This window comes from Glycine soja, chromosome 7, assembly GCF_004193775.1.
Source record: "Glycine soja cultivar W05 chromosome 7, ASM419377v2, whole genome shotgun sequence".
Taxonomy (NCBI): domain Eukaryota; kingdom Viridiplantae; phylum Streptophyta; class Magnoliopsida; order Fabales; family Fabaceae; genus Glycine; species Glycine soja.
In genome coordinates, this window is record NC_041008.1 from 31,593,506 (window position 1) to 31,647,783 (window position 54,278).

General features: G+C 37.3%; 2 protein-coding genes and 1 pseudogene across 2 annotated transcripts; 1 reads left to right on the forward strand and 2 right to left on the reverse strand.

Annotated features, from left to right (window-relative positions):
• Positions 1 to 19,659: 19,659 nt before the first annotated feature.
• On the reverse strand, positions 19,660 to 21,006 carry LOC114420581 (callose synthase 2-like). The gene is made up of 5 exons (XM_028386440.1): positions 20,869 to 21,006; positions 20,687 to 20,763; positions 20,506 to 20,605; positions 19,882 to 20,004; positions 19,660 to 19,785 (listed from the first exon to the last, which is right to left on the reverse strand). The coding sequence occupies exons 1-5, from the start codon at positions 21,004 to 21,006 to the stop codon at positions 19,660 to 19,662; spliced, it is 564 nt and encodes a 187-aa protein (XP_028242241.1).
• Positions 21,007 to 22,558: 1,552 nt separating this feature from the next.
• On the forward strand, positions 22,559 to 24,313 carry LOC114417679 (annotated as a pseudogene).
• A 6,699-nt stretch (positions 24,314 to 31,012) lies between these two features.
• On the reverse strand, positions 31,013 to 38,736 carry LOC114420582. The gene is made up of 6 exons (XM_028386441.1): positions 38,462 to 38,736; positions 37,576 to 38,365; positions 36,040 to 37,169; positions 31,501 to 31,789; positions 31,190 to 31,396; positions 31,013 to 31,045 (listed from the first exon to the last, which is right to left on the reverse strand). Exons 1-6 carry the CDS (start codon positions 38,734 to 38,736, stop codon positions 31,013 to 31,015), a joined length of 2,724 nt encoding a protein of 907 aa, XP_028242242.1.
• Positions 38,737 to 54,278: the final 15,542 nt, after the last annotated feature.

Genomic DNA, 54,278 nt, shown 5'->3' on the forward strand with positions numbered 1-54,278 from the left:
GCATAATCTTCACCTCCTTCAATGGCCCTGAGCCTTTCCTCTAGATGATCCAACTTTCCCATTTCTGCCATAGCATGAGGGTTTTTACTTGTCGTGGAATGCAAGAGGTGTAGTTGTGGGTGATACTGAGGGCCCTCCAAAGGGTTTTGTAGGGGTATACCACCAACTGCTTGCCCTTCAATGGCATATCCGAGGCAAGGCTCGAAGTCGGCTAAATTGTGGTGGGGAATTTCATGTGTCTCCCCCACGATTTAAGAGACATGTGCATGATCAGTTTGGGGTTGTTGGCTCTCAATGGGTATAGGAGTGGAGTTATTGACATCCTCATTGGGAGTGTATGCCACATTGGATGGTGTATAGTTGGGAGGCAGGCCATATGGCGGGAAGGCGTGCTTGTTTTGATTTTGCACATCATGGGGGTCGTCCCTACTTCCCAAATCTTTGCCTACCATGTCTAAGGTTGGATGATTCATTTGGTTGAGGCCAGATGGGGGCATCGGGTTCACCTTAGCAACAATGCTGGTAGCGGCAATTGTAACCGCATTGGCTTCCATTATCTTCTTCATGCTCATCATGGCCTCCATCATTGTGGTCATTTTCTCTTTCATGGCCTCCATCATTGTGGCCATTTTCTCTTTCATGGCCTCCATGTAGGCCTTCACCTTCTCTTGCACTTCTTCTGCTTTACCCATTACTCTAGCTCTAGCACAGGTTCGGTAAGGGCGCCGTAAAGCGGGTTCTTTTCTTTTTTATAAAAATGATTAAGTTCTTTTTTTTTAGGAAAGAATGCAATGAACAATGCAACCAATGAAAAGCATGGATGTATGCGAATGATGCATAGTTGAAGTATTGCGAATTTTTACGCAGGACATGGGGTTGAATCAATTTAGATTTTCAACATGGTCCATGACATCTTTGTCAAGGTGAAGCTGGAAGTAACAAGGATATCAACATCCCTAAATGTGTTTGGCAGTAGACGAAGCAATGATGTAACACGATCCATCTTTTGTCCCAATTTTTGCAAGATGGTTACCTTCATGCTTCAACTTGACTCGATGAACCTTTTCGTAAAAGCACGAGCTTGGTTCAACCCCATAACCCAGGGAATGGCAATTTTGATCGCCAATACTTCAACAACATTTCATAGGGATGAAAGACTCGAGAATACACATGCTACGCATGAAAAATGTAATTATGAGATTGAGATGCCCGAAGAGACATCCTTTCTTAATTAACCACGCATTAGGTACCATGCTCAATCATTTTGTTTTGTTGTTTGTGTTTTTTTTTTAATTTTAGAAATGGGTTTATGATCCCAACATGGTTGGCTCATGGTACCTAACACATGCAACTAAGAATGCATCATGAATTTTCATGCTTCCCTTTTTTTGTTTTTGTTTTGTAGAGGAAAATACAAGGATCATGTATGAGCAAACATCTAGAACAAAAAGTATGTTGAACGCATATGCATGATGATGCAATGACTCATGCAAAATGGGAATGTGATAAAGGACAAATGCAGGAACGATATGTTCATTATGATGCTGAAGAGATGTTTATGCGGTGCATGATATGAATGCATTTACGGACACGAAAGCCCAGAAAATCATCTCTCCTTACTGCGCATTTGGGGGCGCAGTGCCCCATGTGTGCAGTTAAGAAGACGATATGGATCTTTCGACTTCCCACGACAAAAGACGAGACCCACATACAACGCATGTGTGACGACATGGTGCAGATGCGCAAAAGCGCAACAGAGGGATGCACAGAATACGACAATATCCATAAATAATTACAAGCAAAGGCGTATATGACATTTAGGACTACATGCATGGCAATGTTTAAAATGGCACGCAGCGTGTTTGCTCCATGCCCCTATTTTAGGGACCTACAGGATAGTATCTAGGGGTCACTAATAACTACTCCAAATGATTCATAACTCACACGACTGTTTTCTAGAGGTATCATCACTCAAGATAATAATATTGTGGCGGTATGGAATACCAGCGACAACATATTATAAAGAGAGAAAGCTCTAGACGAGGTTTCACTATCATTAAGCAAGTCGGAGACCTAGCATGATGATAGATTCACCTCCACTCCTTAAATTCCCATGAACCCGGGTATAGGGCCCCTTTTTCACTCAAACCCGTGGGTGCTTAGAATGCAGTGTAAAGAATATGAAATAGACAACAGTTATTTACATCTTACACAATTCAACAAATGCACACACAAAGTTTCACAATTCCACAATTCCTTAAAATAGGCCTAACTCACAAAAAGTCCCCACTGGAGTCGCCAACTGTCGCACCGTGCCCTTTTGCGGGCGAGCGAGGCGAGGCTCATGGGTGCGCTTTCCAAAGGAGGAAAGATGCGCGGAGTCGCCACCAACGTTTATTTGTGGGAAACGTCGGAAAAACCGAAGGAAACCGGTCAAAATGAAAATTCTAAGTTCGGGAGTTGTATTTACGTTTGAGGAAGGTATTAGCACCTCTCATGTTTGTCTCAAAGGACAACAGCCTATTTTTTAGAATTGTGAAATTGTGATATCTTACCTTTTATTTCTTTTTTATTTTTGAGGTCGACAAAAGCGGGGCTCTTGCTCCTACGTACCCTCCATCGAAGAGGAAATCAGACCTACGTAGTTCTTCCTTAAGAGTGAATTAAGCGATTCTTTTTACTTGAAGGGTGATCATTTTAAGGCGTTGGACCTTAAAAATGATCCTTTTTACTTGGTAAGAAAAATTGAGATAATAAACTTTCAAATCCTTTTTTAGTGATTTTTTGTGGACGAGCTTGACTTGGCGTATTGATTTTAGTCTTAGTTTCACTTTAGTTATTAGTCAATTCAATAAAAATCCCAAAGAGAAAACGTCCGATTGATTTTTTCGCTTCATTTTACTAAAAAGTATTTTTTGATTATTCTATTATTATTTTACCTCTTTTTTTATTTCCAACGTGGTTACGGCACGACCGAACGGTCGGAATTCATTTTAACAGAAATTAACGGATATTACAAATCAAATGATCGGTGGAAATTTATTTTATTTTTTGATTAGGCGAGAAATGACTTAAATAAATGACTGAAGCACGTCAAAAGGGGGTACGGAAAGTAAATGAAAACGAGAATAAAAATACATGAAACAAAATGGGAACCACCACGGGTACATAGAATGAATTGAAAAGCTCGGTTTGAGGTACTTACCAGTTGAAGACTGAAGAAAACGAAGAACGAACGATGAATGTCGAAGAACGGTTGAAAATCTTCGCGTAATTACTCACGGAAACGTTACGGAAGTGCCTCGGCTTGGATTTTCTTCACGGAAACAATTTTCCTCAGCAAATTTATGAGAATACGAAGTGCCAAGAAGGCTGAACCCCTTCCCCCTTCATTCCTCCCCTTATTTATAGCAAAATAGGGGAGGAGCTTGCCACCCAGCTCGCCCAGGCGAGCAAGGTTGTTTCCTCCAGAAGCAACCGCCTTCTGGAGGAAGAATTTGGAAGGCCCAAGTGGGCCTGATTGCTATTTGTACCCCCCTTTTTACTAAATGCACACCCCCTTTACTTTTTTGGTAATTCTTTTTCCGTAACGTTACAAAACCTTACGAATTTCGTAACGATACTATTTTTCTTTCCGTAAGGTTACGAATCCTTACGGATCATATATTCACTCTTTTTTAGCTTTCGAAGAAGTTACGGAAACTCACGGATCGCGCAACAACACCTCTTTTCGATTTCCGCCACATTACAGAATTTCACGAATCACGTAAGCCTGCTTCCTTTTGACTTCCAACACGTCTTGGGACTTCACATATTGTGCAACAAAGGATGCCAAGTATCTCAAAGCATCCAATCAAAGGTTGCATGTCATCAAGTAATAATCCCTGGACAAAATTAGGGTATGACACACTGCTACAAAACAAAGGATCTACATCGGTTAAAATGGAAGTTCTATGTCGGGCCAGGCACCAACTTTGCTTCAGGTGTCGTTGTATGCCGACAATGATTACGATGGTCAAGCCATACCCGTCTTTGTAATAAAAGAAGACAACGTCAGACAATACCCTATGACAGTCGTCATAAACATCAAAACAACGACGGGTATTCCGTAACAGTCGTCGTTGTCTTAAGCATTCAACGTCGTGAGTCAGGTTAAGGCCAGCGTTGTATTCATGATATCAACATCGTGGATAATTTAACGCCTTCGTTGTATTCATGATATCGACATCGTGGAGTTCGTTAGGCTGTCGTTGTTGGGCTCATTTTCAACGTCCGTCTATACGACCCACCGTCATTGACTTCGTTCATGTCAACGTCGGGCGGATTATGAATGTCGTTGAATTACGTCAATCAACATCAGGGCGGTTTGTGACCGTCGTTGTTCGCGACGTCATCAGATAACGACGAGTCTCTTTTTTACCGTCGTTGAATAATAGTCCCTGCATACAAAATTTGGGTTAACCCGTTTAAGCGGAAAACATAATTAAAATAGGAATTTTCTAAATAGGTAAGTACCCAATTAAAAGCAGCCTATTATGACTAACTACTTTCTAAATGCGAGGAATAATGAATGTAGAACGTTGATAGAGAATGGACTGAACAAGATTGAACCATATCATATAGCTATGCACCTCTTATTGGTTGTATTTCTGTGCTAATTAAATTACAAACAAGTGAACACGTGTTTGAGAGTAACTAGTATGTGTGTCCAAGTTTGGGAATGCATCCTTTAGAGGTTTCAATTCGAAACATTGAATATATAATAATATAAGAATTGGATAGACGCAAGATTTTTATATGATAACATTAAGTGAAAACTGTATGACAATATGATATTCATTTAGATTCAAATTATCACTGTACTGTTTTATTTTCCACTGTATTGTTACCAAATGAACAGTATAACCTACAATGTGATTTGATAAGAAAGGATAAAATAGTAGAGGTAGTGATAACTTCACTCACCGTTTTATATATGTTCGTTCCACTGTATCATTACCAAGAAAATAGTTGAGAATACTAGATGATTTGTAAAGATATTGTTTTCCTATTTGGAGAATGGAGAGCCATGGTTTAATTGGGATAAAATAAAATAAATGGCATGCAGCAAGTTGTGATAGAAATGGTTTTGGTGGTTTTGTCTTAAATATGGGTATAGATAGATGGGATGTTGATGGATCTAATTCATGAGATGGGCTGTTATGCACATAGCACACTAATGATGAGATGGCCAGGCAGCATGGCACACTAAAGTAGTTAGTCATAATAGGCTGGTTTTAAGAGGTGCATAGCTATATGATATGACTAACCCTTCATATTATAGTTGTTGGACATTTTAGTGTAATTGATCTCTTTATTATGTTAAAATAAGAGTGCACGCTTGTTTTAATGTAACAACGAGATGTTCGGTTTAGGCAAAGGTTGGAAGTTACATGGAAGTTACTAAAACTTCCATCAACGGTTGGAAGTTACATGGAAGTTACTAAAACTTCCATTAACGGCAATTTTTAAAAATAAATAACTTCCATCAACCGCCAAAAACCACCTGTTCTTTGATTATAAATAATCATCCTGGTTCAGAAAGCATGACGTGTGAAAAACTCACAAGACCAAAACAAAACTCTTGAATTATAATCTTCTGATTTTATCCGATTGAACAATTTTGGTTGAACTCCGAAATTTGATTCAATCTGAAAGTGTTTATACACGACTTCAGATTTATCCAGAATTATCTCGATTTTCAAAATTAACCAACAAAAGATTGAATCAAATTTCGGGGTGACGAACGATAGTTCGAAGATGACAAGCAAGTTTGCGAAGTTGGACAAGTTTGAAGGGCAGGATTTCAGAAGATGGCAGAAGAAGATGCACTTTCTCTTGACAACATTGAATGTGGTGTATGTGCTGAGTACACCGATGCCGGTGTATATGGAAGGCGAAACTCTGGATCAAACAAGGAAGTGTTCGAAATGGGAGAACGACGATTACATTTGTCGTGGACACATTCTGAACGGTATGTCTGACTCTCTCTTTGATATTTATCAAATGTTGAGTCTGCTAAGGAATTATGGGACTCTCTTGAATCCAAGTATATGGCAGAAGATGCCTCAAGTAACAAATTCTTAGTTAGTAATTTCTTTAATTACAAAATGATTGATTCGAGGCCTGTTATGGAGCAATATAATGAACTGCTGCGGATTTTGGGTCAGTTTACTCAACATGATTTGAAAATGGATGAATCCATTGCAGTTTCATCTATAATTGATAAACTGCCTTCTTCTTGGAAAGACTTCAAGCATACCTTGAAACATATGAAGGAAGAGTTGACTCTGGTTCAACTCGGCAGTCATTTCATGATTGAGGAGTCGCTGAGGGCTCAGGAAATTGACAAAGTCAATAATAAAACCGTAGCAGGTTCCTCTTCCGTTAATATGGTAGAGGAAAGTGGAACAGTTAAGCAAAATTACAATGCTAAAGGTAACAAACGAAAATTTCAAGGAAATAAGAACAAAGGTCCAAACAAACAGACAAAATTGTCATGTTGGAAGTGTGGGAAACCTGGTCATTTAAAGAGGGATTGCCGGGTGTTCAAAGGAAAGAACAAGGCTGGTCCAAGTGGGTCTAATGATCCTGAAAAGCAACAAGGTCAGATTGTAGTGAATAATTTTAATTCGAATACGAATTCAAATTATGTATCACTAATATCTGATGCATTCTATGTGCAGGATGATGACGTTGCTTGGTGGTTTGATTCGGGAGCAACAAGCCATGTGTGCAAAGATCGTCGTTGGTTCAAGGAATTTAGACCAATCGATGATGGCTCTATTGTAAAGATGGGCAATGTTGCAACTGAACCAATCCTAGGATTAGGTTGTGTGAATTTAGTTTTTACTTCCGGGAAAAGTTTGTATTTGGATACTGTCTTATTTGTACCTGGTATTCGTAAGAACTTATTGTCTGGTATGGTTTTAAATAATTGTGGTTTCAAGCAAGTACTTGAAAGTGACAAGTACATCTTGTCAAGACATGGTTCGTTTGTTGGATTTGGTTATCGTTGTAATGGAATGTTTAAATTAAACATTGATGTTCCTTTTGTTCATGAATCTGTTTGTATGGCCTCGTGTAGTTCTATAACTAATATGACAAAATCAGAAATTTGGCATGCTAGATTAGGACATGTTCATTACAAAAGATTAAAAGATATGTCAAAAACAAGTATGATTCCTCCTTTTGATATGAACATTGAAAAATGCAAAACTTGCATGTTGACCAAGATCACTAGGAAACCTTTTAAGGATGTTAAAAGTGAGACTAAAGTCTTAGACCTTATTCATAGTGATTTGTGTGATTTGCATGCTACTCCATCATTAGGTCATAAAAAATATCTTGTTACTTTTATTGATGATGCATCAAGGTATTGTTATGTATATTTATTAAATACAAAAGATGAAGCTCTTGATAAATTTAAAATTTATAAGAAAGAGGTAGAACTTCATCAAAATGGGCTAATCAAAACTCTTCGTACGGATAGGGGAGGTGAGTATTATGATCCGGTTTATTTTCAATCTACTAGAATAATACATCAAACTACAGCTCCCTATACACCACAACAGAATGGTGTAGCTGAAAGGAAGAATAGAACCTTGAAAGAAATGGTGAATTCCATGTTATCCTATTCGGGTTTAAGTGATGGATTTTGGGGTGAGGCTATGTTGACAGCCTGTTACTTGTTGAACCGAATTCCTAACAAAAGGAATAAGGTTACCCCATATGAACTTTGGCACAAAAAGACACCAAATTTGAGTTATCTCAAAATTTGGGGATGTAGGGCTGTGAGAACTCAGCATAATTTGGCCGATCATTTAACCAAAGGGTTAAGTAGAGATCTCGTGAAAAGGTCGGCTGTGGGATTAGGATTAAAGTCCATCTGAAATCTCTTATGTTAAGTGTTAGTGCTTAGCTCTACTGAGTTTTAAAAGATTGGCTAAGATTTTGTTAAAACATAAGCACTTAGACAATGAAGGAAAGCTGGAGTTGCTGCACATGATGTCCAACGTTATGTCAACGATAAGATCGGGCTGCACAATGCACAAGGCAAGATGAAATGTCAAATGAAGAATTGAAGCTGCAGGATTCACGATGTCGGATACAATGTCCAGGACATCCTGCTCGAAAATACTGGAATTGCTAAAAGCATTGAAGCTGCAGGATCCACGATGTCGGATACAATGTCCAGGACATCCTGCCCGAAAATACTGGAAGGCAAGATAAAAGTCAAATGAAGAATGGAAGCTGCAGGATCCACAATGTCGGATACGATGTCCAGGACATCTGGCCCGAAAATACTGGACATATAAATCTGTTATATCTTTAACAGATTATTGTGCAGTTAGCAAGAGATTAGACGATCTATCTTTAGGAACGAATTAAAAGATAATTAAAGTTTGAATTACAAACTAGAAGAGTTCGTTCAGGGATTAAAGATTAAAGATAAAAACTAAAAGATCAAACTGTATCTTTTAGATCTTTAAGTGCAGATTTTCAGGAAGAATGATAGATCTCATCCAGCACAAGAAGTTGCAGCCCAGAATCACACACTGCTATAAAAACATGGAGGCTGCACGAGTTCTGTACCAAGTCCGGGATTGAAGGGTTATTTTGTGAGTTTTGGGACTTGAGTGTTTTGTGAGCCACCTTGATGTTACTCTAACATCAAGAGTTGGACCTGAGTGTGTAGAGTTGATCTCTAGTGTGTAGGGTTGATCCCTTTTGTTCAGAGAGCAATCTCTGGTGGTTATTTGATTTAATTGTAAACACGGGAGAGTGTTTGAGAGGGAGTGAGAGGGGTTCTCATATCTAAGAGTGGCTCTTAGGTAGAGATTGCACGGGTAGTGGTTAGGTGAGAAGGTTGTAAACAGTGGCTGTTAGACCTTGAACTAACACTATTTTAGTGGATTTCCTCCCTGGCTTGGTAGCCCCCAGATGTAGGTGAGGTTGCACCGAACTGGGTTAACAATTCTCTTGTGTTATTTACTTGTTTAATCTGTTCATACTCCCAAATATAATCTGCATGTTCTGAAGCGTGATGTCGTGACATCCGGTACGACATCTGGCAGTGGTATCAGAATTTCAATTGGTATCAGAGCAGGCACTCGAAATCACTGAGTGAGATCTAGGGAGATAAATTCTGATGAACATGGAGAAAGAAGGAGGACCAGTGAACAGACCACCAATTCTGGATGGAACCAACTATGAATACTGGAAAGCAAGGATGGTGGCCTTCCTCAAATCACTGGATAGCAGAACCTGGAAAGCTGTCATCAAAGGCTGGGAACATCCCAAGATGCTGGACACAGAAGGAAAGCCCACTGATGAATTAAAGCCAGAAGAAGACTGGACAAAAGAAGAAGACGAATTGGCACTTGGAAACTCCAAAGCCTTGAATGCTCTATTCAATGGAGTTGACAAGAATATATTTAGACTGATCAACACATGCACAGTGGCCAAGGATGCATGGGAGATCCTGAAAACCACTCATGAAGGAACCTCCAAAGTGAAGATGTCCAGATTGCAATTGTTGGCTACAAAATTCGAAAATCTGAAGATGAAGGAAGAAGAATGTATTCATGACTTCCACATGAACATTCTTGAAATTGCCAATGCTTGCACTGCCTTGGGAGAGAAGATGACAGATGAAAAGCTGGTGAGAAAAATCCTCAGATCCTTGCCTAAGAGATTTGACATGAAAGTCACTGCAATAGAGGAGGCCCAAGACATTTGCAACATGAGAGTAGATGAACTCATTGGTTCCCTTCAAACCTTTGAGCTAGGACTCTCGGATAGGGCTGAAAAGAAGAGCAAGAATCTGGCTTTCGTGTCCAATGATGAAGGAGAAGAAGATGAGTATGACCTGGATACTGATGAAGGTCTGACTAACGCTGTTGTGCTCCTTGGAAAACAGTTCAACAAAGTGATGAACAGAATGGACAGGAGGCAGAAACCACATGTCCAGAACATCCCTTTCGACATCAGGAAAGGTAGTGAAAACCAGAAAAGGTCAGATGAAAAGCCCAGTCACAGCAAAGGAGTTCAATGCCATGGGTGTGAAGGCTATGGACACATCAAAGCTGAATGTCCCACTCATCTCAAGAAGCAGAGGAAAGGACTTTCTGTATGTCGGTCTGATGATACAGAGAGTGAACAAGAAAGTGATTCTGACAGAGATGTGAATGCACTCACTGGGAGATTTGAATCTGCTGAAGATTCAAGTGATACAGACAGTGAAATCACTTTTGATGAGCTTGCTACATCCTATAGAGAACTATGCATCAAAAGTGAGAAGATTCTTCAGCAAGAAGCACAACTGAAGAAGGTCATTGCAAATCTGGAGGCTGAAAAGGAGGCACATGAAGAGGAGATCTCTGAGCTTAAAGGAGAAGTTGGTTTTCTGAACTCTAAACTGGAAAACATGACAAAATCAATAAAGATGCTGAATAAAGGCTCAGATACGCTTGATGAGGTGCTACAGCTTGGAAAGAATGTTGGAAACCAGAGAGGACTTGGATTTAATCCTAAGTCTGCTGGCAGAACAACCATGACAGAATTTGTTCCTGCCAAAAACAGCACTGGAGCCACGATGTCACAACATCGGTCTCGACATCATGGAACGCAGCAGAAAAGGAGCAAAAGAAAGAAGTGGAGGTGTCACTACTGTGGCAAGTATGGTCACATAAAGCCCTTTTGCTATCATTTACATGGCCATCCACATCATGGAACTCAAGGTAGCTGCAGCAGAAGGAAGATGATGTGGGTTCCAAAACACAAGACTGTTAGTCTTGTTGTTCATACTTCACTTAGAGCATCAGCTAAGGAAGATTGGTACCTAGACAGCGGCTGTTCCAGACACATGACCGGAGTCAAAGAATTCCTGGTGAACATTGAACCTTGCTCCACTAGCTATGTGACATTTGGAGATGGCTCTAAAGGAAAGATCACTGGAATGGGAAAGCTAGTCCATGATGGACTTCCTAGTCTGGACAAAGTACTGCTGGTGAAGGGACTGACTGCAAACTTGATCAGCATCAGTCAGCTGTGTGATGAAGGATTCAATGTAAACTTCACAAAGTCAGAATGCTTGGTGACAAATGAGAAGAGTGAAGTTCTAATGAAGGGCAGCAGATCAAAGGACAACTGCTACCTATGGACACCTCAAGAAACCAGGTACTCCTCCACATGTCTATTCTCCAAAGAAGATGAAGTCAAAATATGGCATCAAAGATTTGGACATCTGCACTTAAGAGGCATGAAGAAAATCATTGACAAAGGTGCTGTTAGAGGCATTCCCAATCTGAAAATAGAAGAAGGCAGAATTTGTGGTGAATGTCAGATTGGAAAGCAAGTCAAGATGTCCCACCAGAAGCTTCAACATCAGACCACTTCCAGGGTGCTGGAACTACTTCACATGGACTTGATGGGGCCTATGCAAGTTGAAAGCCTTGGAGGAAAGAGGTATGCCTATGTTGTTGTGGATGATTTCTCCAGATTTACCTGGGTCAACTTTATCAGAGAAAAATCAGACACCTTTGAAGTATTCAAGGAGTTGAGTCTAAGACTCCAAAGAGAAAAAGACTGTGTCATCAAGAGAATCAGGAGTGACCATGGCAGAGAGTTTGAAAACAGCAAGTTTACTGAATACTGCACATCTGAAGGCATCACTCATGAGTTCTCTGCAGCCATTACACCACAACAAAATGGCATAGTTGAAAGGAAAAACAGGACTTTGCAAGAAGCTGCTAGGGTCATGCTCCATGCTAAAGAACTTCCCTATAATCTCTGGGCTGAAGCCATGAACACAGCATGCTACATCCACAACAGAGTCACACTGAGAAGAGGGACTCCAACCACACTGTATGAAATCTGGAAAGGGAGGAAGCCAACTGTCAAGCACTTCCACATCTTTGGAAGTCCATGTTACATTTTGGCAGATAGAGAGCAAAGGAGAAAGATGGATCCCAAGAGTGATGCAGGAATATTCCTGGGATACTCTACAAACAGCAGAGCATATAGAGTATTCAATTCCAGAACCAAAACTGTGATGGAATCCATCAATGTGGTTGTTGATGATCTAACTCCAGCAAGAAAGAAGGATGTCGAAGAAGATGTCAGAACATCGGGAGACAATGTAGCAGATACAGCTAAAAGTGCAGAGAATGCAGAAAACTCTGATTCTGCTACAGATGAATCAAACATCAACCAACCCGACAAGAGACCCTCCATTAGAATCCAGAAGATGCACCCCAAGGAGCTGATTATAGGAGATCCAAACAGAGGAGTCACTACAAGATCAAGGGAGATTGAGATTGTCTCCAACTCATGTTTTGTCTCCAAAATTGAGCCCAAGAATGTGAAAGAGGCACTAACTGATGAGTTCTGGATCAATGCTATGCAAGAAGAATTGGAGCAATTCAAAAGGAATGAAGTCTGGGAGCTAGTTCCGAGACCCGAGGGAACTAATGTGATTGGCACCAAGTGGATCTTCAAGAACAAAACCGATGAAGAAGGTGTTATAACCAGAAACAAGGCCAGACTTGTTGCTCAAGGCTACACTCAGATTGAAGGTGTAGACTTTGATGAAACATTCGCCCCAGTTGCTAGACTTGAGTCCATCAGATTGTTACTTGGTGTAGCTTGCATCCTCAAATTCAAGCTGTACCAAATGGATGTGAAGAGCGCATTTCTGAATGGATACCTGAATGAAGAAGCCTATGTGGAGCAGCCAAAGGGATTTGTAGATCCAGCTCATCCAGATCATGTATACAGGCTCAAGAAGGCTCTCTATGGATTGAAGCAAGCTCCAAGAGCTTGGTATGAAAGGCTAACAGAGTTCCTTACTCAGCAAGGGTATAGGAAGGGAGGAATTGACAAGACTCTCTTTGTCAAACAAGATGCTGAAAACTTGATGATAGCACAGATATATGTTGATGACATTGTGTTTGGAGGGATGTCGAATGAGATGCTTCGACATTTTGTCCAACAGATGCAATCTGAATTTGAGATGAGTCTTGTTGGAGAGCTGACTTATTTTCTGGGACTCCAAGTGAAGCAGATGGAAGACTCCATATTCCTCTCACAAAGCAAGTATGCAAAGAACATTGTCAAGAAGTTTGGGATGGAGAATGCCAGCCATAAAAGAACACCTGCACCTACTCACTTGAAGCTGTCAAAAGATGAAGCTGGCACCAGTGTTGATCAAAGTCTGTACAGAAGCATGATTGGGAGCTTACTATATTTAACAGCTAGCAGACCCGACATCACCTATGCAGTAGGTGTTTGTGCAAGATATCAAGCCAATCCTAAGATAAGTCACTTGACTCAAGTAAAGAGAATTCTGAAATATGTAAATGGTACCAGTGACTATGGGATTATGTACTGTCATTGTTCAGATTCAATGCTGGTTGGGTATTGTGATGCTGATTGGGCTGGAAGTGCAGATGACAGAAAAAGCACTTCTGGTGGATGCTTCTATCTGGGCAACAATCTTATTTCATGGTTCAGCAAGAAGCAGAACTGTGTGTCCCTATCTACTGCAGAAGCCGAGTATATTGCAGCAGGAAGCAGCTGTTCACAACTAGTTTGGATGAAGCAAATGCTCAAGGAGTACAATGTCGAACAAGATGTCATGACATTATACTGTGACAACCTGAGTGCTATTAATATTTCTAAAAATCCTGTGCAACACAGCAGAACCAAGCACATTGACATTAGACATCACTATATCAGAGAGCTTGTTGATGATAAAGTTATCACACTGGAGCATGTTGACACTGAGGAACAAATAGCAGATATTTTCACAAAGGCATTGGATGCAAATCAGTTTGAAAAACTGAGGGGCAAGCTGGGCATTTGTCTGCTAGAGGAATTATAGCAGCTACTGCTATCTGAACGTGCTCAAACGTCTCACTTAACATTAATAGCACGTTCACTACTAAGCCAAAACAAATTCGACCGTTGCTTCACACGTCCCTCTACATTCCTCATTCAAACTTATATTTTCGTGGTAATCTCGTTTTCAGCATTCCCCAACAGCTCTCAGAAATTTGCAAAACCATTCCAAACGCTCTGCTTCTCAATGGCTACCTCACCAAAAGAAACTTCCGCTCCTGGTTCACCCGCTGTACCATCATCTCCATCATCCATCAAAGCACCATCAATCCAGGAACAACCTGAATTCCATATCCAACCCATACAGATGATTCCTGGTCAAGCCCCTGTTCCTGAAAAACTGGTTCCCAAACGACAACAGGGAGTGAAGATTGCTGAAAACCCTAGCCCTGCAACAAGTCCTAGGGAAGTAGACCCGGAGATGGACAAGAAGATCCGCAGTATTGTGAGTAACATTCTGAAAAATGCGTCTGTCCCTGAAGCTGATGAAGATGTCCCAACATCTTCCACCCCAAATGTTTCTGTGCCTGATGTTGATAAAGATGTTCCAACATCTTCCGCTCCAAATGCTGAAGCCCTCCCTTCACCCAGTGAAGAGGAATCAACAGAAGAAGATGATCAAGCCACAGAAGAGACCCCTGCACCAAAGGCACCAGAACCTGCTCCAGGTGACCTCATTGACCTCGAAGATGTAGAATCTGATGAGGAACCCATTGCCAACAAGTTGGCACCTGGCATTGCGGAAAGACTACAAAGCAGAAAAGGAAAAACCCCCCTTAAGAGGTCTGGACGAATCAAGACTATGGCCCAGAAGAAAAGCACTCCAATCACTCCTACCACATCCAGAAGGAGCAAAGTTGCAATCCCTTCCAAGAAGAGGAAAGAAATTTCCTCATCTGATTCTGATGATGATGTCGAACTAGATGTCTCGACATCAAAGAGGGCCAAGAAATCAGGGAAAAAGGTGCCTGAAAATGTCCCTGATGCACCATTGGACAACATCTCATTCCACTCCATTGACAATGCTGAAAGGTGGAAATTCGTGTATCAACGCAGACTTGCCTTGGAAAGAGAACTGGGAAGAGCTGCCTTGGATTGCAAGGAGATCATGGACCTCATCACGGCTGCTGGACTGCTGAAGACTGTCACCAAGTTGGGAGATTGCTATGAGAGTCTAGTCAGGGAATTCATTGTCAACATTCCCTCTGACATAACAAACAGAAAGGGTGATGAGTATCAAAGAGTGTTTGTCAGAGGAAAATGTGTTAGATTCTCCCCTGCTGTGATCAACAAATACCTGGGCAGACCAACAGATGGAGTGGTGGACATTACTGTCTCTGAGCATCAAATTGCCAAGGAAATCACTGCCAAACAAGTCCAGCATTGGCCAAAGAAAGGGAAGCTGTCTACAGGGAAGCTGAGTGTGAAATATGCAATCCTGCACAGGATTGGAGCTGCAAACTGGGTACCCACCAATCATACTTCCACTGTTGCCACAGGTTTGGGTAAATTTCTGTATGCTGTTGGAACCAAGTCCAAATTTAATTTTGGAAACTATATTTTTGATCAAACTGTTAAGCATTCAGAATCTTTTGCTATCAAATTACCCATTGCCTTCCCAACTGTATTGTGTGGCATTATGTTGAGTCAACATCCCAATATTTTAAACTACACTGACTCTGTGATGAAGAGAGAATCTCCTCTATCCCTGCATTACAAATTGTTTGAGGGGACACATGTCCCAGACATTGTCTCGACATCAGGGAAAGTTGCTGCTTCAGGTGCTGTGTCCAAGGATGCTCTGATTGCTGAACTCAAGGACACATGCAAGGTGCTGGAAGCAACCATCAAAGGCACCACAGAGAAGAAGATGGAGCTGGAACGGCTGATCAAAAGGCTCTCAGAAAGTGGCATTGATGATGGAGAAGCAGCTGAGCAAGAAGATGAAGCAGCTGAGGAAGAGGTAGAAGCAGCCGAGGAAGAAGAAGAAGCTGCTGAGGAAGAGGAAGATGCAGCAGAGGATACTGAATCAGATGATGATTCTGAAGCCACCCCATGACCATCAGACCTTTACTTTTGTTTTTTACTTTTACTAGCTATAAGGGCATGTCCCTTTGAACAATTGATTGTTATTGGTCTGTAATATTTGCACATTAATTTCATGCATTCTACTTTTGCCAAATTTATGTCTAAAAAGGGGGAGTAGTAGTATGTATGTATTATGCATGATTTTGAGTAGTAAGATACTATGTATGCAATAGTAGTAGGATACGATGTATGCATGATTCATGATTTTGAGGGGGAGTTGTATGTATACGATTTTGAGGGGGAGACTGCTGCTGATGATGATGACTGATGGAAGCTACTAGAAGATGCTGCAGTAAGAGCATGGAGACAGGGGGAGCAGATAGCTGATGTCACATGAGATGTCTTGACATCCTGGAGAAGACTAGTAGCTGATAGAAGATGCTGCAGTAAGCATGGAGACAGGGGGAGCAGAAGCAGAAAGCTGATGTCACGTGAGATGTCTTGACATCCTGGAAAAGACTTGCAACTTGTCTAAACTACAGATTCCGCTGTGCTTGATTACTCTGATAATGGAAGTTGCTGATCCCACTTGCATAACTGCTCGTACCTGCTCAGGAAGTGTCTAAGTATGTTTTAGACAAAATTTGCCAAAGGGGGAGATTGTTAGTGCTTAGCTCTACTGAGTTTTAAAAGATTGGCTAAGATTTTGTTAAAACATAAGCACTTAGACAATGAAGGAAAGCTGGAGTTGCTGCACATGATGTCCAACGTTATGTCAACGATAAGATCGGGCTGCACAATGCACAAGGCAAGATGAAATGTCAAATGAAGAATTGAAGCTGCAGGATTCACGATGTCGGATACAATGTCCAGGACATCCTGCTCGAAAATACTGGAATTGCTAAAAGCATTGAAGCTGCAGGATCCACGATGTCGGATACAATGTCCAGGACATCCTACCCGAAAATACTGGAAGGCAAGATAAAAGTCAAATGAAGAATGGAAGCTGCAGGATCCACAATGTCGGATACGATGTCCAGGACATCTGGCCCGAAAATACTGGACATATAAATCTGTTATATCTTTAACAGATTATTGTGCAGTTAGCAAGAGATTAGACGATCTATCTTTAGGAACGAATTAAAAGATAATTAAAGTTTGAATTACAAACTAGAAGAGTTCGTTCAGGGATTAAAGATTAAAGATAAAAACTAAAAGATCAAACTGTATCTTTTAGATCTTTAAGTGCAGATTTTCAGGAAGAATGATAGATCTCATCCAGCACAAGAAGTTGCAGCCCAGAATCACACACTGCTATAAAAACATGGAGGCTGCACGAGTTCTGTACCAAGTCCGGGATTGAAGGGTTATTTTGTGAGTTTTGGGACTTGAGTGTTTTGTGAGCCACCTTGATGTTACTCTAACATCAAGAGTTGGACCTGAGTGTGTAGAGTTGATCTCTAGTGTGTAGGGTTGATCCCTTTTGTTCAGAGAGCAATCTCTGGTGGTTATTTGATTTAATTGTAAACACGGGAGAGTGTTTGAGAGGGAGTGAGAGGGGTTCTCATATCTAAGAGTGGCTCTTAGGTAGAGATTGCACGGGTAGTGGTTAGGTGAGAAGGTTGTAAACAGTGGCTGTTAGACCTTGAACTAACACTATTTTAGTGGATTTCCTCCCTGGCTTGGTAGCCCCCAGATGTAGGTGAGGTTGCACCGAACTGGGTTAACAATTCTCTTGTGTTATTTACTTGTTTAATCTGTTCATACTCCCAAATATAATCTGCATGTTCTGAAGCGTGATGTCGTGACATCCGGTACGACATCTGGCAGTGGTATCAGAATTTCATTAAGATACCCAATTCCCATCTAATATGACATTAGGTGCTGAATTCAATGTGGAAAGCTTAACATGTAGAGATTGGAACACATCATCGAAAGTATCCCAAAAGGAATGTGTTCGGTTCTGCAAGTTAAGGAGGTTGAAGTATAACTTCTTAATGGTTCTTTTGAAAAATTGCATTTGCAGGTGCAAGAAAGAAAAGGACTACCTATATAAGCATGAAGTTTAGCCGCTTCAAGAAGCTGGGACTTGGCTTTGATATGCTTATGAAGGATAGGGACACAGGCTAGTAAAACTAGTGTCGAGCAAGAGTAATGTTATAAACTATTGTGCAGATTATCTTCATGTATTCATTATGAATAGAAAGGGTTCAATCCTTAGTGACACCCTGATATTCGAATATTTGAAACGTGTAATTTGCTAAGATGAAATTCAATCGTCACGATATTTCATCTATGCAGTAGTTTGTGGTATGTTATGACTTTGGTGATTTGATCGGTAATTACACTAAAATGGGGGAGGTTTGTTGGACATTTTAGTGTAATTGATCTCTTTATTATGTTAAAATAAGAGTGCACGCTTGTTTTAATGTAACAACGAGATGTTCGGTTTAGGCAAAGGTTGGAAGTTACATGGAAGTTACTAAAACTTCCATCAACGGTTGGAAGTTACTAAAACTTCCATTAACGGAAATTTTTAAAATAAATAACTTCCATCAACCGCCAAAAACCACCTGTTCTTTGATTATAAATAATCATCCTGGTTCAGAAAGCATGACGTGTGAAAAACTCACAAGACCAAAACAAAACTCTTGAATTATAATCTTCTGATTTTATCCGATTGAACAATTTTGGTTGAACTCCGAAATTTGATTCAATCTGAAAGTGTTTATACACGACTTCAGATTTATCCAGAATTATCTCGATTTTCAAAATTAACCAACAATAGTCACATCCATATGTATAGTGGATGATAAACTTATTCTCAACATTTAAGTCCCAAGGTGGCTGAAACATTCCAATGATGCATGTCATTGACTTGTGTATAAATTCCTTAAGTAACAAATACAAAACAACACAAGCAATTCAAACCTGAACCATAAAGTGTTTGCGAAGATTATGCTTTGCACCATGCAATGCAGATGCCACAGCATAAGCATACCTTTACTCAACAGAGAATCAAAGCAGCAGAAGGTTACACCTATTAATACAGACCACGGTCCTGGAAAAGTTAAAAAATGAAAACAACATCAGTAAATGATAAATAATAAAAAATTAAGCTTGATTAGTGATCTAAACAAAACACATTCTCAGTTGAGACTCAATTTACACGGGTTCACTTTCAAAACTTAGTCATAGTCTTTAATCCCTATTCATGCTTTTTCAGCAGCAGCAGCAGCATGCTTTTTCAAAATGATAAGTAGTGGCATCACCTAGCCTAGCAATTCCATTTCCTCTTTAGGAAAGTCTACTTAAATTACACAATATCCTATCATCAATCTCATCCACCAAAATGCTTTGCAAAGATCAATGATTATAATAAGCATGTTTCAAAGTATAGGACCAAGGCACTTACACAAATGAGCAACCAGACCTTCTATGCCTTTTCTTCCTTGCCATTTCTTTCCTCCTTGGAGGTTCGAGAATAACCTTAATTGCAGTGTCAAACACTGCTTTGACATTCTAAATCATGAAAATATAACTTTATCAAACTCTGCATAAGCTAAGTTTATTGATTTTAATAATAAATATTTAAAAGTCATATCAACGATAATTCTTAGTGATAGACAGTGTAAAATTGTATACACTAATGGAAACAAGAGCAGCAGCCTCTAGAAAAACTACATGTTTCTAACTACCTTGTGCAAGCTTCAATATTGCAGCAGTTATGAAGATGCTGAGAACTTGCTTGAAAATATCACCATCAAATATTGAGCTTAATTTTCCGGAACCATTCCAAGCAATGGTTATCATCGCCTTAATTGAAAAACATGATCCGTACACATCATTAGCTTGAATGGATGCAGAATGAAGTTAAGGTTGTACATCAAAAACCAAATCTGAAACGATTACCTGTAAACATAGTATATAAAAGCTCCACATTCTATCAAAACTTCTAAATATATGCCAAAATGTGCGTATTTCAACAAAATTAGTTTTCCCACTCCACCGGTCTGAAGCAGGACCTCTGTTTTCCTGTTTTCCAAAATCAAGCACAAGTAATTAGGATAAAATCATGGACAGAGGTTGCCTCATTCATATTTCATGTTTTAGGAAACATGTGGATTGTTCGAAAGAAACTCTAAGAGGAAAAACTCAGTTGTATTCATCTCCAATAAGTACCAAGTTCCTATATATACAGTCCTAAATACAAGTGCCAGACTGAAACTCTGTCAACAACAAGAGCCAAAAAGGTAAAAAATGTTTACAATAGTTTAATATAAATGCACTAGTTATAATTAGAATTACAGTTTAATATAAATGTTTATGGTATCAATGAAGGTCAGAAGCGACATTGAGAATATTAATCAGTTTTCATCAGGATACACACACACACACACTCTCCAATCAAGTTTCTTCTTAATGGTAATAGAATGTTTCTTTGGAGTTCCAGCAAAGCATGAAGCCTAAAATGGTTCTTGTTACACAATCCTATTTGTAGCTCTAATCACACACCAAACATGAAATATGCCATACCTCGTGTTTGTTAACTTGATGTTGCTGTTGAGGAAAAGGAACAGAGAAGAAATCAGAGTCAACACGCATAGGCCAACCTAGCCGAAAACAATCAACTGACCTACAATTTTGAAACAATAATCTATTTAACAATAAAATTTATTGTTCAGGAAAACAACTTAATAAAAAAGAAGCATAATACCAAAAATATTCATTTAAATCATCATAATTTCTCCAGTGAGAATGCTTTGCTTTTCCCATATTACTTCTCTCAGCTTCCTGCAATACAGAAAAAATCCAAGGAAACAGATAAAAGAAGGCTATCAAATGTTCAAAGTAAATTATAAAAAAATTTCAGCTCATAAAAAAAAAAAAGAAACTCACCTTGGCTATTACATCATATATTGGTTTTACTACTTTCATAAGAAAAGCCTCATTATCACCACCATAGGCAGGCTTTACAAGTTCACCAGTCAGTGGACTAACATTCCCAACTAACATCCCATACAACTCAAATGCCATATAGGTAGATGAAGAAAAATGATGCTTAAGATTTGTTCGAAATTATTTTGACTTTCAAATCAAATAACATAAAAAAAAAAAAAAGATTTTACATCATGTATAATAATGGAAGTTACATTAATATTTGGAACTACCAAAGCACATGCAAGTATGTGTTGGAAAGCTGCCTTAATTGCAGCCACCCCTAATCCACCTTAGTTTCAGCCTCTTTGGGACTTCGGAGCCTTAATTGCAACCTCAAGAATGGTGGTTTAGTCACACACCCACTAGAGGTATGGCTTAAATAAAGCTTGGACAGTCTTCATCTTACAAGCTGGTTTTGTGGGCTGAGTTAGGCCCTAAACCTAATTTCTAAGACTATGCAATATACATGGAAAATAAATAAAAATGTCTTAGGTATAGTATGTCAAAATGAGTGTACCACCAATGAGGGATGGGTCTAATTCTCGCTTTAGACTGAAGAAAATATTTTCTTTTTTTAATTTTTTATTTAATTTTAAATAATACTTACATGATGGTATATAAAACAAAGGCATTCTGGCATAAATCTCAAATTTGTTGCTTCTCCCCATATGAGAAGATATAGACCCATATATAATAATTTGCGCTGTTGCATTTCCTGCTGAATGGTTGGCAACCTAGCAATCATTTAAAACAAACATAAAACTTCAAAAGAGTATATTACAAAGTCCAAAAGTATCCATTTATGCATAGCATGTAAATGAGCTAATTCCATCTTGTACCAAAAGAAGGAAAGAACAAAAATATACATAAAAAACCGAGTGAAGCGAATCTAAAAGTGAAGGGAATCTAAAAGTGAAAACTAGAGGCAGAGAATAAGCAGAGGAGGAGAAATGGTGATAAATTGTACATAAATTCCTGAGTCGAGAAAATATGCAAGCAGTTTTTTTTCTTTAATTGCTATATTTTATGTTTCATGGTTTTCAGTTCCCTATAAGGGCTGATAATATTGTTGGTTATTCATGTTTGTTCTTGTATCATGCATTTTCCTTTTAATTTGTTTTATTATATGGTACAACTAGTATGTCCTTTTAATTTGTTTAATTAAATGATTTAGTCAGCTAGTGGTTTTCAACTCCTGGTATTCTATAATATTTCTCCATATGTAGGATACTAGTTTGGGAAAGGTTAGCTATAGGCCCTACAACATTAACATATGCCAAAAACTAAACTTCAACTTCTAGATAGGATTTATTTATTAACAGATATTTGGTTGGCAGTATATCTGAATAAAACTACTAATAAACTTGTTTGCTACTATCTTGACAGTCTTAATACTTAATACTGATGCGTAAAAATATGTATGATGCAGGAACAAGGGGATAAACTTTGTTGCTATTGATCTAAACAAGCCACTACCAGAATAAGGTCCTTTTCATATTATGTTGCATGTGTTAGCTAGTAAATAGCTCAGGATCGAGGTATAATGCATCCCAACTAGTAAAAAGCTGCATAGGTACCAAATTCACAAGTCAATTTGGGGATTTAATTGCTGACTTAGCTATTGAAGCTACTACAACAGTGGGTGTTGAGATTGGCCAAGGTTTGACAGATGTAGATATTAAAAATTATATTAAAGTTGAGAAGGTCCCAGGTGGGCAGCTGGAGGATTCGAGAGTTCTCAAGGGAGTCATGATAAAAAAAGATGTGGTTGCCCCTAGCAAAATGTCCAAAAGGTTGTTAACCCACACATCATTCTTCTTGATTCTCCCCTTGAGTATAAAAAGGGTGAAAACCAAACAAATGTCGAACTGCTCAAAGAAGAAGACTGGATTCTCTTATTGAAGATGGAAGAAGAATATATTGAGCAGCTATGCATGCATATATTGAAGTTTAAACCGGACTTGGTTATTTTGGACAAGGGTCTGACTCATTTTTAAGAGAGTTGATGCTCAGAATCGAGGATCAAGGTATAATGCTTAAGAGACTTGGTTATTTTGGACAAGGGTCTGACTAACTTTTAAAAGAGTTAGTTTTTTAAGAGAATTGATGCTCAGGATCGAGGTATAATGTTGGGCCTAGTAAAAAGCTGCATACCTCGATTTTTAAGAGACTTGGTTATTTTGGACAAGGGTCTGACTGATTTTTAAAAGAGTTAGTTTTTTAAGAGAGTTGATGCTCAAGATCGAGGTATAATGCTGGGCCTAGTAAAAAGCTGCATAGGTACCAAATTCACAGGTCAATTTGGGGATTTAATTGCTGACTTAGCTATTGAAGCTACTACAACAGTAGGTGTTGAGATTGGCCAAGGTTTGACAGATGTAGATATGCATGCAGAAGACTGGATTCTCTTATTAAAGATTGAAGAAGAATATATTGAGGAGCTATGCATGCAAATATTGAAGTTTAAACCGGACTTGGTTATTTTGGACCAGGGTCTGACTGATTTGGCAACACATTATCTCAGCAAGCATGGAGTTAGTGCAATGAGGAGGCTGAGCAAAAGTGATAATAATAGAATTGCAAAGGCTTCTGGTGTTGTTATTATGAACAGCTAGACCAGATGAATTGCAGGAGTCTGATGTCGGTACTGGTGCTGGGTTATTTGAGGTTAACAAAATTGGAGAAGAGTACTTTTCATATATTGTTAATTGCAAAGAACCCAAGGCTTGTACTATTCTACTAAGGGGTGCTAGTAAGGATCTATTAAATGAAGTTGAAAGAAACCCACAGGATGCGATGTCTGTTGCAAGGAACATTATAAAAAATCCTAAACTTGTTCCTAGAGGTGGTGCTATAGAGTTGACGGTGTTGGCTGGCTTGAAACAAAAGAGTTCATCTATTGAGGGCATAGAGAAGTGCCCTTATGAAGCTGCTGCCGTAGCTTTTGAAGCCATACCACGAACTTTGGCTCAAAATTGTGGAGTAAATGTCATCCGGACTATGACTGGTCTACAAGGAAAACATGCAAATAGAGAAAATTATGAGGGATGGCAAGGGAGTGAAGGGACAAAGTCTTCGTGTATGCTTCTGAGGATTCATGATATAGTGAGTGGGATGAAGAAGAAGCAAGCCCCTGGAGCTCCTCCTTCAAAACTGAAGGTTGAGACCGAGGCAGATGCTGACAGTGAGCAAATCCTTGCTGACTGAGAATCTCGGTTCAACAGACATTGTTGTTTGGTAGACTTGATGATGTGCTAGGTTCTTTATCTTACTAACATCTTATCACTATGCTTAGGAGTTTTGAGTCGTTTATTGGGATGTTGTTTTTTGTGCCTTCTACTGTTTGCAAGAGCAAATTGTGTACTTTGTTGATGTTAAACACTTAATTAACTGGTGTATGCTTTAAAAAAATATGATCTAGCAACTTAGGAAAGGAGACAATTATAAAAATAACCTAAGCAGACAATGAGTATTCATAGTACAAAAAAGTACCCCAAAATATATCAAAATTTCATTCTCCTAAATAGCTCAAATGAAATTATTAGCAATAACCAAAAAAAAATGTTCTTCTTCTACTCAATGCTGGAAATTAATACCATGCTAAAATTCTTAACATTAGCTATATGTCATCAAAGGAACATTATTTCCTATTTACTACCATGCTAAAATTATAATGAAGTTTTGTATTGTAATACCTGTGGAGGAAAGAATGCGAAGATAGGTCTTGAATATAGTCAACACCCGCGCCTTTCAGTCAAAAACCCTGCCAAAAAGCCTCTCAAACATCCTGGCAAAACACCTTAAGGAAAGCAAGTTAATGTCATACAAGTTAAAGGAGAAGGCTTTAGCATGTAGAAGCCCAACAAAACACAAGTGAAATCCAGATCATATCATATGTGAATGACTAGCTAATACTAAAAACACAAGACCATGAAGTTTCAGCACATGACCATTATACCAATTGTCATTGGTCACTGTATTAGTACCATCACTCAAAATTTAAAAAGTGCAGACTAAAAATAACAAAACCAATTGTCTGAAATACAAGAATAGAGATTAGTCGCTAGCTCATCATTAGCCATTTTTACACGCTGTCTTTAAAAAATATCTTGCCCATTTCTTTCGAATTGTTGTGATGTTGTCCTTGTCCAATGGTGTGTCATCACCAAACCACTACAAGTATTAATATTTAAAAGTTAGTACTGCAAATAACAAATTTCAGTTTGAATGATACTGAACACTCTTAGAAATTCAAGTTTATGTATACCATGGACCAATCACTCTTGATGTCACTAGTTATGATGTTCCACATCCAATGCATCACGTAATATCCACATTCATAACATCCGCTTTGAACGTGACTCTACAATGGAAAGAATTTGAATATCGTAAACATTACATAATTAAATGATTATCAGTAGACAACAATAATGCATGGTACATATCACTAACCTTAACTTCAATCCACTTAGGTGCAGCTGTCTTACTTTCAGGAGACGAACTCGTCTTTAATTTGGTCATTACACTGGTTTAAAAAAAGCATATCAACGCGTATAGAAGAACAACATATTCAATGATGACCATTAAAGAAGGCATGGAAAAAGTAATATGTTAAGAGTTAACCTATTAATTGCGGCTTTAATATGCATATTAGGTTTCCTACGCAACGAACACAACCAAACAACAACATGTTGCCTAGGACACAAAAGTAGGAGCTGCCAATGCGCCCTGCATCTCATACACATTACATACATATAGAGCCAAACATCGGTTAAAGTATTATTGTTAAACATGACTTACTGATGGAAGTAAGGTCCAATGTACACCTCTCGGTCAGATTCCTTCAGCCATCTTTCAAGATATTTTTCGCATTCGCCATGTGTATCCTTTGAAACCACCAACGACTGTGGCTCAAGGAATGCATAGTTGGAACCTTGACCCAAGGTTTCACTCCACTCATGCATATACCTAATTTCATCATTTGAAAATTTTGGAGTGGATCATGATATACAATGAATGACGAACAAATAAAATAAGGATTTCACTTACATCAACCATAATTGTTGTACAGATATGTTCAAACTTTTGTCTCCTGCTATTATTTCACTAACATCAGAATATGTTAGGAATATCGATGTAGGTGCATCTACAATTCCAAATTTACTCCCATCAAATTTGAATTCCACTGGGTTGTTGTAAATATCAAAGCTGTACTTTATCAGGCCACGCATTGGATCATCTGCTTCCACATTAGTCGGCTTATCTCCATGTGCATCCACTTTGTGCGGAATAATTACTTCATCCTACATGGAAAATGAATGTGGGTCAGTGTTTCATGTGTAATGTACGAATGTCTTAATTCATGTATGTGAAAGCAAAGGTGTTACCTCATCTAATACAAGTTTAACAAGGTCTGTGGGCCAAGCTACAAATGTATGAAGGGTCTGCTTCACATATTGAATTTCTGAGGTGGCATAGGGGATCTCAGCGTCAGGATCGATAACTGTATCCACACTTACCCTTACAACATCATCTGCATAAGCCACAGTGCGTATCACTGAATCCCTATCCATTATTCTCCCCATGGCCACCAACCCTAGTGTACCATCCTTACGTTGCACATACAGTCCCATCTTTGGTATCACATCACCATCATATTCCCGTGAAGGCTGGGCATTGCTTTGAGCATTACTTCCCTTAGTGCTGACACGCGCGCCTAATTGTTGTAGTTCCGGCTGAATTATTAGTGACTCTAGGGATCCTTTATGTGACAACTCTATTTTAATAGCCTCTTTCAATGCCATAGTCATTCTTTCCAAGCTCCTTTTATTTTCCTCTTCTAGCTGAGTCCTCAATTCTTCCTTAATCTGACTCCTCAATTCTTCCCTAATTTGACCACTCATGCCTTCCCTAAGCCTTGCAATAACTTCATCTAATTGTTGTTGAGTGATGGATGTGGATGAGTTGCTGCATGTCCTTAATGCCCTTCCGTAGTACTGAGTAATAGTGACACCTGAGCCTGCTACACGAACGCGACCCCCATGGTTAGGTCGCCCAATGGCAGTGTTCAGTATGTCTTGCCGACCATGGGGTACAAATGAGCCCTGCGTAACCTGTTCTTCTAAGGAGTCCTACGCAATACAAGCCACAAAGACAAACAAAACGTGCGGTGATTGTGATTACAACATATTACTAAACATATGAACAGTGCACCATATTGTTCAACTTACAATTTTATCTGCGATTTCCTGTGCCGACTCAGATGTCATATTGCCAGAAGCCCTGGTCCGAGCAACCTTCCACTTAACATGTCTTTTAATTAGAGATGGGGGGTCGTCAACACTTGCTGGATTTTCACTCAACAATGCTTCCTCTTGTACTTTTTTTCTCTTCTCATCTAATAATTTCTTCTCAAGCAAATCATATCCCCCACGTGAGAGTAGGTGAGGGCAGTCGTTGTGCTTTTGAATTGCTTGTGCTCATTTCCTAATACCCTGTAATGTGCCATACATAATTTCAACATGACATTCACACTTGATTAATAGTAAGATTATCAAATAAAACATTTAAAAGAATACAAATAAAAATTTAAAAAATCTGTTTTGATGTATGCATTTTGATCACAATAAAACTCAGGTATCAAGCAAAATCAAGTTCTTAACCGAGAGAAGAAAAAAGATTAAAAAATATATAATATCTTTACCTCAAACAATAGCTATTACATGTTATTTGTACGTAAATATTTTAATCAAAGTGTTATAGTCAAGGATCTATTTAGCGCAATAAATGCTGACAGACCACAGAACCATACTATGTACATTCAATTGAACAAATATATGCATATCATTTGTGCTAATGTGTGTGATTTCTCCTGCCTTAGTTGATTTTGAGAAGAGAGATTTAACAACATATAACGAATGCAATTGGACATGAATAATTTAATTATTTTTGTCTCATTTTGCTTCTCTCTCTATACATATAATATAAATCATCATGCTTTATTTATCAAAAAAAAGGGTAGGGCATATAACCGGAGCCTGCCCAGTGCATATAGACAAGAGTAGCAGTTGCAACTCAAACCAAATAGGAATAAGGGATCAATTAATCGTTCTGTTTCATCACAATCACATTACAGTTCCAAGGTCTAGCTTTTTTTATTTTTGGTAAAAACATGTTATACCCTATACTATGTCAGCACAATGGTTTTACTACCTTATCTCATGCATGCCCACTATACCCTTATATAATACATTGTAACTTGATTCCATTTTCTTCTGCACCTGCAATAGTTGTAACAAGTGCACAACAGAGGTGAAATCCCCTAATTTGAACCTAAAGCTAAAGGTTTCACCCGCTAGCAAAAGCTAAATAGCACATCATGCACTTTGAATTATTTTAAAAAGTATATATTGATTTTTTTAATATAATAAATAGTTTTACATTAAATATTATGGTATAATTGCTTAGATTGATTTCTACCAAGGTTGACATTAGTTGGTTTAAGAGGATATAAGAGTTTGAATTTTTATGACTTTATTCCTTTGAGTGGGTTAAAGTTGGAACAAGTAACTTTTTTTACTCAATTTAATTTGACACGTTCATTTCGGCACTTGAGTGATGCTATAATAAAGTGAATGGGGTAAATGTGAATTCACAAGTGCTTAAAGATTTGGAGTTTTTTTTATTGCTTTTTACAGATATGAGTTTGATTTCTTTTGAGGCTACTAAAATTTCGTTTGGTGATGGATAACCATTCTCAAGAAAATTTTCTGGTGCATTCAGATTAATTGATTATGTGTAGGTCAAATGGTCCTACACCTACACTAGGCCCGGTTATACCAGAAAACAGCATCATTCAGTCCCAAAGGATTGGTGGACTGAGGATGTGTCCGATCTTAACATAGATCTTTTCAGGTGCATATTAATGGCTATTAGATCAACTTATGTGCTCCCACCACAGCTTATTGGCGAAGCTCTGCATGTCTATGCCTGTAAGTGGCTACCCAGCATCACAAAGCTTAAAAGTTGATTCAATTCAGCAACACAAGCAAAAGAATCTAAAGCTGTGAGCCGAAAAATTCTGGAGACAATTGTAAGCATGATTCCTGCTGATAGAGGGTCGGTTTCAGCTGGCTTCTTGTTAAGGCTTCTCATCATTTCAAGCCCTGTTGGTGTCTCCCCAGTGACCAAAACAGAACTAGTAAAGAGAGCCAGCATACATTTTGAGGAGGCAACAATGAGTGACCTGCTTTATCCTTCAACATCCCCTTTGGACCAAAACTTTTATGACACGGAATTAGTCCTAGCAGTGTTGGAAAGTTACTTAAAGTTTTGGAAAAGAATCTCCCCTGATGCTGTGGATAACAGACACTTGATAAAATCAATCAGAAGTGTTGCTAAGCTCATTGATTCCTATCTTCAAGTGGTGGCAAGGGATGATAATATGCCAGCTATTGGCCGATTAGAGCATGATGATCTCTACCAGGCTATAAACATCTATCTTAAGGTGAATTTTTTCCATCACATACATGCAATGTCTTAAAACAATGTCTACACTTTTGTTTAACTTTCATGGTAACTTTACTTAATACATAACAAATGCTCATGAAACACAAGATACTTCAGCACCTTTTGAGGACCTTTAGATGCCAACTTATAGACACTGTTCACATCAAAATACTAAAGTTACTAAATTAGCATTAGGGATTTTTGAATATAAGAAATTTAGGCCATATTTGAATAAACTAAAAGATGGTTATAAGATTCAACACAAAACTAAAAGTAGAGAAAAGAGTCAACACAAAACTAAAAGATCAGATGGTAAGTTGGCAGTTTCCCTCACTGATAAAAGAATTCTATATGTTTTTCTTTCTAAAACTAACTTGGTGCTTGTTGTACGTTGTTCTTCTAAGTAAAATAGGTGAAGCTATGAAACAAAATGGAAGGAATAAAAATGCAAACAAACCTTAAAACAAGAACCCGCATGCTAGTCCTCAATAGTTACATGAAAACCTTTGTTCTCACTATTAAATTTCTTAATTTAGGCTAGTTTATATATTTAGTGGTCAAAATTATCAAGAAACTAGGTTAGAAACATTGATTATAAAAAAAATTATCCATTCTCTACGACCACTACAAAGCCTCTATTTTCAATGTTGTAACTACCACCCTCACTGATTTAGAGTAGAGAAGCTGATAAAAGAATTTATGACTTGTATCAAAAAAGACACTTAGTTAAAATACCACGTGGACTAAAGTTACAGCAGAGGACCCTACATTAGCACATTAATTATAGTGGTAAAAGACTGACGGTGAACAGAAGGGGAGTGACCACATCTAATATAATAATGTACATTTCCAAACAAATCAGAAGTATTGGTACAAAGAAATTACATTTTATTTTGCTTGTCTTTTTGAATGAAATTACATTTTATTATGCTAATAAAAAAAAGTTGTTGGCTCTCCACATTTCAATCTTTCTCACCAAAATCTACACACATGCACACTCTTAATTAATTTATTTCTTATCATATTGTGAGGAAGGTAGACCAACACGAACAGCTCAGTTCTTGGAACCAGAAGCTGGAGGATGAAACAGCTGCTGATCATACAGGGAAGCCATTTTACTGTATGCATCCATGGTCACGGACTGCATGCATGCAGTTAATCCTTTTTAGCAATCACTAATTTTATATATAACTCATAGGAATTACTTATTATATGTAAAAAGTAACTCAATCATTACACTATTATCATATAAGCTAAAATACATATATACCTTAATGATAAAAAAAAAGACATATTCAAAGCTCATGTGGATCTTTGACTGAGTCGACATTGAAGTTAGCCTCGCACATAAATCCCTCATTGCCAATCCTAGGTATTGCTTTCATATGGATGTTCAAAGCTCATGACATCATGCTCACATTATGCATGTCAACAATTAATTTAGAGACTTAAGTTTAAGGGGCAGAAGTTGATTATTAAATATAAAGTTTAAAATCAATTTCTCAAAGAATAAAAAGCAATTATATAAAAATACTATATTATAAACACTTATTTGATATTTTTATTTATTTATAACTCTTATTATCAAATCATATCATACAGGACCTATTAACTCAGCCAGTATCGTCTATAAGACATAGAACAATACAAGAAAAGATCAGTAACATTGAATTTACTATATAAGATCAGTATCTTTGTGAATGTCATGTTGAAAATAATGAAATTGTTGTAAAAATATTCATTTCAAGTTACAATGCCATGCAAAACTAACCTCCCAGTTAGGTGTCACTCGGGTCGCTTCAAATTGTTTCCAAGCTTCGGGATCTAGTCCATATTTTGTAACAACATCCTGCGTTTGTTGCCCTTTAGTGTTACCAAAGACAAATTTGCTAGTCAATGTGGACTTAAATTGTCGCCATCTCGTCGCAACCGTAGGCATAACCTTCGTCTTCTCCTTTGCGGCTTCTGGGATATCAAACTATGTCTGCATACATACATTAGTTACTTTGCATTCTGTCAATGTAAAGATGGACTTTCAAAATATAACATAAAAATAAATCAAACACAAACATGAGGACTTACCAATATGTCATTCCACACTATCTCCTTGAGCGTTTCAGGTACATCTTTCCAATTGTTGTGGATAATGGGAACCTTTTCTCGCGCAACTACCCCTATATAGCTGTGGAACTTTTCACGCATAGGTCCCGATGCTCTCCCGGTAGCGGGATCGACATAAATTGCCGGTCTGGGCTGATCCATGGTTCTTAATGTCAATCTTCTAAGCCGTGTCATTGTTCTACTCCGCTTCGAAGTGGCCTCTGATTGACCATCAGACTGGGGAGGAGACCTCAGAGGTGTGGCCATGATCCTGTGAAAAAATAACAACATTAATATTACTGTGCAACGCAAACAAAAAAGGGCGTAATAGTAAAAATAGTATTAGATTTAGACATAAAAAACTATTACTTTCAAACAATTCCTGTAGGAATGTTCTCCCATAAACCTTCATCATGGTCTACACGATTTGTATCTCCATCATCGACTTCATCAGGTTCATTCATTGGAGGCAGGTTTTTTGAAAAACCACCCATTTCACCGATGTCAAGGCTTGAATTGTGACATCCTGGAAATTTCTACCCGGAATTTTTGGAAACGATGTATTTTGAATGATTATATATATATATATATATATATATATATATATATATATATATATATATATATATATATATAAGTATTATTCAGTGTATATGCATATATGTTCTTGGTAGGAGTAGGAATAGTGGGGGCAAGATACGCGGGTTAGGCTAATTAAGGAAGAGAAGTCCATAACTGGGAGGTTATGGGTTAATTCTTAATTAATTAGTTTAAAAATCATTGTTTTGCGTGCGACTTAAAATTTAGCGAAACCAACCTCTGAACCACGCTCGGGGTTTTATTCTGAGCGTTTTGATATATATATTGCCTACTTTCGAAAACTAGCCCCGACGGATGCAGAGAAACGCGAGGAACTGGAACCAGAGAAACGGAATGCAAACCAAGGCAGGATTTTAGCGTTTCAAAGGTCAGATTTTTCTCACTTTCTATGGCTGTGTATGGGTCACAATCAAAAGAGAAAGTGGGCCCTTTTTGCTCCACTCAAATGGAGACATGTGGCATAGCTAAAAAAAATAGAAAAAGAGAAAACCCTTTTTAAAACCAAAAAGTTGTATTCTCTCTCCTCACTCAGCCCCAAAAATTTCAGAAGCTTTTTCCTCTCTCTCTCACGTTGCCATTCTCTTCTTCTTCCTCCACCATTGAAGCTCCAACAAAGCTCCAACCTTTGGTAGCCATTTCTGCTCCAAATCGCGAAAGGAGGGCATTTTCGGAGTCGTGAAACGCGTCTCTACGTGTGGGACTTCGAAATTTGAGGTTTGGGTGGACTTCTTTCTCTCTTGATTTTCGTGGGTATGGGGTTTTGGGAGATATGATGGGTAGTTTTGCTAGTTTTCTGCTTCATGATAGTTATTTGTGAAGAAACTTGTTGAAAGCATGTTGAACTTGCCATGTTTGGATGAGTTAAACATACCCATTCTGTTTTAGGGTTTTTATGATGATGCTTGTGATGTTTATGTGCTGAAATTGCTTATGGGAAACTGTTAGAGATGAAGGGTGGAATTAACCTAGGGTTAGAAGGTGAGAATATGGTGTTATGAGTGGAAAAAGAGTGAATTTTTTAGGGCTGGAAGGCCAAATCTGGAATTGGTACTATTTAGAGGTTAGAGTGAGTTAATCCTAGCTTGAAATGCCATTTAGGACTTATGAGAAAGGTTAGGCTGTGCTAGAGAGAAAAACAAATGACCAAAGTGAACAAAGAGCCATTTCTAGGGTAAATTTGGGTGTTTAGGAGTCAAATTTTGATTTGGTGAAATTTTAGGCGTAAATCCAGTTTGAACAAGTTTAAATTGATGTTATAGACTTATGTGAGGTGAGAGTTTGCTTCAAATTTACCTCATTCTCAATTTAACTTCTCAAACCTTGAAAATCCATTAAATTGAGGGGTTTTGGATACCTAGATTTTGTGTTGCTGTGGTTTGAAGCTTGACTTTGGTATAGACATGATTGATACATGATTTGGAACTTGTAGGATTCGATTTGGGCAAGATTGGATGAGGGAAAGTGTGATTTTCGAAATCTGCACTTATGCAGAATTTTGCTGTCAAATAGGTGCAGCAGAATTTTGGCTTTGTGCAGAAAAATGCTATGTATTTGCTGGTGGTGGAAAGAGTAGTGCAGAATGAGTTCTGGATGTTTGCTAGTAGATCCCAACGGTCCAAATGTAGATTTATGTACTAGAGACTTCCAGTAAAATTTTCGAGTCGATCCAACGGTTAAGAAACTGGAACGAAGGAATTGTTACTGGGGTCTTTAAGTGAGAAAAGCTGTGATTTTGGTTGGTGTTTTGGGCAGAGTTTTCTGCCTTTGCCCCGTTTTCTTGGCTGTGATAGTTTGTGCTGTTTGAATGTTGTTTTACCTGGATGTTGGGGAAAGCTTGGGAGGATTGATGGGGACCCGGTGTTGAGAGAAACGAGGATATGGGCTACGTGGGAGTACGTGAGCTCAGTTGGAGGTGGGCAATAGGGGATGGTGGGTTTATGCGCGATTTGTGGATGTGGAAAACTTGTTTTGCACCATCGCCCGACCGCCACCTAGTACCACATGTGATGGGTACCCCATAATCCTACAAGCTTGAGATGAGGAAGTGTAGAAGGGTGAAACTTCCTGCTTTTATTCGTTGACCACAGAGTGGTACCTGGAGATATGTCGCGGGGGCCAGGAGACCTTGGGGACGTTAGGTGGGGTGCTATTGTCCAAAACCAAGCTTGACCAATCCCGACCCAACCCGGGCATAGTCAGTCAGTGAGAACCTGTGATGTACCTAAACAGGCGAGCTCCTGGCAGTCAACAGATAAAAGGAACAAAGACCACAAAGCAATGGGGCTTGTGTGGTGGCTGGCCAGCTGTGAAACTTGATTGATATATGGGATATGGCCTCTGGTAATCGATTACCAAGGGTGGGTAATCGATTACAAGGCTTAAAAATGAAGACAGGAGGCTAAGATAGTCTCTGGTAATCGATTACCACGGGGTGTAATCGATTACCAGGCTTGAAAACGAGGTCAGGAAGCTATGAGGGCTTCTGGTAATCGATTACCAAGGGGGTGTAATCGATTACCAGGCTTAGAAATGAAGGCAGCAGGTTGTGGAGGCCTCTGGTAATCGATTACCAGTCTGTGTAATCGATTACACAGAGGAATGGGTCACTGGTAATCGATTACCAGGTATGTGTAATCGATTACACAGTGCCTTTTTCAGGTTTTCATGTCCTGAAGCTGTGTGATTCGAGTTTGGCCTCTGGTAATCGATTACCAAGGCTGTGTAATCAATTACCAGGGATGAAAAGCCTTGAGATACCCCTTTTACTTGCATGTAGTGGTCATGAGACGCATTGTGTTGCGGCGTAGTTAGATTCTCGTGAAAGAGTCTACCCCTTTCTTTTCTTTCTTGTAGATCGTGATGGCGGCGCAGCTAATCCATGATCGAGTGGAGATGGAGTGCCTAGAGGGAGCTTGGGAGACCCTCGAAGGCAACACGAGGTGCCGATTTCGGGGCACTATTCGATTCACGGCTACTTCTTTGGTGCATCCGGATGAGCCTGCACGGACGCTTCAGCGCACGGTGGAGTGGATACTACCCACGCCTACACCATATCGTCTAGTGGAGCCAGTCCAAGTGATCGAGGTAACGTCATCCGAGGAAGACCCAGAGGAGGATCTCGAGGAGCTACCTCCCGAGCCTGCTGTGGATGCTCTTGACTTTCTAGAGGGTGATGAGGACCCACTTCCTGAGGTGGATTCTCCCGAGGACGTCATGTCGGCATCTGAGGTAGACTCTACGGAGGATAGCGGCCCTAGAGAGATGGCGATCAGCGGAGACTCTTCATCATAGTGGACAGCTCTTTGGACTAGTTTATATATTTTGAGGGTGAGTGTATCTAGGACTGACTGTTAGGTTTACTCTTTTGTTTTTGTATGGGTAGACCTGTTGTATAGGAATTTGATGATTGTATACATGTGGCTGAAGCCATCACTGTGGACACCTTTGCTCTGGATGACACTATGTATTTTGTAAAACTCCCATATTTTGGACAGCTTTAAATGATGAATGTATTTATGATCAATCTTGTTATTTGAAAAGAAAGCATTAGCAACTTCATTTGCAAAAGGGTTTACCGACCGTATTTTATTTTATTATTTTCACGTGACGACCTAAAGTAATGGCTGGTATATTCTTCCTTTTGAAACAGCAAAATAGTTTAGAGATTATGAGCGGTAAGAAAGAAATGACTCCGAATAGAGTTGTGAACTGGCCATTCAGGACTCTATAGTGAGGATTTTCCTTCTAAACCTAGTTATGGTGAAAAGAGAAAGAAATGAAAAAGAAAAAGAAGAAGAAAAAATTACCAGGGTTTTTGTTATTTAAATCATTACTATTAAACCAGTCATTATTTTGGGGACGCCACATGAATCATCATTATGGTAATTGATTCCAGTTGGTCTTCCTTGGAGAACCACAGACAAACTTGAATTACATGGATCGTCGACGTAGAAAACTTGTCTGGCTTGTTCTGCCATAATGAAAGGTTCCTCCATATATACCACCTTACTAAGGTCAACCAAAGTAAATCCCAATGGATCTTGATGCACACCCGTTGTCCCATTGACCCACTGGCACTTAAAAACAGGCAATCTAAATGTAGTGTAAACAACCTCCCAAATTTCTTGAATGACGCCATAGTAACACATAGATGCTCGAATGGGGTTGTTGTCCGATGTACTGCAGAAGTGATCGGAATTGGCATCAACACTGACCCCACTGTTTTGTACGGAACTTTTATCATCTTGTGACTTTGTGTAGAAGGAGTAATTGTTAATGTCATATCCCTTCCAAGTAGGGACATTTAGATTTGGGACAATGGCTAACAATGTTAGTCTTTTGGAAACACTATTATCAGCAAATATTGTTTGTCTAAACCAATTTATGAAAGTTTTATTATGCTCTTGCAACACCCTCATCATGTTCATTTTGGGGTGAGTTTCTCTAACATGTTTTTTGTGAGCCTCTATGTAAGGTAACACCTCTGGTGTGTTGTTTAATATATACAAATGAGCTTGTGACACATCATGTCTAGTCATTGTCACAACATTGTATCCACGTGTGCCCTTCCCTACTTTTGGTTGGTCATGACGAGATGAAGGAAGCCCAACTGGTTTCAATGACTCAACGTACTGTGAGGCAAACTCAATACATTCTTCAGCAACATATCTTTCCACAATTGACGCCTCTGGTCGATATTGATTCTTGGTATAACCTTTTAAGACCTTCATGTATCGCTCCACTGGATACATCCATCTTAAAAACACAGGACCACAACACCGTATTTCCCTTACCAGATGAACAACTAAGTGTACCATTATGTCATAAAATGAAGGAAGGAAATACATCTCCATTTGACAAAGGACCATAGAAACCTCATTTTTCAAATCATCTAACTGTTTAGGGTCAATGACCTTCGCACATATAGCATTAAATATGAAACAGAGGCGAGTAATTGCAACACAGACCTTTTCAGGCAACGTCCCGCGAATTGCCACAGGCAAAAGTTGTTGCATTAACACATGACAATCATGCGATTTCAAGCCAACCAACTTAAGGACAATCACAGACACAAGGCTCTTGATGTTTGAAGAGTATCCTTGTGGGACTTTCATTGTACGCAGACATTGACAAAAACTTCTCTTCTCCGCAGTTGACATTGTGTAACATGCTAGGGGGAGATATGTCTGTGGACCTTTTGAGATAGGATGCAACACCTGACGTATACCCATGTCAACCAAATCTTGCCGACACTTCAAACCATCCTTTGTCTTGCCTTTAATGTTTAGGAGGGTCCCAATTAAAGAATCACAAACATTTTTCTCCACATGCATGACGTCTATACAATGTCTGACATGATGATCAGACCTGTATGGAAGATCAAAGAAAATAGACTTTTTTTTTCCACATGTATGCATTAGATGATGGTTTTTTCTGGAACTTGCCAAACATATTTACGACATCCTTCACCCGGTCATAAACTTCATCCCCACTTAATGGATTTGGCGCTGTTTCATGTTCCTGACTTCCATCAAATGCCTTCTTCAATCGTCGATACGGATGATAAGGTTTGAGAAATCTACGGTGCCTAGTATATACAATCTTCTTTCCATGTTTAAGTTGGCGGAAACTAGTATTCTGCTCACATATAGGACATGCGTGATATCCTTTGACACTATATCCACTTAAGTTCCCGTAGGCTAGAAAGTCATTTATGGTACAAAAAACCATGGCACGCAACAAAAAAGACGGTTGCAGATTTGCGTCCCATACATTAACCCCTTCTTCCCACAATTTCCGCAAATCGTCAATTAAGGGTCTTAGATATACGTCAATATCATTACCTGGCTGTCTTGGACCAGGTATCATCATACTCAGCATTACATACTTTCGCTTCATGCACAACCACGAAGGGAGATTATAAATGAACAATAAAACGGGCCGCATGCTTAAGTTTCCATATGGGTTCATTCCGCCCGTTGCAAGCCCAAGCCTTAAATTTCTAGGCTCGGCCCCAAAGTCAAAATACAAACAATCAATTGCCTTCCATTGCGGACTATCTGCAGGATGTCGTAACAATCCATCTGATTTTCTGCTATCTGCATGCCATGTAAGGTTTTTTGCATCTTCGCCATTAGCAAACAGCCGCTTCAACCTTGGTATTATTGGGAGATACCAACACACCTTTGCTGGACGCGGGTTGCCGGCATTTGGATGTACACTAGAATCCCCGTTCTTCAATTTGTACCTTGATACCCCGCACACAGGGCAGCAATCAAGTTCAGCAAATTCATCTCTGTACAAAATGTAGTCATTACAGCAGGCATGGATTTTTTCGTACTACATCCCAACTGGACATAAAATCTTATTTGCTTCGTAGTGATTCTTTGGCAAAACGTTATCTGCAGGAAGAATGTTTTTCAGCAATATCAGCATCTCACTGAAACTCTTGTCACTCCACCCAAATCGTGCCTTCAAGTTAACCAAAGCTAACACAGCAGACAGCTTGGTGAAAGATGTGCAGCCAGCATACAAAGGCTTCTTGGAATCAATTTCTATGTTGTCATACAAGGTTGTATGTGCCTGTTGAAACCCCTCTTGCCCAAGATCGCAAATCATTTATTCTATAGGATTTCCAATTTCTGCATTACGCTCCTTAGCCTGTGACATGTCAGTTGTATCGGGGGATTCCCCATGCCATATCCATTTTGTGTAGCTACGAATTATTCCCTCACAAATAAGATGAGTCCTTATGTCATCAATTGTTTGACGCCTCCCATTTCCACACTTGACACATGGACAAAAATATTTTCCCCACATAGGTTGCCCTTTACTTTGAGCAAACTGCAAAAACTCTTCAACACCATGCTTGTATTGTTCACTGATACGTGATGCGTTCATCCAACTTCGATCCATGATACACGTTGCAGCAGAAAACACAGCAGCACTGCACCTTTCGTACAGAACACTGCAGTAGAAAACAAAGCAGCAATTGTAGTTAGTTGGAGCACAATGCTGACCACTTGAATGGTGCATTGCTGTTTCAAGGGATTTGACATGTCTCACTTTGTTGTGTTGTATACTACAACTTTGGTACTTAACTGATTTTGGTATGTTCAATTGTAGTTCATGTCATACCAATCCCCCTATTTGGATATAACAATTATTCCCTCTATGATTTAACACTATTTTCTATCTAAAAAAAGGGATCATGCAAAAACTGCTCAAATTATGCCCATCAGATTATGAATTCAGGCCCCTACCATATATAACATGTTATTTCTGTCACTACTTATATGAGTTCAAAGTCCAGAGGCTAGTGACATGAGTTCACGTCATTGGGTAGTAATTGAATGTTGCCTACATCTAAGACATGGGCATCGAATCATGTCAACAAATGACAGAGGTAAAACAACAATAACTTATACACCTAATGCAGTTACTACATATAGTAGTGAAGAATACAATGTCCAATGCTTTGGTCCCATTCTTATAAGCATATAGGCAACAGGCAACAGGCTTGGTTTGTATATTGATTAAACAACATATAAATTATAAAGGATATAAATGTCTAATGCATATGAACAAAAGTAAAAAACCTACGGAATGAGGTTATACAATTCATGAATGAATCACCTTACTCCCTACACGTTACTGAGAAGCAACGCCACTATGATGAAAAACCCTTCAGCTTCAAAAATCACGAATGAAATGAGTATGTTCAGAATGTTCCTGCCATAAGTTACAAACCAATTTTCATGATTAAATGACAGTCTAGAAGCTGACAACAGTAATTGAACCTAGTGCCTCATATGACAGTCTACAAAACCATATATTGATCAGTACCACAGAGCAATCCTAATTTATAAGTTGGATCCAGTGGCAATGTCAGATCAATAACTTCAACCAAACTTAAGTTTAATTAATCAAATATCACTCTACTGTGACTAACTTAAATAAGTAAAATACTTACGAAAAAGAGCTAATAAAGCAAAACGGATATTCTATAAGTCTAGCAGCAAAATAATAACGCAGGATTAACACAGTGAGATTGAAGAATGCACGTTCACAGAAAAATGTCTATGAAATTATAGACTCGACCAGACACTAACAAGAGAAAACCAAATTTACGACAGAGAAACGAAAATTAAAATGCAGAGAATGAAGTGAATGAGCGATTGCAAGCGAAGAGAAGGATAGACAGAGATTAACAGTGAATCATTCATAGTTTTGTTTTGTGATGGTAACGAATGGAATGCAGCTGTGTTTTGAATGTTTTAATTTAATTTAAAGGAAAATAAACTGTTACTGTTTGTTTCCAAAAGACGCTGATTCATCTAACGTACCCTAGCCATAATCTACTCTAATCTTTATGCCTTATCAAGGCTTTTGTGTAAATAAAACTGTGGAAAGGAACATTACATTATAAAACTTTGGGACTAAGAATTGGAAGTGGCCGCAAACCGTGCAAAGGAATATTGCATTATAAAACTTAGACTTAATGAAGATTTTTATATCTAAAATATAAATTATTTTTAGATTACTACCTATATGATCTAACATTCATGACACGGAACACACAGATACCTTTGGTTGCACCCAAAGAAAATTTAAACAAATATTTAAATCCGGTTACCATAAAAACTATTTGTACAAAACTTTCTCTTCCATCTAGTAATTCGGTTACTATAATTCTGTATTGATATTTTTCTGGTAAGCTATTTGTAAGCTTGGTTTTTGAAGCAATTCATTCAATGGGCAAAGAAATAAAATAAACTAGCCTTCATTTCTGGATTCTAAATAGCTACCTATTTAACTATCTGTAATCTATTATATTCATCATACTCATTCTATTTAATATGTTCCTTTGTATGCTATGGCTTCTAATACTATAATTTACAGGCAACACTACTAAAAAAATTGTTTTTTACGACACACATTCTAAGGCGGTTATAGGAAAACCGTCTTAGAATGTGATGCGGTGGCATTTTTGTAATTAAGATCATTATATTTTATTTTTACGACGCACATTCTAAGACGATTCAGTATAACCGCCTTAGAATGTGACACGGTGGCTTTACTGTAATTATTGACAACTTAAAGGACGACGAGTTTCTTAAAAAACTGCCTTGGTTTCTAACCCTAGCTTGTTCTCATTTTGATACTCCTTTAGTAACCCGCGCCGCAGCCTCCCCACCCTTCATATTCCCTCCCTCTTTCTTTTTCTTTTCTCCTCCTCCGTCTAATCAAATCTTTCACAACATTCTCTTTTTGAGTTTCTAGGGTTTATCACAACATTGGAAGTGTAGCGTGTTGTTGGTGGAGAGATTTTTCTTCGTAGGTCTTTTCTTAATTAAGAGTGAGAGAGAGAGAGCATGCTTTTCTCGCCGGCACTCGACGACGCCAAGCACGGCTTCTCTTGGCCGGAGATGTACAAGGAAAACCTCGCCGGTACCTTGGAGGCCTACGACCGCCACGTGTTCCTTTGCTACAAGAGTCACCTCGCCTGGCCGCCACGCCTCGAGGCCTTCGACGCTGATGCTCTTCCCCTGCGTGTCGCCACCGTCTGGAGAGCTCGCAAAAATGACATCACCGTCAAGGTTCGTTCATTAATTTGCTTTCTCTACTGATTTATAATTTGATTTTGATTTCAATTAATTTGAATTTGTTTGTGGTGCGCAACAAATGAAAATCACGATGTGCGAGGCGCGTGAGGACCTATCACATGACTAATTTAGTTCAGCAGTGGTTAATAATTAACCTAAACTGTGACACCCTCTACCCCGACATATATATAAATAAATAAAATATATTGGTAAACAAAAATCAAATGGGTAAAAGGTTCACATTCATTTCAATTACCAAATAAACTCATTAAAAATATATTCGGCTCAAAATAAGGCCGTCAAATTTACAAAAATATTTTGTTAAATCAGTGAGGTGAAATAAAATAGACTAACATCATAAAATTAACATAAAAACTTATATCCCAATGTCACATCTTATCAGAGCGTTGTGTCCCGACGTCCTTCAGCACAATATTCCTTAAAGCAGTTCACCTAGTCATCTGCTCCCCCGAACACAAAGTTCAAGATCATCACAGGATCCAAACACAAATAGCAAACTGGGAGTGAGTTATCACATTCCTAACTAATAGAGAAACAAGACAACTAGATATACATATCATATAAACCAAATAAAACTTACTTACATGTAATTCACGTAATTCCACCACTTTGTCATTCAAAGTTCACTTTTCATCCATCAATCACACTTTTCAATCATCAATCACATTACACAAGAATCACACGCTCTGATCAAGACATAATAACACCTCAATTTCATAATAAACAATTAGCAAGCGCATGAGACAATTATGCTAAGACTCAAGCCTACATGCAATGTGGTACCATGTCAGTGAAAAACCACCCTGGGGCGCTTAGGAGTACATAACAAGACACACCACACAATGGGTTTGTCAGGTCACTCTCACTAAGTAAAATCATAGGGAGACCAATCAGGGTCACGATGTTTTGCGAGAATGCTCCAACCATATGGGATCAGCATAGGCTTAAAGGAGCACTCAAACCCGATGACCCCCAAGGCCTACACTCCGAAGAGTCCGTCAAGGCCTCTCCCTCCTCATTCAGGTCCAACCCCTAAAATCATTTTAGCACACAGACACTGCTAGTGAATTATACAATACCCACGACCTCACACTCGTGTCTTAAACACGTACAACATATTGTGCTACAATTTAACACTGGTTCCTAAATAGGAACCTACACTTTCTCTTTAACACTGGTTCCTAAATAGGAAACCTACACTTTCTCTTTAACACTGCGCATTTACACTTTTCTCAAGATAACACTGGTCGGGTTATTGTACAATTCACAGCTTACAACACAAATAATGTCACATCAAGAATTAATCACACATTTATTAACAACCAAAACTCATTCACAATTTCATATCTCATAATGTTACAATCCACCATCACATGTTTTCACGTATCTCACAATTCAACACCTGTTCTACTTTACACTTTTACTCAATCTCAATAACAATATTATAATCTCAAGGCAACATATTATTCCACAATTCATCACATATTTCATTTATAAGCACTGCTCATGAATTATATAATACCACGACCTCACACTCATGTTTCAAACATGTTTAACACAATTGCGCTACAATTTAACACTGGTTCCTAACTAGGAACCTACACTTTCTCTTTAACACTGCGAATAAACACTGGTCAGATTATTGTATAATTCATAGCTCACGATATAATTAATGTAACATCAAGTGTTAAACACATTCACTTATTTACAATTGAATATCAGGTCCACACTTTAACATCTCATAACATCACATCAACCATCTCATAACATTCCTAATGATATTCATAAGGTACAACATACACATGTTCATCAAATTTAACCATAATATTCTCAAACTCCAACACTTAATAATTTTTGGAATCATACTATAACACTCTACAATATTATTTACATAAATTATTAATATAAATAACAACCTCTATATATATATAAGCTAGCATACATCATATTGAATCACAAATTACAAAGTAAGCTTTCAATGCACAAATTCTAAATAATTATATGAACACTTTGGTCAATTTCAATTATGATATTAACTTTTTAAATTATATATAAAAACCTAAACAGCAAGAAAAAGAGAAAATACAAAGTCAATATCTCTCTCTAAATTTCTCCTTTATTTCAACAATTCATATTAATTAGAAAAAGTACTCGATTTATAGGGTTCACGCTCAACACAATAGCATATCAATTCCACAACAATTGGTCTGTCAAACATATATAATTCACTGTAATAATTATAAGTATAAAATGAAAATTGCAAAAACACCCCAAAACTCATTCCAATTGATATCTCTAAGGATCCCTACACATATTCTCACTAATTCCCAATTGTGAATAACTCATCCCTTACCTCTAAGCGGACTCACGTGTCTTCAGCCAGTGATAGCAGCATTTCTAGCGGTTCTCTGAGATTCCTCCAATTTTTTTCCTCTAGCTGCACCGATAGAATTTCTAAACGTCAAAGAGACAGAGAAGGGATTGAAGGCTCCACTTGTACTGTCACCATGCGATTTACTTTTCTCCTTCCACAAATATTATCACGCAAATCCCAACGGTAAAAGTGTGTGAAATTGAATTTCGAACAACATATCCAAATTTCATAAAAATCCAACGGTTAAAAAAACCGGGATCGTTGTTTTACCGAGACAGCTCTGGGTTTCTGCGGGGAAGGAAAATGCTACAATGCGAGGGGTATTTCTCTTAGCTCAGACATAATATCGAAATTCCCAACGGTGAAAATGCTCGTATTTGGGTTGTGAAGGTGGTGTTTAAATTTCATGACGATCCAACGGTGAACGCGTCCGAGATCATCATTTTTCTGAGACAGATTAGGTGGCCTGCGGGAAAAAGAGAGGGTTTTGGGAGAAGAGAGAAGAAACAACATTGTGAGGCAGAGGAGGCTGAGTAGTCAGTCTGAAAACTGACCTAGCATGTTGCTATTTATAGCTAGGGGCATTTATGACCTATTTTTTACTCTATTTATTTATTTATTATTTTATAAAAATAAACTTTATTTTATTCTCTATCAAACAAATAAATAAAATACCCTTTTTATTTTCTCTCAAATTATTATTTTAATTAATAATTATATCTCCTTATTTATTTATTTATAGAATCTCATTATTTTTCTAAAACTCTATTTATTTATAAATAAGAAATTATTTTTTTAAATTAGCTTACGAAAAATGGGATGTTACAATTTCACCCCCTTTAAAGAAGTTTCGTCCCCGAAACTTTGCAGAAAGATCGAGAAAAAGATATTACACAATTGGTTCTCAATATCAAGTTGTGTGTCCAGTTGAAACAGTTCTCCGTGACTTCGATCATAAAAGTCTTCTACACTTGACGATTAATCTGGTGATCCTTGTTCCCTCAATGATAGTTTTTCATGAGTTAAGTTTTATCGCAAGAGTGACATCTCAACGATAATAGAATGTGAATGACATACTATTTGGAGTAGAATAATATCATAGGAGACACTAATGACAATTTGAAATGAACAAACAAACACAAGGAGACGTGACTGATTACATGGTCGACTCTTTTTCGAACATCGGACGGTTCAAGAAGATAATGAGTTTCGAGACTCTCACGCTCTACCAATTCTAGTACACAAATGACTATCACGAATACATGATTTAACTACCCTCAAATCTAACCCTCTTCCCTGACCACGATCTCCCTTACTTAGGTATACTTGACTCATAACTCTCACTTAGGTCCAAGAATTGTAATGATTCAACTCTAAGGTTGCCTACGTGATACTAACTGGGTGCTAATTAAATAAGCAAAATAGATTCCTCCTCACTTTTGTAAGTTTGTTCACCTTGAGGTAATCTTCACACATTTATACTCATCATGTCACCCTATAACTTTGCACTTGAAGTTGAGGTTTCAACTGTTGTTTACGATGTCTAACTCTATAACTAGGACACCGACTATATCAACGGTTTCCTACTCAAGCTCTAACTACTAAGCTAGTTCTAACGATTGAAACTAAACTCATAACAAGATTCTTGAGAGTTTTACCTGTGTCTTTTATCTCGGATTCAACTCCAAAGGTCCTCACGATGTATCAAATTAACAGTAATGTCTCTCAAAATATTATGGTGAACATCATGGTTACCTAGGATAAATCTTTTCATAAGTCTTAAGTTGTCAAGAAAACATTTATCACTATTTGTCCTCCTACAAGCACTCTTCTAAACTTAAAAATTATTTCAAATATTTTACTACTCCAATAAGGACCAACGCGGCTAAGATAGCACTCAATGGTTTACAGTGGTCGAATTTTCTATGAACTTATGGCTTACTCCTTACAAGGACCCCACTAAAAAACTTAAACTTACTTGAGTCATCTCCAACAAGCATTAAGGTTAATCTAATGAGTCCTAAAATGACCTTTTGGTTCGACTACTAGTTAAGAGCATTTCATCTTAATCTTAGGTTTCCTCTCATCTCAAAACAACTTCTGCCCAAGAAGGATTTGTAGTTATCTTTCATCTAGACGTAGCATACTCTAAGGGTCATCTTCATCTAACTAAAATACATAACAAAACTCTTAGCTTGAAACATGATGCCCAAGGGTCTATAACAACCTTATAATACACATCATAATTCAACTTAACTGGAAACATACTAAACACTAATCATCAAAACCACAACAAGAGCTAACTTAGGGTGGGAGATCCTATCACGCATTCCACGAACATACGTGGACATCAATCATATTATGACATAACCAGGTACACATAGAGGTCACAATAGGTACTAAGGTATTTCTTAAAGCATCCACAAACTTTTCCCATATTAAGGTAAAAAGAACTAATATTTATCTTGCTAATCATACAACTATCATCAATAATCTTTTAGGTCACCTACCTTACGCAAGAACACTCACTCTTGAATCCTTCTATGCTTAACAATTAATGTCTTACTAACTACCTTACTCTGTTCTTAAGGTTCCACATTAAACCTCTTAACTATACTTCATAACTTTTCCAACTACACTATGTTCTCAAACAACTCTACACTAGATATTTCTCACGAACTACGGTTACAAGTTTCTATGGGTACTACACTTATAAGATTCTCAATCTTGCACTTAGGTGGTAACTAAGCATATCCTCAAGGAACACAAATACATGACTTACTAAGTTTGGCTTTCATCTATGGGTAACAAGGATAATGCATACTCAAGTGTTTCCTCTCAAAACATCTTAACGTGATTGTCAAGGACGAAGTCTCTCTTTATTCGTAATAGAAGTAACAACAAGAAAGATTATCAAGCAGTTTAACTAGACATGATTGGAAGATGAGCAACTAATAACAAGATGAACACTCGATTGATTAGGAGATAATAATTTTGAAAAAAAATGATCACTTATTCAGAATCAACAACAATATCTCAAAGAATTTTAGAAACAAAAACATGACCACAATGTACACCCATATGAAGCCGTTAACAATCGCTTGATTGTGACAGAAACATCAGTAATTCAATTGTTTGATGTAGGCTCATAACACAACGAATGAATTAAACTCAAGCTTTCAAGTGTAATCAAATTACTTGACTTAAGCATGCAACACAAAGAATAGGTTGCACTAGAATTAGAAGGTACGATCAAAAGAGTATTCCTTATGAAATATAACTTGGTATGAGTCTTCCAACTATAGAATATTAGCATCACTAAGAACAAAAAATCACAAACAATCATACTATCTATGAAATTAAGGCAAAACACCATACTACAACTATATATACTTAGAATTATAAGGTTCCTATAACAAGTATAAAACGTACATTTAAGAGTAAGAATTAAACAATTAATAAGGATGTATTAAAGAATCACAAGCTTCAATAACTACATTCACGACTACACACAAAATAAAGGGAGTTAAGTAGTCATGCGTTTACACATCAAGAAAGACACACTCATCCAAGATATGTATATGGTCCAAAAGGTTCTTGCAACACTAATCCACACATCAAGGGAGAAACAAACTAACTAACAACATACACACAGGATGATAAAGGTTCATTAACACATTATCAATCAATATCAAGACTACTTGAATCACCCAATGACTTGCCATAATGTCCAACCGCACTTCGCAAATTATAGAGATGGCCAGTCTCATAACTCATGACTCAACAGTGGATTTATGGTATAGCAAACATTAAGGATGCAAGACACATACAAACATTATTATTAAGTCTCATTTAATCATGTAGGAGAAAATAAAAATAATAATTCAAGCATGTTCAACAAAACTAGTCATAAGTAACCACACAGAGTGCACACCAGAATATGATAAGCACGTAACACACTGGCCGAAAGGTTCGACCTGCTCTGATACCACTAAATGTGACACCCTCTACCCCGACATATATATAAATAAATAAAATATATTGGTAAACAAAAATCAAATGGGTAAAAGGTTCACATTCATTTCAATTACCAAATAAACTCATTAAAAATATATTCGGCTCAAAATAAGGCCGTCAAATTTACAAAAATATTTTGTTAAATCAGTGAGGTGAAATAAAATAGACTAACATCATAAAATTAACATAAAAACTTATATCCCAATGTCACATCTTATCAGAGCGTTGTGTCCCGACGTCCTTCAGCACAATATTCCTTAAAGCAGTTCACCTAGTCATCTGCTCCCCCGAACACAAAGTTCAAGATCATCACAGGATCCAAACACAAATAGCAAACTGGGAGTGAGTTATCACATTCCTAACTAATAGAGAAACAAGACAACTAGATATACATATCATATAAACCAAATAAAACTTACTTACATGTAATTCACGTAATTCCACCACTTTGTCATTCAAAGTTCACTTTTCATCCATCAATCACACTTTTCAATCATCAATCACATTACACAAGAATCACACGCTCTGATCAAGACATAATAACACCTCAATTTCATAATAAACAATTAGCAAGCGCATGAGACAATTATGCTAAGACTCAAGCCTACATGCAATGTGGTACCATGTCAGTGAAAAACCACCCTGGGGCGCTTAGGAGTACATAACAAGACACACCACACAATGGGTTTGTCAGGTCACTCTCACTAAGTAAAATCATAGGGAGACCAATCAGGGTCACGATGTTTTGCGAGAATGCTCCAACCATATGGGATCAGCATAGGCTTAAAGGAGCACTCAAACCCGATGACCCCCAAGGCCTACACTCCGAAGAGTCCGTCAAGGCCTCTCCCTCCTCATTCAGGTCCAACCCCTAAAATCATTTTAGCACACAGACACTGCTAGTGAATTATACAATACCCACGACCTCACACTCGTGTCTTAAACACGTACAACATATTGTGCTACAATTTAACACTGGTTCCTAAATAGGAACCTACACTTTCTCTTTAACACTGGTTCCTAAATAGGAAACCTACACTTTCTCTTTAACACTGCGCATTTACACTTTTCTCAAGATAACACTGGTCGGGTTATTGTACAATTCACAGCTTACAACACAAATAATGTCACATCAAGAATTAATCACACATTTATTAACAACCAAAACTCATTCACAATTTCACATCTCATAATGTCACAATCCACCATCACATGTTTTCACGTATCTCACAATTCAACACCTGTTCTACTTTACACTTTTACTCAATCTCAATAACAATATTATAATCTCAAGGCAACATATTATTCCACAATTCATCACATATTTCATTTATAAGCACTGCTCATGAATTATATAATACCACAACCTCACACTCATGTTTCAAACATGTTTAACACAATTGCGCTACAATTTAACACTGGTTCCTAACTAGGAAGAAAGGGGAGAAGGGGTTTTGTGTGATGATATTGATTGGTGGGATAACATGTTTCATGTTTTCCAGATTTATTTACTTAGAGGACAAAAGTCAGATAAAGTAGATGTCACTTTACTGCCACAAGAGTTGGATGCCATGGAAAATGTTTTATCCGCGAAGTATGAATTCTTTTAAAAAAAAAAAAAAAACGTTCTTTTGCCTGTTAGTGATGTTAACATCATGGCTCTGATTTGTTACCTCTCCTGGAACTGTTCCAGGTATGAAGATGCAAGGGAGGAAAAGAAGTTACGAAATAAGTGTGAGGATTCCAGTGACATGGTGGCAGAGGTGTGTTACATTTAATTTTGTTATTTTATGATTTTAAAATATATTATTTTGGTAAATAATGATAGCTAAAATTTGTCACTATGTTAAGGGGGTAATTTAAGGTTATTGATTTGTTTGGATTAAAGTTTTTGACTGTGATTGATTTCTGATTGGGATGTTTGTGGATGCTGGACAGGCTCGAAGGGAAAAGATTAGTGAAAGGATGAAAATTCTTCAAGATTTGGTCCCTGGTTTTAATAAGGTATTTGTTTTATTAACTGGTAAATTCTGTTTGTGCACTCATATGTATGCATAACTAGAAAAATTAAGAGGGGAATTAGAAAGAAAGAAAAAAGTTACATAGGTTAGAAAATTACAAAGTTATATTTTGGATATTTTGTATAGGCATGTCTCTGTCAAGATGGTCATACTCATAACAATAACTTAATGGAAAATCATTTGTGATAATTGGTGTGATTATGAATTTATGATCCATGGAAAGTATGAATTGATATATTTTATCTAATTCAGGTTATTGGGAAAGCATTGGTCCTTGATGAGATAATTAATTATATTAAATCTCTTCAGCGCCAAGTTGAGGTATTATTATTGATTTTTCTTATTTTGATGTTTCTGCACAATTTTATATTCTTTCTTAAATTTATATCCTAAAGATGTAAGTCTTAAACATCCCTTGATTCTTACATTGAATTTCTGATTGAGTTAAAAGCTGATTTTTATCCCTTTTTTAGATGCCATTCATGTCATCAGAGTGTTTTATTTGCAAATACTTTACCATATCTATGATTATCCTTTAAGATCAGTTTCCATATTTCCTTTTTATGCCTTAGGATTAGTTACCATATTTCTTTATTTTATAATGATTTGTTTCCATAATTAGCTAGGATTATGATTAGTATAAACAAGGTTTTGAATTGTTACCATATTACAAATGTTTTCCAAATGCTAGTTAGCCCGTGTAATGCTTGGGATTTTGCTTTAGATAAAATTTGTGTAGATTATTATTATTTTAGGAATTAAATACATTTACATGTGTACAAATTATGACATAACATTATATTTATTATATTTTCTCTTTTAGTCACTCCACATGCATATTTTCTTCTCTTGCCTTTCCCTTTTAGTCATCATATTTTCTCTTTCACCAACATGCATCATCATTCCTATTTTTTTTGGTAAATAATAAATTATTAATTTTATTAGAAATATTAATTAGGAAATTTGAACCCATTATTTCTCTTATATTCTCTTTTCTTTATCATCCTCTAATCATTAGATCAATCTTATAGCTATATCATCATTTCTATATGTTAATTTAAAACCTTATTCAACTTCATTTTGAATAACTGATTTTGGGTTTAAATTTCATTTTGAATTGATATTAAAAGTAATTGAATCACAGCTTTTATACTTGAATTTTACTATTAACATGCTTTTAGAATAAAAACATCTCAATACTTGAATTTCTAACTTTTAAGAGACCAAACTAAAATATAAAATATCAATTATATAATTAAATCAAATATCGATCAACCAATTTTCATTAGGAAATTAGACTTAACCAAATGATTTGGTTTTATTGGGCGGCCACTGTTCTGCCATAATGATTCTTTAAATACTGTTATCAACGTGAAAATGACATAAAGGTGTAGTTATTATCACTATTTTACTTAAAATATACCGATAAATTAGTTAATATATATAATAATTATTTTAAAAGTTATATTTTATATGATTTTTCTTTAGTTCACATATTACCTATGAATAAAAAAAAGTTCACATAGTACCTCTGAATATATTTTTTAAAATCAAAACATCTTTTTAAGAAGTCAATTATTCTAATTTTAGTTTTTAAAATTTCAAATCCTAAAATAGTTGTCTTTTAATATTTCTAAAGATTATTTAAGACAGCAACGTAAAGATTAAATTATTTTATTTTGATAATTAATTACAGGATAAGATATGTTTTTAACCGTATATATTTTATTGAATTTCTTTTAGTTCCAAAATTTAATATTGTATAATTTAATTTTTGGGCTTAATAAGAAATTTGTTATTAGTCCTTCTTGCAACCTAAAGTTAAAAATCAAGAAAAACTTAGGAGTAAGGAAGGATTAAATATATATATATATATGTAAAATAAAATTCAACGAAAGAAAATAAAAATTTTACTATTATTAATCAAAATACAGAGTGCTCCTAGTATTTGTTAAACCAAGGAGATCATTAATGACTGATTGTATTGGCAGGACTAAAATTGATATTAAGAAGTGTTGGTGAGGATACAAAGACGAAGGAGGAGAATATTGTTTCAAGGTAGATGAAAATAAAACCCATGGTTTATCTGTTTTCTAGGCAAGTTTACCCTCAACCGATCATTTTGTATGTGAATCCACACATTTAAAAGCAAGGTACTTTTGTTTGTGAAAACAAAGAAAATAAAACTTTTACTACTATTAATCAATTTTTTTTGTGGCATAATATATCACAAATAAATTTTTTAATATTTTTAATTTTGATAAACTGTATTAAAATAAGTGAAAATGTTAAATTTTTATTTATACCATTGATCCGTAGATTTTGTTAAACTCCAATGGCTTCAACAATTTTATCTAGCATTTTGTATTAACTAACTAATGGATGAGAAACTATGCCATTTGCGTTGCTGTGATTTGTTTTTTATTAGATCTCTTGCTTTTGCTTAGTTTTTACGTGGTAGGACCAGAGATCTCTTGTTTTTGTATTGGTTCCATGCATAAGGTATTGGGAACTGGATTAATAGATTCAGCTTGTGCAGAGACTCCTTAGGCCAATAGGTTTGAGCTCATCAATAACAAATGGCCATGCAATTCATTGCCCAAACATCACTTATTTGAGCTTGCTTCTTATTTACAACTGTGGTATGAAATTAAGGTCTGGTTAATGCTAGGATGTTTTAACTTTTAAGGGAGTGCATAGTGATTATAATATTATTTGAGAGTGTAAAAAACCTCTCTACAATCAAAGTTATGGCAATTAAAAAAAAAGTCTGTCAAATTATTCACATGGTCTTTGGTTGATATGTTCAAATCCATTCTATTTCCATTATGTTTCTTATAGGACCCATGCTACAAAATTTTCATCTATACCATCTATCAAGATTTCTGCCATCATCGATTTCGTTCTATTTAGGTTGTAGGAGCTGCCATCATCTTTGAGGTGCAAAGAAGTTCAAGATCAGAAGCAAGAAAAGAAGAATTACGTAGACGGGAGATACAGGTTGTCTTCTTGCCTTAATCTGTCATAGATTATATGTTTTGAGGGTAACTTGTGGGTTGAAGCAAAGTTGGTCTTCTTGTAATTCATTTATTGTCTTCTTAGGCATTTTTGTGAGCTTTGCATCATAATTGTTTAATTCCTATGAGTACTGTGTAATTAAATGATTTTATAATTGTTTAAATTGTGTTTTTGCACCAGTTCAAATTGTGTGTTATAATTAAAAGCAACAACTTTTAAAGGATACCAGAGATCACAAAAAATACAAAAAAAATTATCTACGACGGTTATAAGAATGACCGTCTTAGTTTCTTAAACATACTACGACGGTTCTCTTTTAACCGATTTAGAATGTGGACATTTCTAAGACGGTCATTGAATAACCATTTTAGAATTTGCATGTTTCTGAAGACATATTAAGACAGTGTAGCATGTGCAACCGCCTTTGAAAAGGGAACATTCTAAGACGGTTATCCAATAACCGTCTTAGAAAACACTATTATCTACGACGGGTCAATAACCGTTGTAATAAGTGCAGTTCATATTACGACGTCTCTTTCTACGACGGTTCAAAATCGCCTTAGAAAGCCATATATAACCGACTTAAAATGTCATTTATGTAGTAGTGTAAATGTTGTAGCAGAAGTTATATATGACCTTGTGGACCCCACTGGTAATTTAATATTTGGAACAGTAATACATCCATCACTCAGTGGTCAAGTAAGTTAGGCTATGCAAACCTCTTCAATTTTACTTTTATAGTTTCCCCCCTTTTAAATTACACTTCTTTTTCCATCAAATAATCTTAAATTACAATGTTCTCTCATTTAATTTGTTAGAATATATGAAAATATCTAAAAATGTTTTATCATATCTTAAATTTTCTTCTTAGTTTCCTTATTTTCTCATTCTTTCTAAGGATTAGTCACTTTTTATTTCGTTATCATAAAGTGTTTTTTTTAAGTTGAATGAGCCATAGTGCATGGCTGATATATGCTTGTTTGGTTTCTGTAGTAGATAGGAAACCGATACTATTTTCACCTTTATTTCAGTATTCCAACATCTTCTAAACTATTATTAGAATCATTATTATCTGGGGTGAAACAGAACTATAACAGAAACTCG

Excerpts from the sequence above, each read along its gene's own strand:
- LOC114420582 (XM_028386441.1), bottom strand. The coding sequence starts at position 38,736 with ATGATTTGCGATCTTGGGCAAGAGGGGTTTCAACAGGCACATACAACC. Across the intron at positions 38,366-38,461 it reads ATTTTATGTCCAGTTGGGAT|GTACAAATTGAAGAACGGGG; the intron begins GTAGTACGAAAA and ends CGGGGTATCAAG. Across the intron at positions 37,170-37,575 it reads ATGACCGGGTGAAGGATGTC|TTGGTTGGCTTGAAATCGCA; the intron begins GTAAATATGTTT and ends ATTGTCCTTAAG.
- LOC114420581 (XM_028386440.1), bottom strand. The coding sequence starts at position 21,006 with ATGGCATTTGAGTTGTATGGGATGTTAGTTGGGAATGTTAGTCCACTG. Across the intron at positions 20,764-20,868 it reads TATATGATGTAATAGCCAAG|GAAGCTGAGAGAAGTAATAT; the intron begins GTGAGTTTCTTT and ends TCTGTATTGCAG. Across the intron at positions 19,786-19,881 it reads TTTATATACTATGTTTACAG|GCGATGATAACCATTGCTTG; the intron begins GTAATCGTTTCA and ends TTTTCAATTAAG.